The 68,223-nt window shown below is 28.6% G+C and overlaps 5 protein-coding genes across 5 annotated transcripts in view; all 5 read left to right on the top strand.

Annotated features, from left to right (window-relative positions):
- Positions 1–968, top strand: part of LOC147812039 (RNA exonuclease 1 homolog) — an 11,286-nt gene extending 10,318 nt beyond the window's left edge. Inside the window, exon 3 of the mRNA XM_087161724.1 lies at positions 1–968. This exon is cut by the window's left edge and continues 843 nt beyond it. Coding sequence (XP_087017850.1) covers positions 1–302 — 302 coding nt within the window. The 3' untranslated portion in view covers positions 303–968.
- A 26,999-nt stretch (positions 969–27,967) lies between these two features.
- LOC147812038 (uncharacterized) lies at positions 27,968–29,272 on the top strand. The gene has a single exon (XM_087162302.1). The coding sequence runs from the start codon at positions 27,968–27,970 to the stop codon at positions 29,270–29,272; it is 1,305 nt and encodes a 434-aa protein (XP_087018428.1).
- Positions 29,272–29,742, top strand: LOC147812037 (uncharacterized). The gene has a single exon (XM_087162301.1). The coding sequence runs from the start codon at positions 29,272–29,274 to the stop codon at positions 29,740–29,742; it is 471 nt and encodes a 156-aa protein (XP_087018427.1).
- A 6,568-nt stretch (positions 29,743–36,310) lies between these two features.
- On the top strand, positions 36,311–40,826 carry LOC147812036 (RNA exonuclease 1 homolog). The gene is made up of 2 exons (XM_087161723.1): positions 36,311–36,376; positions 39,430–40,826. The coding sequence occupies exons 1-2, from the start codon at positions 36,358–36,360 to the stop codon at positions 40,572–40,574; spliced, it is 1,164 nt and encodes a 387-aa protein (XP_087017849.1). The 5' UTR covers positions 36,311–36,357; the 3' UTR covers positions 40,575–40,826.
- Positions 40,827–57,731: 16,905 nt separating this feature from the next.
- On the top strand, positions 57,732–68,030 carry LOC122272967 (uncharacterized). Its single transcript, XM_087160398.1, has 3 exons — positions 57,732–57,878; positions 61,991–62,052; positions 66,347–68,030. Exon 3 carries the CDS (start codon positions 66,787–66,789, stop codon positions 67,489–67,491), a length of 705 nt encoding a protein of 234 aa, XP_087016524.1. The 5' UTR covers positions 57,732–57,878; positions 61,991–62,052; positions 66,347–66,786; the 3' UTR covers positions 67,492–68,030.
- The last annotated feature ends 193 nt before the right edge of the window (positions 68,031–68,223 follow it).

The following is a 68,223-nucleotide window of genomic DNA, read 5'->3' as shown; positions in this document are numbered from 1 at the left end:
GAACTTGCATGGCTTTGATGTTGAATAAAATTAAGGAAGATAAAGCTGCAGAAGCTGTATCACAAAAAAATACTGCAACTAATGAATGTCGAAAGTTCAATATCCCGACTCAAGGTATAGATATGGCATTTCTATCAGCCCAGGGCATTAGCCAGGAAGAGTTACACACCAGAAAATGGCCTTTTTTTGAAACATCACATCAGCCTGAATATCACATAGTTGAACAGAAAGGTAGTTTTAAAAAAGTGTGTTATATTTGCACAAATCTACAATTTGGACATGAGTCTTACTGCTACGCTTAAATTTTTAGTTCTTAATTACGAACGGTATACAGTCATGTTCGTGTGAGTCGAAATAAGGATAATTAAGACTTGACTGTTACATGTTGGCTTATTAATTCACTGTAAGTAGATTTGAATGAATGGATCACAAATATTAATTTTTTGTTTTAAAATTTACTTCATTAAATTAGTTATTAAAATTCATTTAAATTAGTTATTAAAAATTTAGGAAAGTGATTCAGTTTTTTATCTGTATATTTTGAATGATTTCTTGAGTTATGAAAGAGAATTGTAATTGTAATGTTCTGAAGTTATATGCTGTTTTAAGTGAATTGCTGTATTTTCTTCTATTGATATCATTTGTAAATATTTGCATATTGCTGTGTTTTTAATTTTTAATGTTTTGTGATTGCTACTGTGACCTGAAAAATCTTTCCTTTTTGGTATAATTTTTTCTGTTTTAAGTAAATTGCTGTATTTTTTCTATTAATATCATTAAATATTTGTATATAAAATACATTTTTTCAAAAATATTTTGTGATACTAACTGTAACTGTGATTGATAACTGTAAACTGCAAACTTTTAACTTTTTGGTTCAATTATTCTGTTTTAAGCAAACTGCTGTATTTTTTCTAGTGACATCATTTGTAAATATATTCATATTAAATACATTTTTTAATTTTTAATATTTGTCATTATTACTATGAACTGCGATATCTTTACTTTTTTGTATGATTTTTTATTCAAAAATGTCCTTTTTTTAATCTTTTGTTGTAACTGTAGTGTACACTGTGAGCAGGAACTTTTTTGACACTATGACAAGTTCCAGAACGAAACCGTGAATTGAACATGTTTCATGTCTTCTATTTGGTTTAGAAACATGACAAGGTGCTAAAAATTTTAAAAATCTGACAAAATTTTAAAAGTTCACGACAGTTACAATTTTTTTTAAAGAAACATTTTTTCTTTTTAAACGAAAACAACAGGTTGACTTGCAACTCGAATGCACATCCAAATGATTTTAGTTTAAGTTATGGAGTAAAAAGTAAGATATTTTTAAAGGGATAAAAAATGTTCACAAAAATCTTTCAGGTATAATTAATTTAATTCAAAGTAAGACTGATCAGTATTTGATTATAATTAACTGATCAATGATATTAATTTCAAAGTATGGTATTGAGTAATTCTTAATCAAAATATTTTCAAAAGAATCGAAGCTTCCTCTTTGTGTTAAAAGAAAGTTAATGCAGCCATCTCTGCTGTGTCAGAAAATTTAAACAGAGCGTTCTTTTTAATGTCCTATAACTCAAAAACTATTGCGTGAAACGATAATGGAATTGTGCACTTTCTAGATAAATGTTTAAAGAAAATTCTGATAACAAAATGTTATTGATGAAGTCATTAATTCTTGAGTTCCTTGATGTTGAAGAATAGAATGTTACGCATTATTCAGTTCAGCGAGAACTATTAACACAATTATTTAATTTAATTAATGATATATATATATTATTATCATTATTATTATTAATTAAATTACGATATCAGTTATAAAGCAGTTAGCAGTTTTACCGAATAAATATATTATTATCAACTTTCAACCTTTCTTTGCTCACAAATACAGAATCTGTGTTACTCACAAAAAATCCCATGAAAATATAACATAACGTTTATTTGATTATTTTTTTCATTACTAAATTCCTTACAATGATATTTATAGAAATTAATTATAAAACTAAAAAATATTACATCATAATAATAATTAATCATTTTAAACTTTTAAAAAGAACTGAGCTTTTAAGCAAAATTAGTCAATTTTAATTTTTTTTAAAGTCTTTTACAAAGGATTCGAAACAGTTCTAAAAATAACAGCTCTCACCAACGCTAACCACTTATCCATATTAATGGGTAATTTTAAATTTACAATTTAATTTCACGGAGTTTTTGTTCCAGAATTGATTTGGTAATAATATCATTTAATCGTTTGCAGTGACTTAGTTAAAATATTAGGATTCGAAACATATGATTTTCTAGAAATCATATGTTTTTATTCTTCTGTTAATAATAATTAAATTATTATTAACTATAAATAAATCTTTGTGATAGAAGGAACAATATATCTTTCGAAGGTTATCTGTAATCATCCTGCAGGATTGAGACTAGTTTCTCCCATTTGTTTCTGATTACATATGATCTAATTGAGGTTAGCGTACGAGTCAAGGTGTTGAACTAAACAGAATAACTTTTATCTTGTACAGAAGAGAAAATTTTAATGAAAATCTCACTTGCAAATTTTTTATCTTGATTATCATTTTAACTTTTGAAGAGATTAATGGTAGACAGGGTGTGATGAACTGGCTGATAAAAAATGGCCACCAAAAATAATTGTTTTCATAAGTTTATTCAAGGTGATTAAATTTTAAAATTGGAACAACTTGCGATATTTTAATTTTTCTTATTATTACAATTTTATTTGTATATTATTCATAGTTGTCTCAATATTCTTCAATGTTACATACCTATAAGTCTAAACAGCGGTGGGTTGCTCAGGGGATAGAACGTTCACTTCCCAATGAGAGACCCAAGTTTGATTCCCAGCGGTGGCTGGTTGATACGTTTTTTGCTCCCGTCTTGCATCGACTCCAATAGTGACAAAATATCCTCAGTGATAAAGGGTGGGAATCCCCTTGCCGTTGGGCTAACCTTGGGAGGATTTCGTGGTTTCATACTACATGCAGCGCAAATGCGGATTAGCTCCACCAGAAAGTTCCACTGCTTGATCCTTCTTTTCTGGGTTGGTTCACAAATTACAAGGCTACGGAATTGAACATTGGTATTTGTAAACTCAGAATTGGGTCGGCTGTCCAAATTAAATTTTAAATACTTTTAAGTTTGCAGCAATTTACATTTATTACTTTAATTCGTATCGGACAGTGTTTTAGAAATTTAAAAATGTTTCGTAGTAATAATTTTGAAAATGCACCTAATAGGTTTAAAAAAAATTAAAAAAACGATCGACAAGGGTCTCATAAAAGAAGTTGTAAAATATCTAAGTGTCTTTATCATTTCGAATTTATTACTTTATATTCGAAATGATATAATTTTTTTAATGCTTTATTTACATATGTGTGCGCAAACATTTTAAAGATTCTTGATAAACTATATATATATGTTACTCGGCGTTATTCTAATATGTACTATATATACGGATCATGATACCTACTATAAGTACTGGAAAAATAGGTTTTTTTACAGCTTACTAAATGGGATAAATACCGGAGAAAATTGTTGATTATAGTAAATTTTGACTATCAGGAATTGGTCTCGAGCAATAGAATTAAGCTAAGGAATGCTGAACATTGTTAATTTTTGACTATCAGGAAATGATCTCGCGCAATAGAATTAAGCCAAAGAATACGGAATATTGTTAATTTTTGACTATCAGGAATTGGTCTCGAACAATAGAATTAAGCCAAAGAATACGGAATATTTTTAATTTTTAACCATCAGGAATTGATCTCGCGCAATAGAATTAAGCCAAAGAATACGGAATATTGTTAATTTTTGACTATCAGGAATTGGTCTCGAGCAATAGAATTAAGCCAAAGAATACTGAACATTGTTAATTTTTGACTATCAGGAATTGGTCCGGAGCAATAGAATTAATCCAAAGAGTACTGAACATTGTTAATCTTCATTTTTGAGAGGACGAACTTCTAAAAACATGCTTTGCTTAATCTAATAACTTAAAGGCATGAAAATGAGCGAGAAATAACAATTAAAAAAATTTTTTAAAGTTAATTAATTGTATCTTCATATTTCTTTTAATTTTAGGCATGATTGCGAAATATTGATCATTACCGATTTATTGAAATTTTATTTCTATTTCATTCCATACGAAGAACGAACATTCAGCTCGTAATAATAATAAGAAACTGAAAAAGTTGCATAAACACAAAATGATATTTAGTTTCAATGCAATTTAGCTGAAATTCATTACCAAGGTCTCTAATTCTGTCAACTAATTCAAACCAGAAACAAAAATTATATTCTGAAGCTATTTAAGAGTTTTTTTTCGTTTTAAATTATTGATTTGTAAAAAATAAATTTCCTTTAATGTATGGAAGGTTCTGTTTCAGATTTTTCATTTTCTCCCCGCGAAGTTGCGTTTGATGGAAAGCAAGTGATTTTGTTTAGGTTATTGACTACTTGTCGCGAAGTCACTTAACTATTCTTCCATCCAAAAAATACCTAAATAATGTCACTTTTCTGGTTCTTTCATTGAGTGTCTTCGGAATTTATAGATTAAGCAAAATATGAATGTTTCACATTTAAATAAGACTAAAATTAGAAAGTCTTCCAAGAAATCTCAATTTCTTTTAGAAATGGCACTTAGCCGGTTCTTCCACTAAAGTCTTCATTTATTACTGAGTTATTGCAAAAATTTCATTTTTTAGAATTTACTTTTTAAGTTTTTTTTCCTTTGAAATTTTATGTTAAAATATCACAAGAAGAAAACTAATACAAATAGTTAATACTTTAAAGTATATTCTACTTTCATTCGTTAATCATGAAATTAAATCAGTATTGGAAGGAGATTTTCTTTTATGACTTGAAGGCAAATCGATCGAAAAAATTATAGAAATTATTTGAAAAAGTGAAGACGATAACGATTCTCTACAAGTTATGCTTTTCGTAACATGTAATTCGAACATGATTTCTTTTTTACACTAAAATTTCATAAAGCTAACAATCTTATTATATTAAGTTAAATATTCGAGATATATTAATAAACATAAATGACTTTTTGTAATTCAATTTAAAAATTTTTATTGAAAAGCTTACCTAAAAGACAAACAGCAAAATACTTTTTGAAAACTACCAGAACCAAAGATATGTTTTAAAATTAATGAATTTCATCCACTAGTATACTAAGTATTTTTTTCTGCAAACGATTTTTAAAATCATTGAAAAGAAGTCGAAATCTTTTGTTTTTATCAATTCAAATAAGTTATAATATTTATTTCTATATTTTTTTAAACTAGTTTTGTATAATAAGTAATATTTCAAATGTCATATTATTTCATTTTAATTAAAACTTATATTCTAGTTGATTAACGGAGATTAACTCAAACAAATACTTCAACTTGCCTGTTAACTAGCATAAGTTAGGGATATGAATAAACATCCACTGAAAAAGGTTGTGCACCCCTACTAGGAGCTAAAATTAACATTACAGCACATAAATAAATAAACATCATTGTGTTCACGAAAAAATATCGATGAAAATAAATTAATGTGAGCAGGTTTTGTGTTAAGTCATAATGATCACCACCAACTCTGTTTAGTATTTAAAATTAGTTAAATAAAGTAATAATCGAAAGAGTTTAGAATTACACAGTACTAGGGGACAACAACTTTTAAACGGGTTGCGTCTGATGTGCATTGTAAGATGTTATAATAACTGCTAAATTTGACGAAATAATTCACACTCTTGGGCTTTTTCTTCCATTTGTTTTACCTTTATGCGTTTTTTTAAATTTAATTATTTTAATTAGCTTCCATAGTTTTCAAAGTTATTTCATTCTAAGACGATTTTAACTGGCTGCCATCTCAATTTTTTTTAAAATTATGCATAGTTTAAAAATGCTTTATTTTATATACATTAAATTTTGGGGGTAATCAAAATATGTTGAAATTTGTTAAAATTATTGCATATAATAAGAAAGCTTTATTTCATGTACATGTAATTTTATAATTCGATTTTAAACAGTATGACATGTTATAACATTTGTGTACCGAAGAGCCCTGCATGTAATTAAGACGTCCCTGTCTAATCATTTAAATCTCTTACTTCATCAAGCTCTGACTAAAAAATATCTTATAAATCTGAATCAGAAACAGCTTCGTCTCATATACAAATACTGGTTGTGCTAAGTGCAAGCAAAATTTGTAAACAAAACAAATAAAAAAGTTTAGATTATTTCTTAACTCATTCAATAGCAACAAATGTATCTGAGAAATATTGTAAGCTATAAGAATCAGAAAGAAAAAATCATCAATAGCAAGAATCTATTCAATACCATATTGTTAGAAACAAATTGAAAAACCCTTTATAGTGCGACTTTCAGAAGAACTCCTCCAGATACCCGTCTACCATCGTGACGGGTACTAGGGTTACGAGGAAAGGTCATTTCGAACAGGGGTGTGGGGTGAATAGTTTTATCTTAATCTTAGCGTAGGTCGAAGTGAGTAAACCAATCGTCACATTCATTCTTCCATTTCACCCCCATTAAAAATGTGCTCTCGCTTGTTACCATAGCAGCAGACAATCCCAGACTTTCAGTCTCGAGGAATTCTCCTCAAAGCTGCACTATACATTTCAACTCCAGCATTGTCAAATAACAATAGAAAAAAAAACACTCCCTGTAAGTCATTACCTTATCAGAAAGAAATTACTTTTCTCTCGTTAGAGTTTCAACAAAAGAGAAAAATATTGATTATGAATGAATACACACCTTACATTACTTTCTAAGAATTGCAATAACCTCTCCCACTACTGTCTATTATTTGCCACCTGCAAATTAAAAAGAATTTGAATTTAGATGTAGTCATCCCCCTTTTCCGATTTCAACTTTATTGTTATTCTTGAACAAGTGTCATAATACCAATTGAATGAACTGCGCACAACATAACTGTGTGACTCACATAAAATCTAAAAACTCATAAAATGCAAGTTGGTTTTCAACTTGTCATATTTTTAACTTTAACATTTCAGGATAAAATTTTGAACTTCATGCCGAACTATCTGCTGTATTATCATTTTAAAACAGAATTGAATGAACTGCACACAACATAACTGTGTGACTCACATAAAATCTAAAAACTTATGAAATGCAAGTTGGTTTTCAACTAGTCATATTTTAACTTTAACATTTCAGGATAAAATTTTGAACTTCATGCCGAACTGTCTGCTGTATTATCATTTTAAAAGCCCATGTCTTATGAAAATTTAATTTTTGGTTAAATTAATAAAATTTAATTTTATTACAAACAGGAGAAAAAGTAACAAATTATATCACAGTTTTAAAATCCATAAAAAAATTATAATAAATACTGATGTAGAATCTCACTAAAAGTACAATATAGTTCATCATGTAAATTTTAAATCTATGTAAAAGAAAATATTAATTTGAACTTTGTTTTCTCATTTAATTGAAACTCAAAGTCAATGCTCTATTATTGAAGCATTGGCAGGTAAATAGCTATAACGTACTTAAATCTTTATTTGCATTGATTTAAATGCTTGAATATTCTTTAAAAAATAACAATATAAACACAAAGGAAATTTTAAAAAAGTTAAATATTAATAGTTCAATGGGGATAGATTTGTTAGAAAAATAGATTGGATATCAAATATATAGATAGGATATCGCCTTCTAAGATAGAGAGACACAACCATTCACTAAAGACCACTACCTGGCATGTTTTGATTGCTTCAATAAGTAATCCATTTTATATCAACATGAGATGGGCTTCTAAGAGTATTGTATCGGACGCAAGAAAGAAATAAAATCCATAAAAAAAGACTTAAAAATTAAAGAAATGTCCTTTAAAATTTAATAGAACATGTTTTATATTAGCTTTTTTAAAGAAAAAAATTGTAAATGGAAACTTGTTCTTATAAATTTGCAATATACACAATTAAATGCTTACGTACAATTAATTTTTATAGAAGCGAACGGAATACATAAATTAAATCTTTTCGGGTTCTTCTGTTCCAATAATGAGTCGGAACTATAACTCATCACCAGGGATAAGACAATGATGATCTTAAAATGCCCTTAAATAAAGCAAAAACTGTTGCTAAAACAAATACTTTAAAATTTTATGAAACGTGTTTTATATTAGTTTTTTTTTAAAAAAAATAATTTAAATCGAAATTTGCTCTTATAAATTTAATAAAAAATGTGGTAATAATTAAATTAAATAAACTAATAAATATCCAATAAGGATAAATAAGAATTAATAAATTTTTAATTATAATTTCCACGAACATTAGAATTACATTTTATTACCAAATTTTATATCTATTTTTTAATATTCTTAAAATTGAAATTGTCCTAAAGCAATTCGTATATCTTGAAAAATTCTGTTCAACATTAACACATATTATTGAAAGTTTGAGGATACACTCGTTTGACTAATTTACAATTAAAAATCTTAATTCACTAATGAATTCTTTTAAAATGTAAAACAGCTTTCAAAATTTAAAGAAAAATATTAATAAAAAGGAAAAAAATCTAAAAAATGAAATAATTTCCAAAATAAGTATGCTTTAAAGCAAAAAAAAAAAACAAAAAAAAAAAACAACACCCAAAGATGCAAAGGAATACATTCATCATCACAACCTAGCCTTTGTTTGTCACTATTCGCAACTCCCAATGGTTGAGTTTTGAATTAATATTCTATTCTTCTTTTTAAGCATTGATATGAATTGTTATTGGGTCAGCATATAATGACTTACATGTCCCATCTATTATACCATTCTGGGATTTCTGCACATTTTTGTCCTATTCTTGTGATACCTATCCTAAAATACAGTCATACCTTTCTTCGATTGATTGATTTGTATTTTTGTGGTGGCAATCTCTAAAAATGATCAAATGTTATTCTGATTCAAAAGAAAAATACCATGACTAATGATAATAACACTTATGACAATCGAAGTTCTTATTATTGTAAGATTCATTTTTTTTTTCATTAGATAGGATCCAAGCTGGAGGTCTACTGACTCTCCAAAAATGTTCGATTTTTAAAGAGATTCAGGAAAGTTTGTTTGACATTCTACGAACATAGTTCCTTTTTCTTGATATTCTTGTATTGTAAAACACTAACTGATTTATACTAAAAGAGAAAGCGACATGACACATTTAAACAATATATAGGTATGAATTCGCCACATGCAGGAGACCTAAATGTTGTATAAAAATAAATGCATAAATTTATTCTTTATTATTATTCAATACTAATACAATTTATTTTGAAAATTTTGGATCAACATTTTATCTCCATCATAGTGACTTACGCACAAATTTGTTTAGTTAGCAATCTTAATACTAACTTGATTCACAAAGGACAATACTACATAGATTTTCTAGTACAATACAAAAATATATAATTTGCCAAATTCCCTTTTTTAGAAGACACTAAACCGATGGAGAAAAAAAAATCTTCATGGCAAATTTCGTTTTGATCTAAGAAGTAATCGATTTTCTCCTGATTTCTTCATTGTCCTGCACTCTCATCCATATAGGGCTATTGGTCTTATATAGTATAACTTTATTTCCTTACTAAGTATTTCGGTTGGCACTGACCTCCCAAAACAGAGTAATATTCAGCTATTACCCACATTAATTCTACATTTGTTTTACGCATAGTTGATTTGTATTTTAAAGTCATTTTTATTATTCAGAATTATTATCTTGCATTTTACCTGTCACTGTCATGAATTTAGCTCCCACCATTGATTATTAAGTCAGAATTTTAGGCAGCAGACATAAGGGCTTCGGTAGCTTCGCTTAGGCTATCTTATTGTTTACCCCACCCTCCCTCGGTTTTCGCTTTAACCATAATTTTATTAAAAGGTCCATAATTAAATTTAAGCAAAAGATCTATAACTTAACACAAAACAATTTTCTTTTTCATTCATTTTATAAAATCTTAAATAGAATATTCTTTAGAAATCTTTTTTTATTTTCTTTCTGTAGTTAAAACTCTTAGACTCCTGGTGGCTGAGTGGTAGTGCGATCTCGTGCCAGAGGTCCTTGGTTCGATCCTCGGGCCTGGCAGAGTGACCCAGCTAAATCGGCCCAAGATTCCCCCCCCCCCCAATCGAACAAAAGGCATTATAAGGAGGGTTTGAAAAAAACACCTGTTACTAATGATGGTCACGTTTATGATCAGTTAAAGAGGCTATAGGGTTATCTTTTTAAGTGTATGTTCTTGCGCGTTTATGAATAAGCCGTGAATATTTTAGCCTTTCCGTAGAGTAAGGAAAAAGAGGTTAAAACAATATTTTCTCATGTTTGCAAATAGTAGAATAATAATATAAAAAACAATGCGTACAATTTTCTTTAATTGTTTTTTAGCAATGTATTTATTTCAATTGGTCTTTCAAAGGTCATTGCTACGAAATTTTGCTAAGTTGTAAAAAAAAAATCACGATTTTAATACAATCATTACACAATGTTCATAAAAAAATAGTAAATTATAAATAATTAGTAACTTAACATTCATAACAATACATAAATTTAATTAAATAACTACAAACTAAAATTATCGATCAAATTAAGTTATCGCACTACTAAGTTTTGTTTAATCGAAACTCTTAATCTTCTGGACGTTTTCCACTTTCTTCCAATCCGAATATGAAAATAATCCAGCTGTAATTTCTTTTGTTACTTTTTTTTTTTTTGCATTTTAAATGAATTTTGAAAATAAAAAGATTTTAATGGCGTACCTAAGTATTGCTCAAACCCCCCTTTCCTCTTGTAAGCAAAAATAAGCAATTCTCAACCTCCCTCGCCGTTTTAGGTGCTTACGAAATATTTGAACAGCCCCGAAACAATACTTTTATTATTTTGTTCAACCAGGACGTTCTGCTCTATTTGATACCAACACCCACAATTACATTTTTGCTTCTTGAAGAAAAGCAGATTTACAAATCAGAATTAAAAACAATTCAATTAAAGAATCCCAAAATGTTTTTCCATAAACGAAGATTTGATGCCATAGATTTAGGTTCCGATTCTTAGAATGTAATCCCAGATTACAGGGAACCTTACAGCAAACGTTGTTGACTAATTAATCCCTCTCTTAACAAAATGGAAATATGAGTATGGCAAGCTTGTTTGCATTAAAACTGAATGAAGGCATGAAGGAAAACTTTATTAACAAAATAATTCGTTTTTTAGTTTTTACTTCATTTTATCTTCTTTTTTTTTTTGTCTTCATTTTCATTTTAGCTCTGTCCTGACTGTATGTGTTGAAAACTTATGCTACTATTGTTACAATCATTCCTTATTAATTGATAGAATTGTTACAATCATATATGTTACAATTGTAACTAATTATTTTATAATAATTATTTTAGTTGCATATGTTGATATAGACAGAATTTTAGAAAAAATTCATTATCAAAGTAAACATAACTTATTAAAAACCAATAGCTTGTTCTTCGTTTAATGATTGTAAAATGGTTAATCATTGTGAGCATTATAAAATGTTACAAAATAAAGTAATACCACGCGATTACATTTTAGCAAAAAAAAACATTACTTTTAGTTTTAAGTCTTTAGTTGAGAACAAGATTATTACTTTGAAAAAGCAATTATACTTGTTGTTTTCTATTTTAATAAAAATTAAACAAAAAAGGGTAATAAATTGGTTATTTGAAGATAATTTCAACAAGTGCATATTAAATATCTCTATAATCGAAATAGAAGGTAAAAAGTTAAATAATTTACTGGTAAATACCGGAATTACTATGTTTATTTTATGTTGATAACATGCAAAATTTCCGTACTTCTTTTGTTAACAAGGCAAATCAGTTTTAGACCATGGTTTTTTAAACTTTTTAGATTTTTTAATATATGTAGTATAATATATATAGCTAATACATATAATGCACAATACGTTTTTATACTCTCTTTCTTGCTATGTTAATCATGCTAACATATTCATTGATGATCAGAAAATTTTAATGTAACCATCCAGAATAAGTACATAAAATAATATGTCAAATGTAAGAATATATTAAAAATTATATTTGTAGGATTTAAAAAAAAAAAAAAAAAAAATTGGATACCAATTTAAAAATGCAACTTTTTCACTCTGTTTTTGACACTGACTTAAACACGCACCTGGCAAATCAAAAAAAATTACTATGCCTGACAAATTTCAGGCATAATTATTTATAAAAAAAGATGATTTAACATATTTAAGATGAAAAATTGATGTAACGATGCTATTTTTTTTTTGGGGGGGGGGGGGGATATAAGTTAACATTCTAGACCACACGGGTTGGGGATGTTCTTGATTGGAAAATTCTTCTTATCAGTATAACTTGCTTCCAATGACTAAGTTATTGTGTAGCTAATAATAATGGTTATGCCCCCTCCCCACCTAGTGTCAATTCTTAACCAATGGTAATTGATTCGCTGGAGTTCTTTTTAAAGATTCACTTCTCTTAACGTCTTTCAGTTATTTAACTGTGAAGTTTTCTAAGTGTTGTGTCCTCATTTGGATTTATTTAGTTTTTACGAACATTTTTAATAAAGAAGTCATTATAAGAAGATATTTTATTTTAGATTGGGGTGAGTTATTCTTTTCCTAATGTTCGTATTTAAATTTTATCTAATTAAGTGTTCTCGCGTTACTATTTTATTGTTTGTTTGTTTATTCAAAATTTTCCACGTGTTTTCCTGTTTTACCCAGAGCTCTTTTCTTTTTTCTTAATCTAAGTTGATTTGTATTTACTCTTCTTATGAAACCAATTAATTTTATGTAATGTAAGGTGAGATAGTCTTACAGATTTACGCTCTAACTACTTTAAAAGTCCATAATTTATTCTATAATCACTTATTACATTTTGAAGTAATACTTTATTCGTTCAAAGTATAAATTTGATAATCATAAATAATATATCTTGCTTATTAAATTAGTTATTTTAACTTATGAATTCTATTCTTCTGTTAGGTTAATTAGACACCATGTTCCGCCACAATATCCCTTAATTTTTTATTTATAGCTATTGTATGATCTTTTTATTTTCTTCTAAGGCAATGTTTATTTCATGAGAATCTCTGGTTATCCTATGAGTTCTATTTTTCTGTATGGTTAATTAGTCACCATGTTGAACCACTATTTCCCTAAATTTTTATTTATAGCTATTATATGATCTTTTTATTATTTTTTTTAAAGTCATGTTTATTTCATGAGAACCTCTGGTTATCCTATGAATTATATTTTTCTGCTAGGTTAATTGGTCAACATGCTCCACCACTAGTTCTCTAAATTTTTTATTTATAGCTATTATATGATCTTTTTATTTTCTTCTAAAGCCATGTTTACTTCATGAGAACTTCTGGTTATATTTTCTTTTCATTATAAAACTATTTATACGTTAAACTTGTGAAAATTATTAGCTCATAGGAAAATAGGGGATTAGAATAATTAATATCCAGTTAGTTTTAGATGTGTTAGTTACCTAGTGTAATATAAACACGTTAATAATAATTTCTATAGAAGCATAAAAGAAGAAAATTTACGTTTACACAATTTAAATGAAATTTCGAATAAATTGTTCAGATGTATTTTGACATTAGTAATCAGGATTATAATTTACTTATTTTTTCTAAGTGCTTCGACAGTTTGTTTAAAAAATTATCTGATATTAGTGCTTAGAGTAGTGAATTGAAAGAATAAATTCTGTCACAGTCGTTAAACTGAATTTATTTGCCTTTTTAGCAAATCTATTTCATCATTGGTATGCATATGAATTAAACCTTTCTCTTCAGAAATTTCATGAGTCTATAAAACGTCACACAGCGTTCAAGTGTCACAAAATGCGGATACATTTAATATACATATATTAAATTTTAATTTGTTTACCAAAATTTTTTTTTCATCTCCTTAAAAAATATTTTCCTTGTTTTCTTTGTATTTTAACTTATTTTATAGGTTCTATGTACGTGTACTTCACGCGTACTAAATGAAACTTCTTATTACTTTTCTTTATTTTCCTTGTTAATCTCCTTTTTTTTTGTTTTTGTATTGTGTTACCCGAAATTTTTCCGTCCTATGAAGCGTGTGGTGATAGAAGATGTAAAATTTACCCTAATATTGACAAAAAACATATAATTCATAATAACGGTAGCTCCAGATTTGTTTGTAAAATTAAAAATGTTATTTATATGTTGACCTGTGGTTTTTGTAATATGAAATGTGTTGGACAAACCAGTCAGTATCTTAATATTTGAATTAATTGACACCGTTTAGATATAGACAGTAATAAAATTATCAATAACCTGGAATTGAATCATTTTAGAGAACATAATTTTAACATAGTCAAAATTATTATTTTAGAAATAGTGGAATAATTTGATTTAAGACTGCAAAACGAAAATTTTTACATGCTTTTATACAAAACAATTATGCTGTATGGAGTAAATGATAGCCTCCAACATGCACAGATTAACTTTAATAACTCCTCAACTTAATAACTTTTTCCCCACTAAGAATAAGCGTACAAATCGAGGTAAACAGGGCATCAGGAAGTAATAAAAACTCTCTTAATAGTGACAAATTAAATCGAATATGGAAAAAGATTTTTATAAACATTCTAATATTAAACCAATAAAAGATTTTGCTTTCTCCCTTAAGAATAATGATGTATATCGGCTTCAAAATCTTATTATTATCCTTTCTTTTATTGATTTACACTTCAAAATTTTCTGTTTCAATTTTGTGAAAGCTAAAATGAGTAAATTATATTTTGTTATTGACTTTCAAATCGTTATTTTCGATTAAATTTCATGATATTTTTGGAAATTTAAGAGATATGTTTCCATTAAAAGATTTTCACTTAATTCAAAAGCTGTAAATATAATAAATCTATTGATATAACTATTTTTAATTATAATGATATTTGCAAAAAAGTCTAAGTGTCTAAGAGTGTCTAAAAGTCTAAGTGTCTTTATCATTTCGAATTTATTACTTTATATTCGAAATGATATAATTTTTTTAATACTTTATTTATATATGTGTGCGCAAACATTTTAAAGATTCTTGATAAACTATATATATATGTTACTCGGCGTTATTCTAATATGTACTATATATACGGATCATGATACCTACTATAAGTACTGGAAAAATAGGTTTTTTTACAGCTTACTAAATGGGATAAATACCGGAGAAAATTGTTGATTATAGTAAATTTTGACTATCAGGAATTGGTTTCGAGCAGTAGAATTAAGCCAAGGAATGCTGAACATTGTTAATTTTTGACTATCAGGAATTGATCTTGCGCAATAGAATTAAGCCAAAGAATACTGAGCATTGTTAATTTTTGACTATCAGGAGTTGGTCTCTCGAGCAATAGAATTAAGCCGAAGAATACGGAATATTGTTATTTTTTGACTATCAGGAATTGGTCTCGAGCAATAGAATTAAGCCAAAGAATACTGAACATTGTTAATTTTTGACTATCAGGAATTGGTCTCGAGCAATAGAATTAAGCCAAAGAATACTGAACATTGTTAATTTTTGACTATCAGGAATTGGTCCGGAGCAATAGAATTAATCCAAAGAGTACTGAACATTGTTAATCTTCATTTTTGAGAGGACGAACTTCTAAAAACATGCTTTGCTTAATCTAATAACTTAAAGGCATGAACATGAGCGAGAAATAACAATTAAAAATTTTTTTTAAAGTTAATTAATTGTATCCTCATATTTCTTTTAATTTTAGGCATGATTGCGCAATATTGATCATTACCGATTTATTGAAATTTTATTTCTATTTCATTCCATACGAAGAACGAACATTCAGCTCGTAATAATAATAAGAAACTGAAACAGTTGCATAAACACACAAAATGATATTTAGTTTCAATGCAATTTAGCTGAAATTCATTACCAAGGTCTCTAATTCTGTCAACTAATTCAAACCAGAAACAAAAATTATATTCTGAAGCTATTTAAGAGTTTTTTTTTTCGTTTTAAATTATTGATTTGTAAAAAATAAATTTCCTTTAATGTATGGAAGGTTCTGTTTCAGATTTAGGTTAGGTTTTGTTTAGGTTATTGACTACTTGTCGCTAAGTCACTTAACTATTCTTCCATCCAAAGAATACCTAAATAATGTCACTTTTCTGGTTCTTTCATTGAGTATGTTCGGAATTTATAGATTAAGCAAAATATGAATGTTATACTTTTAAATAAGACTAAAATTAGAAAGTCTTCCAAGAAATCTCAATTTTTTTAGAAATGGCACTTAGCCGGTTCTTCCACTAAAGTCTTCATTTATTACTGAGTTATTGCAAAAAATTCATTTTTTAGAATTTACTTTTTAAGTTTTTTTATCCTTTGAAATTTTATGTTAAAATATCACAAGAAGAAAACTAATACAAATAGTTAATACTTTAAAGTATATTCTACTTTCATTCGTTAATCATGAAATTAAATCAGTATTGGAAGGAGATTTTCTTTTATGACTTGAAGGCAAATCGATCGAAAAAATTATAGAAATTATTTGAAAAAGTGAAGACGATAACGATTCTCTACAAGTTATGCTTTTCGTAACATGTAATTCGAACATGATTTCTTTTTTACACTAAAATTTCATAAAGCTAACAATCTTATTATGTTAAGTTAAATATTCGAGATATATTAATAAACATAAATGACTTTTTGTAATTCAATTTAAAAATTTTTATTGAAAAGCTTACCTAAAAGACAAACAGCAAAATACTTTTTGAAAACTACCAGAACCAAAGATATGTTTTAAAATTAATGAATTTCATCCACTAGTATACTAAGTATTTTTTTCTGCAAACGATTTTTTAAATCATTAAAAAGAAGTCGAAATCTTTTGTTTTTATCAATTCAAATATTTATTTCTATATTTTTTTAAACTAGTTTTGTATAATAAGTAATATTTCAAATGTCATATTATTTCATTTTAATTAAAACTTATATTCTAGTTGATTAACGGAGATTAACTCGAACAATTACTTCAACTTGCCTGCAAACTAGCATAAGTTAGGGATATGAATAAACATCCACTGAAAAAGGTTGTGCACCCCTACTAGGAGCTAAAATTAACATTACAGCACATAAATAAATAAATATAAACTGTTTTTAACTTCCTTAGTCATAAACATAAAAATGAAATGTGAAAAGCCTTAAAGCATTTTTGATTTTTAAATAACCGAAAGGCGACTATCATACTTTTTTAACGTTATTATAAGTTTAGAGAAATAAGAAAATTGCTTATATCTTCTTATTACAAATTCTTATGGTTTTCATAAAATTTTTGCTTCTTGTTCACCTCAGTATCAAATTGAATCGCTTTTTTATATCATTTTTATCAAGAGTTCTGAAAAATTTATTAATGGTAATGAAAATTGAATATCCTGTTCAAGAGTTAATTAAAATAATTTTTAGTTTTTTTTTCAAAGACTAATTTAAAATATAAATTTATTTCATTGGAAAAAAAAAACTGTAAAAATTAATAAAAGCCCGCTGACTTCCAAAATATTTATTTGAACGTAAATAAAGGAAGTATTTATTGAGAAATATTAAAATAAAAAGGTTAAAACAAACATAAAAAGTTATTTACATAAAGATTTTTAAAAAAATCTTTCGAAAATTGGAAGATTTCGAAAAATCTATTTTTCCAATTAAAAGTTTTAAATCAATAAGACGAATTCAATTTTTTAAACGTCTGTCCTGAACGATATAATTGAAATTTTTAAACTACTTTTGAGATCTGGGGCAAAATTTGCGCTTTTCATCCACTGTCCATATTTTAGGGCGATTCTGTTATAACAAAGACCCCGACATACAGACGCACAAACTCTTCATTTTGATAAATGACAATGGAAACACTGAAAGAAATAAACAGAAGAAATTTTGAAAATATCTTTCAAGTTTAAGAATTTTTTTTTGTTTTTTAACCAGAAAAATTTACAATTATTAAAATCTTTCGTGGAATATGACATGTACTGTGATGTATAAATTGCGAAACTATCGAAAGTCTGAGTTTTGATGTTTCATATTCTTAAAATTAAAAAGGCTCCGGCAAGAGGTAAGGCCTTCCTGTAAAGAGGTAAGGCTTCCGATTTCAATAAATGAATACATAAATTGTTTTTTTTTTCTCGATTTCCCTGTGTATTTTTCATAATTATTAATACATTTTGATAGAACATTGATTTTATAAACTTTATTATTGGTTATTAACAGATGTCCCTAATGTTTACTTCTTTAACAACAAATTGCGAAATTATTCTTGTAAGATTTATGCAACAATTTAATTTTCACACAAAGTTGTGATTGAAAAATAATACAAATTCAAATATAATCCAAATATTCACAAATATATTTTTAATAAAATAGTAGTTTAAATGTAAATTATGTAAAAAATGTATTGAAAAAAAAAACTTGAAACGATAATGAAAACCTTTAACATGATAAAAACTGAAAATTACCATAAATTTTCTTATAAAATGTTGATAAAATGCACTGTAATTAAGAAAAATTTTCTTGCACATAAATTAAACGAAATAACTAAAATTGAAGGAAATTAACATTTATATCATTAAGTTATAATAAAATAATGAAGAAAAAAAAATGTGGTTTTATAAATAGCATAAGAGAGATAAGCATAGAATTATTTGGTAAAATTATTAAACATTTTCTGAAATTATTAATTTTTATTCAAATCAAAAATAACGTTCAGAGGTTTTAAAGAATAAAATTTTAAAAAAAATTGTAATTTTAAAAATTTATGAGGGAGCTAACACTACACTTACTAATGCCAACTGGTATAATTTGAGTATCGTAAATTAAAATGAATTGTTATCGTAAATTAAAATGAAAAATTAAAATGCTCATAAATTAAACTGAAAATGTAAACCAACATTAAATTCATTGAGAACTTATTAGTTAAAAATCATAAGAATATTAAATACAAATATTTTATTAAATTTTTAATTAGACATTTATAATTATAGCAAATCAGAATATAAGCTTAGAGTTCAAAACTAGCACTAAAACGTTTAATACTATGAAGCAAAAATGAGTTGAAAAGATACGGACAATAATACCAGCTCACAATCTAAAATAAAATTTATTTAAAAATCATTACACAATGCTGATAAGAATTTAGTAATAATTAATAAATAATTAATAGCCTAACATTCATAACATAACATAAATTTTTATTAAGTAACTACAAACTAAAATTATCAACTAAATTAAGATATAATTAAAAGACAATTATGGGTTTTGAAAAACCGTTTACATTAAGTGATAACCATAGAGTTATTTTACTTAATTTTTGATAAATTGTCTGCAATTGAATCATTTTTATATATATCAAGAATAACTTTTTGAAATATTAAGAAAATAACTTGTAAATAAAAAGTATTTTGCAACCAAAAAAAAAAAAAAAAAAAAACTCTGTGGGAATGATTAGGGATACTCCTCTAGCAACCCTCTACAAGCTTCATCTTCATTCCTCAGCCCAGCTCTAATTTTGACAGTTAAAGATTGATTGAGGATTAGGGGAGAGTTGGTTTTGGGTCCAGATAGCTGGAACAGGGCTGGGCAGGGTCAAGTCAGCGTTTTATCCCTTCAGTGAGTCAATAAAATGAGTACCAAGCATGCTGGGGGACTACAATAGAACACTGGGGGTTCCGTGTTCAGATGACCACCCAGCCCGAACAGCTGCTATTGCATCCCAGAGCTCAAGGTCAAGAAAACTGAGATGGCCTTCTATGGGCTGCCGCACCACTGAGTTTAGTATCAGAACTCTTAATCTTCTGGACGTTTTCCACTTTCTTCCCATCCGAATATGAAAATAATCCAGCTGTAATTTCTTTTGTTACTTTCTTTTTTCGCATTTTAAATGTATATTGAAAATAAAAAGATTTTAATGTCGTACCCAAGCATTGCTCAAACCCCCCTTTCATCTTGTAAGCAAAAATAAGCAATTCTCAACCCTAGGTGCTTATGAAATATTTGAACGACCGGAAACAATATTTTCATTATTTTGTTCAACCAGGACGTTCTGCTGCCCCCTATTTGATACCGACCCCCACAATTATGTTTTCGTTTCTTGAAGAACAGCAGATTCATAAATCAGAATTAAAGGCAATTCAGTTAAAGAATGCAGAAATGTTTTTCTATAAACGAAGATTTGATGCTATAGATATAGGTTCCGACTCTTAGACTGTAATCCCAGATTACAGGGAACCTTACAGCAAACGTTGTTGACTAATTAATCCTTCTCTAAACAAAATAGAAATATGAGTATGGCGAGCTTGTTTCCATAATAACTGAATAAAGCCACGAAAGAAAACTTTATTAATAAAATAATTCGCTTTTTAGTTTTTACTTCATTTTGTCTTTTTTTGTCTTTATTTTCATTCTAGCTCTGTACTGACTGTATGTGTTGAAAACTTATGCTTCTATTGTTACAATTATTCTTTATTAATTGATACAATTGTTACAATCTCATATATTACGATTGCAACTAATTATGTTATAATAATTATTTTAGTTGTATTTGTTGATTAGACAGAATTTTACATAAAATGTATTATTAAAGTAAATATGACTTACTAAAAACCAATAACTTGCTTTACGCTTATTGATTGTAAAATGGTTAATCATTGTGATCATTATAAAATGTTACAAAATAAAGTAATACTACGCGATTACTTTTCAGTAAAAAAACATCACTTTTAGTTTTTTAATCGAGAAAATGATTTTTACTCTGAAAAAGACAATTATGCTTGTTTGGCCTTAAATTCAGTTTGCATCATCACTAGAGGGCGCTATTATTCATGTTCTATTTTTTCTATTAATTTTGTTGTTCAGTGTGTGTGTAAACAAAGAGGATTAAAGTTAGATTTAGAAGCGCGTGCTGTTTCTTGTCTGGTCTGGTCTGGTCTCATCAACGAAATGGTCCGTCATAGCCCCAGCATATAATTTTTAGGATGAGTGACAGTGACGCAGTCAACGAAACTTCTAAATAAACGGAATAACATTCAAAAAACCCAAAAGCAAATCCCAACTCAAATCAGAAGCACACCTCTTTTTGCGGAAGATCACAGTCTAATATGGATTCCCTTCTAAAACGTAAGAAAATCATTAAAGGTAAGCTAACCAGATTAATTACTCATGTAAATAGCCTGCAAAGTCAGGAGATTTCTGTTTTCAATATCGAAGTTTATCAAAACGATTCATTAAGTATTGATGTAAATAATTTAAATGATGAAATTCTATTTTCTTGTTCTGATACAGAATTCGATAAATATGAAGAAGAAATGCATGAATTACTTTCAAAAGTAGATACTTTAAAAATTACTTTAAAAAATGAATTAAAAAAGCATAATAAAGATCACGTTAATGTAAATAATATTGCCTCTCAAAATACATCCAATCCTAATGTAAATAGTTTAAAACTTCCCCGTGTTGAACTATCAATATTTACTTCTAATTATCTTGATTGGATTTCATTTCGCGATTTATTCTTAGCAAGCATAGGAAATAACAGTTCTTTAAGTAATTGTCAAAAATCTTAAACTCTCTGTTAAAGGGGAATCAGCTACTTTATTACAATCGATTCAAATTACTAATGAAAATTACGAAAGAGCGTGGAATGCACTTAAAGAACGTTATGAAAACGAAACAGAAATCATTAACGCAGCATTAAACAGGTTAATTTCTCAATCTAGCTTAAAATATGAGTCCGCGTCAGGATTACGAAAACTAATTGATACTACTTCACAATGTATTGATATATTAAAGGTCCTTAAACAGCCTGTTGAGCACTGGGACACTATCATTATTTTTCTTTTAAAAGGGAAACTTGATCCAGAAACACTTCGCGTTTGGACGTTAGAACAAACAAAAAATATCCCTTCGTTCGCAGAATTTAGAACTTTTGTTTTGAATAAAGCTAACGGGCTAGCGTCTTTGGCTCTACGCCAAAAAGAAAAAACAAATGCAAACTTTGAAAGCGGAGCCAATCGAAATCAAAAAATAAATAAATCATTTTCATCACAATTAGTTTCTCATTTTTTTTTTTTTTTTTTTTGAAAAAGTGATACTCATTTCGGATTATTCAAATGCAATAGTTTTATTGAACTTCCGATGAAAGAAAAATGCAGGGCCGGATTTAAGCTTGGCGGGGCCCTAAGCTACTGAAAATGATGGGGCCCTTTTAAGTTCAATTCTATTTCTATACACCTAAAGTAAACTGTCGTATTTTTTATTGCTGAATATTATCATTATATTATTAAAAATTTGATAATATTGCTTGATTGTTAAATATATTGGTTGTGATGGGACTATAATGTAGAGCCTTTCTATTATTGCACATATTTTTTGAACGAGGAAAAAAACAGAAACTCATTTTCAGAACATCATAAGCACATTTTAAGCACCGAGTAAAGATTTGGCATGTTAGAAGAACCATTATATGTTTAACAGAGTTTTTTTTTTCTTGAAATTCTGTATATATGTTATTTGAAATTTTAAATGATTTTTTTTTTTTTTTTTTTGCAAATTTTTTTTCTGAATTGTTTTTTTTTTTTTTTTTTTTTTAACGTTACATTTCGCTTTGCTGCTCTATGACTTAGAAACATGAAATTATGAAGATGTGTCAAAAATGAGCAAGGAGTTAGAAAGAACATAAGAAAATACAGCTTGATTATTAGTTTTATTTTTTTTATAACCGCCGTTGAACAACCGACTTAATTTTGAGTTTACGACTACAAATGTTTAACTCCGTATAATATTGAGGATCTTATAATTTTGAACTCAATCCAGAAGACAAAAGAAGTGGACCAGTACCCAGAGGTATTGATTTGATGTGAGAACTTAGAGGACTTTATGACCACGGCAGATTTAACATGCACCAGTCACCATTTTATACATGGGTATTCTTCGGCCGGCTGGACTCGAAATCCCATTCTCACGAACACGAGTTCAATACCCTACCAACCAGGCTATCCCGGCCAAATTATTAGTTTATTTTATAATAGTCATTGAACAGCCAACCCAATTTCGAGTTTACGACTACTAATGTTCAACTTATTAGACTTCTAATTTTAAACTCAATTCAGAACACAAGGGAACTCCAGGATCAAGCATTGGAAGAAATTTTCGTCTTGGAGGGGGACGTTTTGATGGAACTGACCAGCATTTAAGTTAGATTATGAGGAAAACCACAAAAGCCTTCCACTGTCAGTCTGACAACAAGGGGACTCTAACCTATGATCCGTTTACCACTGAGGATATTTTACTTCGGCACAATGGCTGGTGTAAGCCGGGTTTAGAATTCGTATCGACCAGTCAACACTGGGATTCGAACTCGGTACCCTTGAGTCCATCTTCACTGGGTAATAACTCTGCAGGAGGTACCAATTTTATTGATTTGTCAAATTTTAGACATCTTCAAAATGTAAATAGAAATTCAATCGTAATTTTGGTAGAATAAAAATATGAAAATAAACCGTTTTTCCTCTCAATCTGCAATGATTAATCAGAAGCAACCATGAGGGTTAGTGTGCAAAATGAACAGGGTTTGTTGCTTTCTAGTTTTTTAAATACTTGTTAAATTATTAGTTTTTAACATGCATACTTTAAAAAACATAAGAAATACATTTTTCAGTACTAAGAAATAATAATTAAAAGCTGTCATCAGCTGGAATAGAACCCGCAATCTCACAGTTTTGTATTAGATTTCGTAATCATCAGCCCCAAATATACACACCTGCCTTGCGGATATTTTTTTATTATTATTTTTTTTTTCTAATTTAATAAAAGAAGTCATTTGAATATTTGACATTCTTGAACTGGATGCTTTAAATGCTTGACATTCGTTATTACAGAATGAAAAGCTTTGAAAGACAAATATTAGTTAATGTTTAATATTTAATTAAAGAAAAAGCATAACCCGTATTGAAATCTAATGAATTGTCCCTGATAAATTTTGTGGCAGTAAAAAATATTGAAGCCTGATACATGTCCGGATTTTTGAAACACTTTCTAGTTTTAGTATTTAATCAAATTTTTTTCGATGTCTTTCATCCCGCCTGTCTCATTAGTGATTTAGCATATTTGATATCATTTTTGATTCGTTCTTACTTAATATTAATTTGTTTGCGACAATTAATTTGTATAACTCTTTTACTACATTTTTGGGAGGAGTTTAAAAATATAATATCGAGGGCATTAACTGAAGTTAAATTGGCTTTTTTTGTATGCCTCTTTTACTTACATCATCCACACACCCACACGCGACTGACTGCTTCTTAGAAACAGATATTAAATAGCCTCTTGATCAAATGATGGGACAAAATTTGCCTTTTAAAAAAATCAAAAAACTTTTCCACCTTTTAAAATTGTTTATTTATAAATAATTTATTAATACTCAAAATGTTTAAAAGATGTGTTCCTTTTCATTGACAACACAGTTTTTTATTTTATCTAGTCATTTATTTATATTTTTTAAACTTATTTTTTATTTGTTTTTATTTTATTAAATTAAATGCACAGATTTGAAATAAAAACAAATCTGCCAAAATTTTATAAATAGTTTCAATTTGCAATTTTAAGAAGTTACTTCGACTTTGCTTTAAAAAATTGAAATCCTTATAAATTAAAAAATTTACATGCCTTATTAACTTTAAACACATAATAACAACAAAAATCAGGGAGTTAAAAATAGAAACAAGTATGATCAATAAACAATAAAATCATAAGCTAACTAAATAAATGAATTTTGTGTACGAAATATCATATTTGGGGATACATTGAAAATTTGGTCAGACAGGAGGTTTGAACAATATTTTTTACATATATATTTAAACATTTGTTTAGCTGATGATCACTTGATTTCAATGCTCTATCAAGCAATATCACATGTTGCTTCTGTCTATTAGCAGTAAGTAAAATTAAAGTAAAACCACATCTGTTATCTCAATTTCATCCAAAATAGACCAAATCAAGAATTTTGGCAGATAGGCCTGTCAAAGAGGGAATTGAATAGTGGCCCACCATTTAAATAAAGAAAGAAAGGAGTTCACGGATTCATGTACGATTAATTTGGAAAATAACAAATTAAAATCAATTACAATAATTAAGTAAATTAAACAATTAAGCTAGTTAAAACATTTAGGATAATTAAAAGGAAAAAAAGCTTTTATAATAAATTGGAAAAAATATATTTTGTAAAAAAGAAAAGTTAAAAGTAAACGAGAAGCTCTTTAACGACAATGAGACACAACGGAAATCTCGAAACAGAATGACCCTAAACAAGATTCTCTCACAGCCCTAGAAATTTTTTGCCCAGAAATCAGACAAAAGGTTGTTTCTGTGGAGAAGGACAAAAGAGCCCACAGCAATTTAAAGAAGCTGAAAACATTTCCCACAGTGTAAAATTGAGGCAGCTATTTGACTACTCCATGGAGTCTAGAGTACCGCTTTTTAGGATCCATGGACTACTCCCATCACTGGTAGCTACGAAAGCTACAGGATATTTTCATCAGTCAAAAGGCCATTTTATTGCTCTTTTGGTTAGAAAAGTGAAGAGTAACAATTATTTTATATTTGTAAACACTTCTATTAGATTTTGAAAAGCGTTCGCCAATGTAAAAGAGAAAAAAAAAATGTATCTTAGTCTTCAGAGGGCTCCAGCTCCGAATAAAACTTTAAAAAAAGAAGGAAGAAGTTGGATCTGGGGGCCCTTGCCATATCGGGGCCCCAAGCTACAGCTTATTTAGCTTATACGTAAATCCGGCCCTGGAAAAATGGTATATAGTAAACAAAAATAAGCTTAGTGCGAATTGTCTCAAATCGAATAAAACTCATTCAGTTTCGAAATGTCGTATGGGAACAGTGGCGTACGCAAGGGAGGGGTTTAGGGTTTTAAACACCCCCCTTGAGCTCAGACAAAATTGCAAAAATAAAAATTTTAGTAGAAATTATGCAAGCTATTATTTTTTAAGACTATATATTTTTATCTGCCTTATGCCTACTTTTTTTTTCTCACGGTATTTCTCAGAATACTGTAAAAACATAAACTATAATAGGGTTGTACTTTTGAAACCAAATTCACGTGATACTGTTACGGACTGGTTCCTTTCTGTCCTACCAGTATATTTTTCGAGACTGGCTCTCATTCGCGAGGTCTTGACGCGATGATTCTGGAATCCTAGACGTTCTGTCGTCTTTGAGACAATTCGAGAATTTTGGAGATGCGGTGAAAAATTATATGAAAGGGGGAACGGAGTACAGTGGAGTTAGTTAGTCAGACTAAGAGATAACTCTGCCGCTTGTCTTTCGGAGCTTGCCGCTAAATCTGTTTTGATTTATCTCAACAAGAAGTTCATTCAATCGCCGAACCGTCCCACAGTGGACTGATCGTTAAGACACGGTTCCCAGCAGATCACCGAAGTCAAGCATCACTGGCTACGGTCAGTGCGCGGGTGGGTGACCACTTGGATCAGCCTGCGTAGAGACCGAGGGTGTGCGGTATTGGTCCTCGTTAAACTGTTCTACCGTAAAGTGCTCGATTTCGCGTGCAGATCGTCCGGCTACCGAAGCGGGGGTGCCATCCCCTCTGCAGAGGATCAAAATTGTGATGGCATATCTTCGGATCATCCTCAGGGGTGTTTCCCAGACCGTCGCCAATAGCACATCGTGCAGCTCTAGTGCGACGTAAATTAACTACAACTACAACAATCGCCGAACCCGTCGTCGCCACTATTTCGACTAGTGAAGAAATCAGTAACAATACCATTGGAGATACTGTGCTCGTTGAAGTTATTCATTCCAGCTCGAAACTTTGAGATTGTAGCATAGTGGATATTTCTGTACCAATCCATATATATATATGTATACTATTTGTTGTTCTTGGATCTTTAGGATGTCAAAACGCAAGAATTTAACAATTTTTAATTATTTTGCGAAAAAACCGCGACCTGAAATTAGTGAGGTGACAGCATCTAGTACCAATGTAAGTTTTTCTGTTGTACTGAAATGTGATACTTCCGTTGAAGAAAACGTTTCTAACATAACAAAATCTGATGAATGTGAAAGTGGCCCTCAAAGTGTTTCTTCCCACCCATATGACATTGGACTTTTTTTAGAATATATTACATTTAAAAAATCAAATCAAAATTTAACTAAACAATGTTGTCTAAATAAAAAGTCAAAATTGTCTAGCTGTCTAAATTAGGAAAATAATAGTGCTTTATTACTGACTCGAATTTCTTTTAGTAGTTTCAGAAAATTATGAACACCCCCCTTGAAAAAATTCTGCGTACGCCACTGTATGGGAACTTGTAAGAATTGCGCTCAGCCGCATAATACATTATTATGTTCAAAAAATTCAATAGAAGCAAAATTAAGATCACAGGGGGAAAACGAAATAATTTCTACTATTAGTAGCAACAACACAACTATTCCAGTCACACAATGCGTTTTATTACCCACCGCTGTTGTTAATGTTCAGGGCAGTGATGGCTCACTACATAAATGCAGACTCCTTATAGATTCAGCCAGACAAGGCACATTCATTAAGGAGAGTTGTGTTAATTTAAAGTTAAAACGAAATCGCGCGAGCATCAGTGTTGATGACCTAAGTTCACAAAGAGTAGGTAAGGTTACAGGTTCAATTCAACTACACATTACATCATTATTTTACAAAAATGCTAATATCACAACAGAAGCTTTAATTATACCCAAAATAACTTGTGATCTTCCTCAAACTGAGGTTAATGCGTTTGTTTTGAATTCTTTTAAACAATTAAAATTAGCAGATGCAAATTGTCTCTAGCCTGGACCTATAGATATTTTACTGGGGGCAAAAGTTTTTGGCGAAATAATGCTCAACGGACGTTTAACTATTCCAGAACTTTCAATAACTGCTCTAGAATCCATTTTCGGATGGGTTATTCTGGGAAGAACAGAATGCAAGTCACCTATCAGAACACATACAATCACAGCACATCATGCTAGTTGCAGTGAAGCTGAATATCAGCTAGATAAATTCTGGAAGCTAGAAGAAATTACAGAAGCAAAGTCCTATTCAGAGGAAGAAATTGCATGCGAAAATCATTTTAAAGAAACATTTTCTCGAGACTCTACTGGCAGATTTGCTGTCAATTTTCCTTTTCGTGAGTCATCTGAAGAACTTGGTTCATCTAGAAATTTTGCTATTCATCGTTTGCAACAAATTGAACGTAGGTTTGTCAAAAATCAGTCACTTTCTATGCAGTATCATAAATTCATGCAAAATTATTTAGATCTCGGGCATATGGAATTAATACCAGAAACGGACATTCCAGCCACATCTAGTTTTTATCTCCCTCATCATCCAGTTCCAAACAAAATCGGGGATAAATTCCGTGTTGTCTTCGATGGTTCTGCAAAATCTTCAACTGGTGTTTCCGTTAATGACAAATTGATGGTAGGACCGCAGTTGCAAGATGACTTTACAACATTGCTCATAAGATTTAGAACACATAAAATTGCTCTAACAGCAGACATTGAGAAAATGTACAGACAGGTTATTTTGAAGGACTCTGACTTTCAAAGAATCGTATGGCGTAACTCACCTTTTGAGCCTATTCAAGATTATCGACTCACTAGAATCGCGTACGGCACAGCTTCCGCACCTTATCTTGCTACAAAATGTCTTCAACAACTAGCAGCAGAAGAAGCAGATAATTTTCCTTTGGCCTCCAATGCAGTCATGAAAGACTTCTACGTTGACGATTTAATGTCTGGAGCTGAGACACTCAGTGAAGCTCATGAATTACAAACACAATTAATGCAAATGTTATCAAGCGCTGGTTTCAGTCTGAGGAAATGGGCATCAAACAGCAATGAATTTTTGAAGACAAATGATGCAGACTTGTGCTCGAAAAATACATCCCTTGACCTAGACAGTGAAAATATCATAAAGACCGTAGGTGTTCTTTGGAACCCAGCAGACGATGTGTTCCTTTTTAAGGTTACTCCAACATCCTTTGAAGGTACCTTGACAAAACGCCTACTTCTTTCCACTATTGGCAGAACATTCGACCCTCTAGGTTGGTTGGCACCTATTACAATTAAATGCAAGCTAATTATGACACGATCTATCCAAATATCTCACAAGAGTGGACAAAGCTTGCAGAAGTTATGATGCTCGTAAAAGACATCAAAATACCAAGACTCTTGTCACCTAACAAGCAATTTCAATTATTTGGCTTCAGCGACGCTTCAGAAAAGGCTTACGCGGCTGTCATATACTGTCGCTCAGTGCTAGATGATAAACAAATCAGTGTTCAACTTGTTGTCTCCAAAACAAGAGTTGCATCACTAAAGAATGAATATCTTCCAAGACTACTATGTGGAGCTTTGCTTCTAGCAAAGCTGATGAAATTTACGTGCTATGCATTAAATATTCCAATATCCCAATCTCACTTTTTCACAGATTCAACTACCGTTCTTTCTTGGCTGGGATCGCCATCCAGCCGATGGAAAACCTTTGTTGCCAACAGAGTAGCAAAAATCCAAAGCTTATCTTCCCCAAATCAGTGGCGACTCAAATCCAGCAGATATCGCAACCCGTGGTGTGTCATCATCAACATTATTCTCATCTCAGTGGTTTAGTGGACCAACATTTCTGTATCAACCGATTTCTTTCCAAACAGATATGCTCATATCTCAAATGTGTGAGCCTGTGCCTGAAGAAAGAGTGTGTACTGTGCAGTCAATTGCTACAATCAGAGATTCATCTGAAGCAGATGAATTGATAAACAAATTCTCCTTTTTCTCTAAACTTAAACGTGTAACAGCATATTGCTTAAGATTCATTCACAATTGCAGAAACTCCAAAAGTAAGGTAACTGGTTTTGTAAAAACTGATTAACTTAATAATGCTATGAATGTATTGATTAAATTAGTTCAATCTGTTGAGTTTAATAATGAGATCAATGCTCTTCAAAAAAATCAACCTTTATCTTGCAAAAGCAAAATGTTATCTCTCAATCCCTTTTTGGATCATCTAGGTATACTCAGGGTGGGAGGTCGCTTGCGACATGCAAATATCGGATACGACCAAAAACATCCCATCTTACTGCCAAAAAGGCATGCCTTAACTGATCTCATTATTAGACATTATCATCAAAATTTATTACATGCTAGTGCTCAACTTGTACAATCTTCCATTCAGGAAACTTTTTGGATCATGGGTGCTAGCAGGGCTCGAAAAAACTCAGAAATTTTACCCGCTCCCGAGGACGGCTCGTCCAACTATGTACCCGTCCTCCTTTGAAACTAACCCATAGCTCCTAAATAAATAAAAATATAATTTTCTCTTATTTATTACAAACATTTATATAAATTGCACAATGAATTAGTAGTTACTAGGATTACAAATACTAGGATTACATTATACAGTAATAAAATAAATACTAGGTTACTAATAGTAGCCTAGTATTTCTGTTATGAAATAATGCATTTCTTTTATGAAATAGTTTAAATGACAAAGGTCAAGTTATCTGGAATGTCAATTTATCCGAGGGTACTACGTTTTTAAGGAATCAAATATGACTTGCCAGTTCCACAATCAAGCCAATGATTTACAGAGGTTTCTGCACAGAAATCTGAAAGGGGTTCTCCATTTAGGTAGACGTTCATAATTGCGTTTAACTCTTCTTGTTTAAGATCAGAACGTAATGTGATTTTTTTTTCTTTGTAAGTTCATTGCTGAAAAGCCCCTTTCAACCAATGCAGTACTCCCAGACAGTGAAAACATCAATTCCACCATGCGCAGTATGCTGCTGTATTGTGGGTCATTTTGCTGCATTAGGTTTTATAAATAGCTTAGGTTCGGAGGAATGAAGTTTTCTGGTGTTTAACGATGTTATGTATCTTAAATTTTAATGACACCCATTCTTGAGAAAAATTTTCTTTATCTACTCCTTCAAAAAAGATTGTAAGATAAAAAAAATAAAAAGTGTATAACGAACATTAACGTAAAAATAGCCGTCCGCGCGGACGTCGGATTCGAGAAATTGGTTGTCCGCTGGGACTTTTTGACCGCCGAGGACGGGCGGTTTTTCGAGCCCTGGGTGCTAGAGACATTATCAGACATTTAATTAGAAAATGTGTTAAATGTTGTAGAATTAGAGCATCTGTCACTAACCAAATGATGAGTGATTTGCCATCCAGTCGAATTTCACCAGCTCCTACATTTATACGATGTGGAGTTTGATTATGCAGGCCCGTTCCAAATTAAAGCAGCTAAAGGACGGGGCTCTAAAACATTCATAGCTCTTTTTATTTGCTTTACAACTAGAGCTATTCATTTAGAGTTGGTCACTGATCTTTCTGCAGATGCCTTCATTGCAGCCCTAAAGCGATTTATTTCACGTAGGGGTAAGTGTAGCGACATATACAGTGACTGCGGGTTCAATTTTATTGGAGCTAAGCGTAAATTAATGGAATATGAAAGACTAGCAAATTCAAAGGGTTATAATCAAAATGTTGACAAATTTTTGTCTGATATGGGTATACGTTGGCATCTAAACGTGCCCGGCGCTCCTCACATGGGGGGCCTATGGGAAGCGGGCATTAAATCCACGAAATATAATTTAAAACGGGTTGTAGGTGATATCAAATTAACACACGAAGAATTTGAGACACTCTTAGCCCAGATCGAAGCTTGTCTCAATTCTCGACCTTTAACTGCCTTATGTGTTGTGACCCTAACGACCTATCGGCCTTAACACCAGGGCATTTTATAATCGGAAGACCATTAACAAGCATTCCCGAACCAAATTACACCGAATCTAACATTTCTTATCTTACAAGATGGCAAATAATCCAAAAAATAGTACAGCAGTTTTGGAAACGTTGGCACAAGGAATATTTGTGTAGACTGCAACAACGACCAAAATGGCTTTTGCCAACTAAAAACATCGAAATTAATGATTTGTGTTTGTTAAAAGATGATAATTTGCCACCTACCAAGTGGAAAATGTGCTGAGTAGTTCAATTGCACCCCGGTATTGACAACCATGTTAGAGTTGTAACTGTTAGAACATCAGATGGCATATTTACAAGAAATGTAACAAAATTGTGTCTCTTACCAAAATAAGCAGAAAATTGTACTTAAAGGTGTCTTTATGAAAGTGTATTCATATAAACATTTCATTTAATGTCTTATTGCATTTGTATCACATTTAAGAATTTTGAAATAGTATTTCAAGGTGGGCGGCATGTTTGGCCTTAAATTCAGTTTGCCTCATCACTAGAGGGCGCTATTATTCATGTTCTATTTTTTCTATTAATTTTGTTGTTCAGTGTGTGTGTAAACAAAGAGGATTAAAGTTAGATTTAGAAGCGCGTGCTGTTTCTTGTCTGGTATTTGTTATTTTTCATTTTAATAAAAATTTGACAAAAAAAGAGAAATTTGATTAAAATAATAAGTTGATTAATTGAAGATAATTTCATCAAGTGCATATTAAATATCTCTGTAATCGAAATAGAAGGTAAAAAGTTAAATAAATAATTTACAGATAAATACTGGTATAACTTTGTTTATTTTATGTTGATAACAAGCAAAATTTTCTTACTTCTTTTGTTAACAAGGCAAATCAGTTTTAGACCATGATTTTTCTAAACTTTTTAGATTTTTTAATATATGTAGTATAATATACAGGGTGTCTATAAAAGAACTCCGGGGTTTTGAGGCAAAATATTTTAATGAAATAAAAAACATACATACATGTTTTATACATGACTGAAATGCTTACCTTTTCAAGTTTTTTTAACACTTAGTAAAGTTCTATATGAGCCCCGTTAGTGGCACGGCAGACGTCTAAACGGTATTCTACCTCTTCCCATGTCCTGGCGAGCATGTCCGGGGGGACGGTTGCCACACAATTGACTATTCGTTCCCTGAGATGTTGAACATCAAGAATTTTCTCTGCACTTTGTACGGTAACTAAAGACTTCGTTTCTATAAGCCAAATAACACATTGAGCCTTCTGTTGCGGAGTCGCCATCATTTCAAATTTCGCGACGTCATTTCAAGGTCACGCTCTGCAGCGTCGCCAACAGTTGATACAAACATTCCCAATTGGTATGAGTAAAACTTTTTGAGCTACTCTTTTCAGAGAAATCGACTAAATTTTGCTATCTTTTATAGTTAGTGAGATATGAATTTTTAAAACCCCGGAGTTCTTTTATAGACACCCTGTATATAGCTAATACATATAATGCACAATACGTTTTTATACTCTCTTTCTTGCTATGTTAATCATGCTAACATATTCATTGATGATCAGAAAATTTTAATGTAACCATCCAGAATAAGTATATAAAATAATATGTGAAATGTAAGAATATATTAGAAATTATATTTGTAGGATTTAAAAAAAAAAAAAAAAGCGGATACCAATTTAAAAATGCAACTTTTTCACTCTGTTTTTGACACTGACTTAAACACGCACCTGGCAAATCAAAAAAAATTACTATGCCTGACAAATTTTAGGCATAATTATTTATAAAAAAAGATGATTTAACATATTTAAAATAAAAAATTGATGTAACGATGCTACTTTTTTTTTGGGGGGGGGGATATAAGTTAACATTCTAGACCACACGGGTAGGGGATGTTCTTGATTGGAAAATTCTTCTTATCAGTATAACTTGCTTCCAATGACTAAGTTCTTGTGTAGCTGTGAAGTTTTCTAAGTGTTGTGTCCTCATTTGGATTTATTTAGTTTTTACTTACATTTCTACTAAAGAACTCATTATAAGAAGATATTTTATTTTAGATTGGGGTGAGTTATTCTTTTCCTAATGTTCGTATTTATATTTTATTTAATTAAGTGTATCGCGTGTAAACGTAAAGAAAATTTACGTTTACACAATTTAAATGAAATTTCGAATAAATTGTTCAGATGTATTTTGACATTAGTAATCAGGATTATAATTTACTTATTTTTTCAAAGTGCTTCGACAGTTTGTTTAAAAAATTATCTGATATTAGTGCTTAGAGTAGTGAATTGAATGAATAAATTCTGTCACAGTCGTTAAACTGAATTTATTTGCCTTTTTAGCAAATCTATTTCATAATTGGTATGCATATGAATTAAACCTTTCTCTTCAGAAATTTCATGAGTCTATAAAACATCACACAGCGTTCAAGTGTCACAAAATGCGGATACATTTAATATACATATATTAAATTTTAATTTGTTTACCAGCATTTTTTTTAATCTCTTTAAAAAATAGTTTCCTTGTTTTCTTTGTATTTTAACTAATTTTGTAGGTTCTAAGCACGTGTACTTCACGAGCACTAAATGAAACTTCTTATTACTTTTCTTTTTTTTTTCTTCGTTAATCTCCTTTTTCTTTTTGTATTGTGTTACCCGAAGTTTTTCCGTCCTTTAAAGCGTGCGGTGATAAAAGATGTAAAATTTACCCTAATATTGACAAAAAACATATAATTCATAATAACGGTAATAATAATTCATAATTCAAATAATAATTCATAATATCAAATGAATAGAATTATAAGAATCTGTAGTTATGTTTAAAAATCTGTGCAAAATGAACAAGCCATGTTTCCCTTTTTTAAATAAATGTTAATTCTCCAAAAATCATTAAAATTGTATAAATAAATATCAGCCTTATTAATTATAAACTAATTTTATCCAGTACAATATTATCACCTTGCTCACATTCATTTTCGCGTTATTTGCTATATAGCTTTAGAAATATTCAGTGAAATTAAACAAAATTTTAAGAGAAATTCAAAATTAATTACGAAATTTTTGGTTTGAAATTTGAGAAAAAATTCGTTCAAAATTGCAACAGATATGAGTAAAGTAGTTCTTTTATATTGCGCATCAGCGGAAAATTTATTTATTTTTTCGTCTTAATTTTGAAGACAATTGTATATGGTAATTAATAGAAAAATCCCTAATGAACATCCCAAAAATTAAAAAAATTTCTAAGTAATTTTTGTACTTTTTAAAAGAAGCTCAAAATGATATGGAGTTTTCCACAAGAATCATTGTATACTAAATAAGATTTATTAAAACTGACACCGGCATTGATGAAGATCCTCATCAGGAAAATATTTTTTCTTTCTTTATACAAACATATTTCAGCGTATGAACATATATTGAAGGGCGTTATGATTTGTTATTTATTTTTGTCGTAAGATACGAAATAATATTTGGAGAAAACTGTTTATTACTTTGAGTTTTTAATTAATTAATTTATTTTTTAAAAGTACTAACACTACTTATAAAATTGCCTAAAACTTTTGAAATTTTCAAGATATTCAAATCGGACTTTCTTTATTTGTTGCCAAATATGATTCTCTTCAAAATTGAGAAGGAAAAAAAAATTTCACTTCATTCCCGGCGTCTTTGCAGTAAAGAAGAATTACTTTAATTACTCAAATTTTGTGCAATTTCAAACGAATTTTTATTAAAATTTTACTGATTTTAATTTGAAGCAATGGTTTTCAAACTAATTTTAAATTGCCTTAAAAATTTTGTTTAATTTTATTGAATAATTTTAAAATTAGCAGCAACAAAAAAAAGTGAGACAAAGAATTACTTTTTTTTATAAAAATGCCCATATCTCCAAAAAATATTTAAGCCAGACTTACGGAATTATTGCGTACAATAACCAAAATAATTGCTACAAACAACAAATTTATTGCTACATTATTTTACAAACCTCTAAAAGCTTTACACTTCATTGATAAGAACGAGAAATTGCATAATCTAAAACTTTTTTAAACTATTCAACTAATTCTTTTAATGTGATAAGAAATAAAAACTTAAAAGTGGGGATCGATTCGAACATTCAAGCCATGAGGGAATCTTTATGAAAAGCACATCACATCGTAATGGCCAACTTTAACTAATATAAGCTACACGCATTGACTCAATATTGAGTGTAGATGTGTTGCAATAGTAATTACATGCATTGTAATCGATGTATTTCAGTAATAATTCATACATGCATAGTAATAACAATTTAATATTTGTAGTTAATTCGTGTTCGTTCTCTTTTTCTTGTATTAATAATTTCATGTAAATTCCCGATTCTTGATGCATTTTTTACTATTTACTGATGGATGCAATATATTTAAAATTTGCTTTGTATCTTATTCTGTGTTTATTTATTTATTTATTTTTTTTTTGCAGATATTCTGTCCCTGAAATTAAAGTTGATAGAAGTTAGAGCTGAATCATGACAGCTAATAAAGAAAGTAAGTGTAAATGTTATAATTCTCTTTCACTGTGATAGTTAAATGAATATAAAACTTAAGAATAAAATTTAATTGTCATAGTTTTGCTTATGGGATATTTGAACTCGAGGGATTTGAAATTTCAAAATATCTTTTCTTTAATTATTATTACTTTAGGAAATTTTATTTCTCTCAGTGTTTAAAAGTCGTGAACGACACTGCTGTTGCAATTTCGCTGATGTAATTTTTTTTTTTTTTTTTTTTTTTTTTTGCTACTGTTGCTGCGCAAAAATACTGTGTGGGGCTCCCACTCTAAATCTTACATAAGTGCTTGAAATTCAAAATTCTAAAAGGATCATTTTCATGTATGAACTTGTGGGAGATTTTTTTCTCTCAAAATTTCAATTTGTTTAAAAATTATTACGTTTTGTTTTGCCCTTTTGGCTTTAAATAATGATCTTAACGTTTTTTATTATTTAAATAATGAATTTTGCTTTAATTATATAAAGGCTTCGTTGATTAGGTGGGGGAAAAATTGAGAACTGTTTGAACTTCATCTATTTTTTTTCCTCAAAAATTTCATATAATAATAAAATTATGCAAAATGCTATTCTGAAGAGGAGAAACTTTATACTTGTTTGTTTTTAGAATTTTTTAACTTGACAGTATACTAAAAAGTTAACTCCTCTTCTATCTTTTGATTTAATGATTAGTTTTCATGTACTAAATCTTTAATCTTAACATAATAACAAAGATATAATCTCAAAAAGCTAATTGATATATGCACACGATATTTTAAACCTTGACATCTGACGCAATAACGAACTTTTTAAGGAATGCATTTTTGGAATCTTGACTTTTGAAGCCGGTATCTGGAAAAAATAGTTTCAATAGTGGCTAAAAGTTTGGGCTCCTTGATATCGAACTTAGTGTCAGCGCATTTCGCTATATCTTCGTATCCAATAAAGAATATCATATATTTTTCCCAATCAGCTATAAAACCTTTCTTTATTATTCAAAGATAATTATTATTTGATATTTTTTTATTATTTTAGTTATTCAATACAATTTTAAATGAGTAAATCCAGAAATTGAAGGGAATCAGTCGAATAGCTCTTGAAAAATGAAAAGTAGAATTCTTTCAGTTACGCAAAAAGAAAATACAATTAAGAGGCCTATTTTTCAACTACACTACTTTAACTAAAGGGACCGTATTTTCCAGATTGAGGCTAACTTCCGCCATATTTTGAAGGTCAATATTCAAAATCCGCTTAAGGAAAAAGCTATATTTCTTCAGAGAATATCCATTTTTGTCCCTGAATTATAAAAGTTGATTCCTAGTACGTGACAATACAATCTTTAGATTTAAATTTATTATAAGTTTCTTCCCCTTTTAATTTTTTTTTCACATTGTGAATTCAGTTTTGTTTATACTGACGGAAACTGATTTGGTTGATAAGGAAAGCTTCACAATTTTCGAGGTGCACAATTTTCGAGATTCTAAAAACCATCATGCATGTAATAGCTATGTTTATAAAATGCATTACAGATAAACTACTTTTCTGAAAATTTGTAAAGTTAATATTAAAGGGCTCCTGTCTAAATTATTGGGACCATATTTACCAGATTATGGTTAACTCCCTATTTGGAGAATCAAAAATCCAATCCGTTGAGAGAAAAAAAAAAGGCATTTTTATTCAGAGAAAGAACGCGTCTGACTTCGTAATTCAAATTATCGTCTACACTAATTAAATAGCATATTTAAAGCGAGACTCTCAAAACATTAAGACTGAGTCTCGGTATGTGAAATCACATGTATTCAACGTTTTCCGGTTTTTATTTTTATTTATTTATTTATTTTGTGCACTCTACAAAGCATTTTTGAATTGATGAACTAATGGGATGGAATAAGATTTTCTTAGTTTCCATAATGGCGTTTACTCAAAACATTTTTCTTATTATAATAATTTTCGTGGCAACAACAACTTCTTTTAATAATAATGACTTCTTACAATAAAATTTAAACAGCAATCCCTTGCAATTTCCTATAAAACCGTGATTGGTCTCAGACAAAACAGAGTAAAAAGTGCATAAGATGCAATACATTATTTTCTAGATGGCAATGTCAGAAGAGCAAAAAGGTAGAATTCTTTTAGTATATACCTATGTAAACAATACGCAGAAAAATCAATCGTAATAACTTTTGATTTAATGATCAAACTTTCATGTACTGGGATTCAAACTTAATGGTCTAATATTTCCTGATAAATTTAATTTTCAATGTTAAAAATTCGATTTCGCAGGTTCGACTTCATTCATTCTTCTCCAATATACAGAAAGATGGACTCTCCCTCATACTGTCTAGAGGCTATTAATTATCAAAAAAATGCTAAAAACCCTGTCACTGCCATTTGTTGGAGAATTGATGTTTTTAGCCAAAATTTTCCAGCAGGAAAATGTCTTAATTTACGGCTTAAAACTTTCTGAGTGGTGGGTGTTGTATAACAGGTTGAGTATGATCAATGACATACTTATTCTTTTACTTAAGTTCAATCCCCAAGAAAACTTTGGGGTGTGGGCTATCCTCAGAAGGGTTGTGTATACCAAAAAGGGTAGTTTCAGTCTGGGGCTGAATTGAGGGCTATCATCATTGAAATCGGCATAATATTGATGCATTGTATCCCCGGTATTGCTAAATACCCAGATCCTGATGGCAGAATTTTTTTTATCCTCGTTTCCTATCCAGATAGAATAAGGACTGAATGCTCCCTGTAAATATGTAAAAGAATATCCACTTTCTTAACAAACATATTGGTTTCACATTGGTTTCCTTTACGTTAAACTATAGCACGAGAATAATCTGGCTTTATTTAAGTGGCACATATTGTACTGGTGTCAACGCTACTAACATAGTTTTCAGTTTCTCTTTTAAGCATAATTTAATTTCCTTATCTACAAAGTTTTTTCTATTTGTTAGATTTTTTGTTCTATTCTACCGAATTATTCTGTTTGTTCGATAGTTGTTCTGAATAGCTACGATTTATTAATGAAATTTTCATTTTTGAATCTTTTAGATCGATGCGTAATAACATCAACACTCAAGGAGTTTCGAGACTTGAATCTTCCCAAAGGGAAGGTATATACTAATCTCAGTAAATATCTAATGGACTCGAAGTATTTTGACAAACTCACCCACGAGCTGACTAAGGGAGCCAAGATATCCGAACATGGAACAGCTGTTAGGAAATGCTATAGGTGCCGAAAAAGATTTGAGGTCACACCAGAGGGAAAATACACTGTGAACGAAAAATGTTACTACCATTCAGATAAAGTAATTAAATGTCCTGGCTCTTATTCCATCTTCAAGTGCTGTAAAAGACACGCTTCTTCGATTGGATGCAAAGTGTATCCGTTACATATTTGTGGAGATCCACTGCTCAAACCGGAGATCAAAAGCACTGGTGAAAAGCGCCTTGCACACCAGCTTCGTGGAGTCTACGCATTAGATTGCGAAATGGTTTACACTGTAATAGGATTGGAAGTTGCAAAAGTCGGTTTAGTTAATGAAGAAGGCTTCACAATTTACGAGTCCTTCGTACAACCTGAAAATGAAATCCTTGATTATTGCACCAAATTTAGTGGCATAATGGCCGAAGATTTACTTGGAGTAACAACAACTCTTAGTGATGTACAAAGTTTCCTAGGTAACCTGCTTCACAGCGAATGCATATTAATCGGACATGGACTTGAAGGAGACCTCCGATGTCTAAGACTGACTCACAGTAAAATAGTCGACACATCTGTTGTTTTTGCAAGGAGTGATGGCTCTAAGCCAAAGCTTAGAGACCTAGCTTACGAAAAACTAAAGCTTGTGGTGCAAAATGACATTGGTGGGCATGATTGCATCGAAGATGCAAGAACTTGCATGGCTTTGATGTTGAATAAAATTAAGGAAGACAAAGTTACCCAAACTGAATCACAAAAAAATACTGTAACTAATGAATGTCGAAAGTTTAATATCCCGACTCAAGGTATAGATATGGCATTTCTATCTGCCCAGGGCATTAGCCAGGAGGAGTTACACACCAGAATATGGCCTTTTTCTGAAACATCACATCAGCCTGAGTATCACATAGTTGAACAGAAAGGTAGTTTTAAAAAGGTGTGTTATATTTGCACAAATCTACAATTTGGACATGAGTCTTACTGCTACGCTTAAATTTTAAGTTCTTAATTACGAACGGTATACAGTCATGTTCATGTGAATCGAAATAAGGATAATTCAGACTTGGCTGTTACATGTTGGCTTATTAATTCACTGTGAGTAGATTTGTATGAATGGATCAACCATATTAATTTTTTGTTTTAAAATTTAGTTCATTAAATTAGTTATTTAAATTCATTTAAATTATTTCTTTTAAAATTTTCTTCTTATTAGTTAAAATTCATTTAAATCAGTTATTAAAAATTTAGGAAAGCGATTCAGTTTTTTATCTGTATATTTTGAATGATTTCTTGAGTTATGAAAGAGAATTGTAATTGTAATGTTCTGAAGTTATGTGCTGTTTTAAGTGAATTGGTTTATTTTCTTCTATTGATATCATTTGTAAATATTTGCGTATTGCTGTATTTTTTAATGTTTTGTGATTGTTATTGTGACCTGAAAATTTTTTCCTTTTTTGGTATAATTTTTTCTGTTTTAAGCAAATTGCTGTATTTTTTCTATTGACATCATTTGTAAATATTTGTATATAAAATGCTTTTTTTTTATTTTAAATATTTTGTGATTTTTACTGTAAACTGCAAAATCTTAACTTTTTGGTTCAATTTTTTCTGTTTTAAGCAAATTGCTGTATTTTTTCTAGTGACATCATTTGTAAATATATTCATATTAAATACATTTTTTAATTTTTAATATTTGTCATTATTACTATAAACTGCGATATCTTTACTTTTTTGTATAATTTTTTTTTCAGAAATGTCCTTTTTTTTAATCTTTTGTTGTAACTGTAGTGTACACTGTGAGCAGGAACTTTTTTGACACTATGACAAGTTCCAGAACGAAACCGTGAATTGAACATGTTTCATGTCTTCTATTTGGTTTAGAAACATGACAAGGTGCTAAAAATTTTAAAAATCTTACAAAATTTTAAAAGTTCACGACAGTTACAATTTTTTTTAAAGAAACACTTTTTCTTTTTAAACGTAAACAACAGGTTGACTTGCAACTCGAATGCACATCCAAATGATTTTAGTTTAAGTTATGGAGTAAAAAGTAAGATATTTTTAAAGGGATAAAAAATGTTCACAAAAATCTTTCAGGTATAATTAATTTAATTCAAAGTAAGACTGATCAGTATTTGATTATAATTAACTGATCAATGATATTAATTTCAAAGTATGGTATTGAGTAATTCTTAATCAAAATGTTTTCAAAAGAATCAAAGCTTCCTCTTTGTATTAAAAGAAAGTTAATGCAGCCATCTCTGCTGTGTCAGAAAATTTAAACAGAGCGTTCTTTTTAATGTCTTATAACTCAAAAACACTATTGCATGAAACGATAATGGAATTGTGCACTTTCTAGATAAATGTTTAAAGAAAATTCTGATAACAAAATGTTATTGATGAAGTCATTAATTCTTGAGTTCCTTGATGTTGAAGAATAGAATGTTACGCATTATTCAGTTCAGCGAGAACTATTAACACAATTATTTAATTTAATTAATGATATATATATGTATATTATTATTATTATTAATTAAATTACGATATCAGTTATAAAGCAGTTAGCAGTTTTACCGAATAAATATATTATTATCAACTTTCAACCTTTCTTTGCTCACAAATACAGAATCTGTGTTACTCACAAAAAATTCCATGAAAATATAACATAACGTTTATTTGATTATTTTTTTCATTACTAAATTCCTTACAATGATATTTATAGAAATTAATTATAAAACTAAAAAATATTACATCATAATTAACTACGTAATTTTAAACTTTTAAAAAGAACTGAGCTTTTAAGCAAAATTAGTCAATTTTAATTTTTTAAAAAGTCTTTTACAAAGGATTCGAAACAGTTCTAAAAATAACAGCTCTCACCAACGCTAACCACTTATCCATATTAATGGGTAATTTTAAATTTACAATTTAATTTCACGGAGTTTTTGTTCCAGAATTGATTTGGTAATAATATCATTTAATCGTTTGCAGTGACTTAGTTAAAATATTAGGATTCGAAACATATGATTTTCTAGAAATCATATGTTTTTATTCTTCTGTTAATAATAATTAAACCACCACCGAACATACCACCTGTGGTCTTTACCCCCACCCCTACAGAATGAAAGGAACTCCTGAGGTAGGTATACTGACATCGAAAACAAGTACAGGGGTTAACATAAGATTGATTTTTGGCATAACAATATGAAGTCAAAAATCTCGCCAGTGATATGTTTGTAACTACACCTTCCCTCTTACACACGAATTAGCTGCGCATGCTCGACAAATCGAAACCAAAAATCGAAATACTAGATCAGTTTAGACTAGTATTGACAGCACTGATCAGGGACTAATATAGGGGCTTTATATCTATGGCACTGATCTAGTAACTAGTTTTACTCTATATCCACGCCCTCGAGTGAGCTGTGGTGCTTCTTTATTGTAATTTATTCCTTTTTTTTATAAGTTGTTATGATTAATATTAATTCATAACATTCTGTCTCTTTGCAGAAAAATAGGAAAATTCGCAAATTTTATAACACATTTTTTATCTCGAATTTTTAAAAGATTTATAATTTGTAAACTTTAAAATTAAAAAAAAAGAAACTAATATGTTCTTAAAATTTAATTCTTTATATCATTCTGAAATTCAAGTACTTGAAATAAAAAAAAAACACAATTTATGTACTTACAAAAAATAAATAAATTTAATTAAATAAATAAAATAAAGAACATTTTAGTGAGCAATCTGAGCTGCCCAAAACATTAAATTTCATATAAAGCACAAGAAATTGGAAAATGATAATAATTGCTGATATATAGTCTCATTATTATCTGTTAGCGCTCAATTACTTTGTAAAAAGCGTTTTTCTGGTTTTCATTTATGCTTAATGTTTAATTCTAATTATTTTCATGCAAAAAGTCTTTCAAAATGTGATTTTACTCCTCTATTTCAATTACAAGTTATTTTGATATCTGCGTTGTGTACAAAAAAGTGAAAAAAGTACAAAAATAAGAAGAGCATTTCACAACATTTACTAAGATGATAGACTATATATCCAGGATGATAAAAAAAATATTGATTATTAAAAAATAATTTCATTGCTATAATAAACATTGAGAAGAAATCCTATTATATATAGCTTAATATATAGGTTATATATAGGTCATAATATATAGGTTACTACAATAGCTTTTATATTACTCTGATACTTAAACTGCAAGTTACTTTGATTTTTGGGTCGTGTTAAAAGTTAAAAATATAAGAAAAGTGTCTCACAACATTCACTAAGATGACAATTTGTCTGTCAAGGATGATTAAAAAAATTAATGGTTAAAAAAATAATTTCATTGCGATAAAGAACATTTATCTAGAATCTTATTACCGTTCAGGAATCTAAAATACTTTTTTGTGGTTTTTCCTTGCATGTAACGCAAAATTTGATTATTTTTATTTAGTCTTAATTGAAATAAGTTATTCTTATAACTTTAATGATTATGATTGTACTCCAAGTAACTTATGAGTAATTTTGATTTCTGGGTTGAATTAAAAATGATGACGTTTCCTTCACAAAGATGATAAACCATCTATCAAGGATCGGAAGAAAAAAAAACTTGATTATTTAAAAATAACTTCTTTTAGATAATGAATATTTGGCTGGAATGCCTGTTACCGATAAAAACAATCTGAAAAACATTTTTGTAGTTTTCTTTAGCATGTTACGCAAAATTTGATAATTTAATTTTATTTAAAATAGGTTGTTTTTATAGCTTTCATAAGTATATAATTGTATTTCGATACTTAAATTGCAGCTTATTTTGTTTTACTGGTTGAGTTAAAAAGAAGAGCTTTTCGTTTATATTCAATTGGACTTCTTGAGGACTTGTGGAGGACTTCTTGATGGAACTAACCAGCATTTGCGTTACATGGAGAGGAAAACCACGAAAATCTCCCACGGTTAGCCTGACCTCAAGGAGACTCCCGATCTTCTGAGCCACAACGGCTAGGCATAAATAAAAATAAAAAATGGTTGCTTATAAAAAATTATTTCATTGAGATAAGGATGAACATTTAGTTGAAATTCTATTACCGCCAAGCAATCCGAAGAAAATTTTCGCGGTTTTCCTTTGCGTGTAACGCAAAATTTGATTATTTTAATTTAATCTTAATCTTGGTTAAAATAAATTATTTTTATAACTTTTATAAACATTGTTTTACGCCGATATTTAAATTGTGCGTTACTTTGATTTTTAGGATGAATTTAAAATTATAAAAAAATATGAAGAGCATCTCGTTATATTCACCGAAATAATTGGCTGTCTGTCAAAGACGCTAAAAAAATGATTTATTGCATAAAATTCATTACGATTACTGAGCATTTCGCAGGAACTCTTTAAGCGTCAAGCAATCTGAATGATATTTTCGTGGTTTCCCTTTACGTGTAACGCAAAATATGATTGTTTTCTTTAAAAAAAAAAGACATTTACAAAGGCAGCAATGGTTAAATATTTACATAAATTATAAGTTATTTTATCTTTTTTCCTTGTTAAAACAAAACAAAATGAAGAGCATTTATTGATTGTGGGCAATTTATTATATATATATATATATATATATATATATATATATATATATATATATATATATATATATATATATATATATATATATATATATATATAATTTAACAAATATAATATAACATATATAAATTTAACAAATTTACGGTTGCATGGCTTATATTTTGTTTAAAAAAATGTGTCCTTAATGTGCATTTTTAATTATAACGATTTTAAAACTAAATGTTTAATTATTCACATCCAGCAGGAAAATTAATTTACGAATTTTATCTATCTTTAATTAAAATTCTTAAAAGTATCTTTACTATTCGTTACAACACCATCCTCACTGGATGCACTTTTACACGCGTGCGGCAACGTGATTAGTGAGTTTCGAGGATTTCTGTCGCATCCGAAAAAAAAATCACATTCTGTGCAAACGGTCCTTCAAAAATCTAAAAAATTCTGTTGTGTTAGTCATGAGCGTAGCCAGTGGAGATCACGGTAGTTATTTTTAAAAAACTGCTCGTCTATTTTAAGTTTTAAGAATACATTTATATTTAAATACATATAAAAATAAATATGCATATGTGCAGTGCATAATAAAACGGACCACCCGGAATTACTTTTGGTCGAATAGTCGGATTTTAAGATTCAACCTAAATGGCTCGGTTGAAGGGTGAGCTCAAATTTCTAATTAATAAGGGTAGACGATATTTTAAGTTTCTAAACCAAGCACTAAAACATTTTTTCTCTAAATAAACATACATTTTCTTTGACGAATTTCGATTTTTGATATCCCTAAAAGAAGGAGGTAATCGCTATCTCGTAAATATGGTTGGACTCTTGTACGTACTTTAACTTTATGCGCATTTTAAAATATCTCGAGAACATTTTAAATGAAATAAAAAAAATTGCATTGAATTATAATATTCGTTTATCCAAAGGTTATTTTATGAAGGCTTAAGTAAGTAGTACTAAATATGCTAACATATGTATAAAATATTATACTTATATAATTTAATCATTTAGCACTTTATTAGAGAGTATGATAATTTTTTTTTTAAATTTTCTTTTAATATTATTAGTTAATGAAGATATATTATCAAATTTTACAATTCTTTTGTTTTCATTTTTAAGAAATTAAACTTTACTTTGTTTTTCGTTCATAATTCGGTCACTATTAAATTTGATTTAATTATTTATGTGAAATAATAATAATAAAATAATGGTGTTTTAAAAGCGTTTTTTTTAAACTTTTTTTAGCACTTTGTTTTAAACATACAAATATTTTTTAACGAACTTATTTTTTTAAATTTTCTTTCTATACTGTTGGGTAAATATATTGATAAATTTCAATTTGATTTATTTTTAAATTAAGAAATCTTTCGTTATTTTCGTGATCATTTTTAGAAAATGTAGCAAAACTTGCGTTTAATTTTTCATTTAGAATTTGAAGATTACGATTGAACTTAATAATTATGTAATTATTTATGCAAAATAGTACAAGGAAACATTGATTTGTAAAAATCGCTTTTTTTAAAAATAAACAAAGTTTTTAACACTTTGTTTTAAGCGTATAATGAATTTTTTGACAAGCTTTTTTTTTAAATTTTCTAAATTTTCTTTCAATAATTTTAACTAGATATATTTATAAAATTCCCTTCTTATTTTTAAACTGATAAATCTTCCAAGGAGCGAAAATTTTAAGAAATTATAACAAAACTTATGTTTATTTTTTAGTTTAAAATTCGAACCTTGCTCTAGTCAAACGAACTTAATTATTTATGTGAAATAAAAATTAGTGATGTTTCAAAAGCGACAGAGAGGGTGTTTAGTACTGGGGGTAATGTTCGAAAAAACGGAGCATCTTTTATCATTTAAACATTCGGAAATGTTGATATATTTTTATTTCAAATTAAAAATTTCATATGAAGTTTCAATTTCGCTAAATTGGCTATGGCTCATTTAGTAAAATTATTTTTTATAGCTTCAAACTTTTTTTCTTTCCAAAATTTAATTCACTTAAACTAATTGATTTCCGAATAAATTCATAAACCTATCGTTTTAAACTTTCTTTGATTTATAGTTAAAAGCTTAGTAAAGTATCTAACTTAAATTAAGACTGCTTATACCTTATAAACGATAAAGAGGTGCAAATATTGTATCTACACACATTTTTTCAATAAATATTTTAAGCAAGATTTGTACATTGTAGTCAATTTATTTAATATCTTTCTCAAGAAAAACATATATATCTTCAAATTTATAAATTGATTTAAATCAATTTGAGTATGAAGTTATTATAGAAATCTGATTTTCTGTGCCTTACAAGTAAATGAAATTAAATAGTACTATATCGCGATACAAAATACAAAAATACTATATCGCGATGCAAAACTGACGATGCATCACGATATACAATTTCTAATATCGCCCAGTCCTAGTCATGACTATTCGTTTTGAGCTCTTTTGGGTAATTTATTATATCGTGAGAATTTTATTTTATTGATTGTTCAGATTGCTTACAGTCAGAAACTAGCAGAAATTAATTATTTTTTATTAAATATCAGCTTTCTTTAATTTTTAATAAGGAATAATATTTTATTCTAAATAGAGAAATTGTTCTTTCTATTACACTTAGAGTAAGATTTTCATGTGTGGAAAACTTTAAATTGCAACTATGAATAATTAAATCAGTTTTCCATAATTCCTCCTTCACCATTTTAACATAGTTAAATAAATTTCCTTTTTGAGTTATCTGAAGTGAAAGTATTAGAGTCTGATAAAAAATTTTTGTAATTATTTTATATTTCTAACAATAATCAACTGCGACATTGAATACGCTTAAAAGCAATATTATTCAAATAATATTGCTTTTAATTAATATTGCTTAAAATTGTTATAATTTCTAACAAGTCTATTTTTGATGCTTTTTTTTTAATGACTAGGCCAAGATGTTTACGCACATTAAATAATATTTCTATTTAGAATCGTATAAAAATAAATCGAATAAAAAATATCGAATACTTTATTTCATAAAGTGTGCTAATTCGGGTTAGGAAGCTCATTACCGGCACAAAATGAAATAGGAGAATAATTATAGTTCTTCAGAAACAAAGATGTCTGCAAAGAAGTTATAAAGTGAATGGTTTTAACTTAAAATAAAAAAATAAACTTTCGTGTCAAGAAACAAAAATCAATCAAATCGGATGGAGAGGATCCTTGATCAGCGTAATATCTTGTTTTTAGGATATAACCTTTTTTCATGTCATTTTAGAAATAAAATCTTGTATTTTAAAGTAATAAACAAACAAAACCAAATATAATAAAATAAATTAATTATAAAATAAATTAATTATAAAATAAATTAATAAAAAAAGTAAAAAGGGCTCACGATACAAACTTTAAAACAAAGTTTTGAGATTTAGTTTTTGTTTTAACCATTGAAATTATCAGCAAATGCATTATTAATAAAGCAAACGTCTCAGTAACGTAGCTTGTGATCTTTTTTTCCTTAGAATATGAGAGTTCTCGAGAATCATATACCCATTCTTCGACAGCATACGACTACAAGCAAATATACCGGTTGTGTTTTACGAAAGAGCCATTCCTTCCTATAAACTTACATCTTTGGCGATCATCATTTGGCATATAATGGGGCGAAAAAGAGTGCCAATCTAGTAGGTAATAAAATCTAGACTTAGTTGAGAGTACTGTGATTGATCATCCCCATGCCCATGAAAAGGGGGAAGCAGAGACATTCGGTGAAACACCCCTGACACGGAACTAAACAGAATAACTTTTATCTTGTACAGAAGAGAAAATTTTAATGAAAATCTCACTTGCAAATTTTTTATCTTGATTATCATGTTAACTTTTGAAGAGATTAATGGTAGACAGGGTGTGATGAACTGGCTGATAAAAAATGGCCACCAAAAATAATTGTTTTCATAAGTTCATTCAAGGTGATTAAATTTTAAAATTGGAACAACTTGCGATATTTTAATTTTTCTTATTATTACAATTTTATTTGTATATTATTCATAGTTGTCTCAATATTCTTCAATGTTACATACCTATAAGTCTAAACAGCGGTGGCTTGCTCAGGGGATAGAACGTTCACTTCCCAATGAGAGACCCAAGTTTAAATCCCAGCGGTGGCTGGTTGATACGATTTTTGCTCCCGTCTAGCACCGACTCCAATGGTGACAAAATATCCTCGGTGATAAAGGGTGGGAATCCCCTTGCCGTTGGGCTAACCTTGGGAGGATTTCGTGGTTTCATACTACATGTAACGCCAATGCGGGTTAGCTCCATCAGAAAGTCCTTCTGCTTGATCCTTGTTTTCTGGATTGGGTTCAAAATTACGAGGTTACGGAATTGAACATTGGTAGTTGTAAACTCAGAGTCGGGTCGGCCGTGACCCCCGAGAAGTTAGAGGGTCACGGGTCGGCTGTCCAACGCCGGATATAAAATTAAATTTTAAATACTTATAAGTTTGCAGCAATTTACATTTATTACTTTAATTCGTATCGGACAGTGTTTTAGAAATTTAAAAATGTTTCGTAGTAATAATTTTGAAAATGCACCTAATAGGTTTAAAAAAAATTAAAAAAACGATCGACAAGGGTCTCATAAAAGAAGTTGTAAAATATCAAAGTGTCTTTATCATTTCGAATTTAATACTTCATATTCGAAATGATATTAACTTATTCAATCCTTTATTTATATATGTGTGCGAAAACATTTTAAAGATTCTTGATAAACTATATACGTATATATGTTACTCGGCGTTATTTTAATATGTAATATATATACGGATCATGAGACCTACTATAAGTACTGGAAAAATAGGTTTTTTTACAGCTTACTAAATGGGATAAATACCGGAGAAAATTGTTGATTATAGTAAATTTTGACTATCAGGAATTAGTCTCGAGCAATAGAATTGAGCCAAAGAATACTGAACATTGTTAATTTTTGACTATCAGGAATTGATCTTGCGCAATAGAATTAAGCCAAGGAATGCTGAACATTGTTAATTTTTAACTATCAGGAATTGATCTCGCGCAATAGAATTAAGCCAAAGAATACGGAATATTGTTAATTTTTGACTATCAGGAATTGATCTCGCGCAATAGAATTAAGCCAAAGAATACGGAATATTGTTAATTTTTGACTATCAGGAATTGATCTCGCGCAATAGAATTAAGCCAAGGAATGCTGAACATTGTTAATTTTTAACTATCAGGAATTGATCTCGCGCAATAGAATTAAGCCAAAGAATACTGAACATTGTTAATCTTCATTTTTGAGAGGACGAGCTTCTAAAAACATGCTTTGCTTAATCTAATAACTTAAAGGCATGAAAATGAGCGAGAAATAACAATAAATTAAAAAAATTTTTTTAAAAGTTAATTAATTGTATCCTCATATTTCTTTTAATTTTAGGCATGATTGCGCAATATTGATCATTACCGATTTATTGAAATTTTATTTCTATTTCATTCCATACGAAGAACGAACATTCAGCTCGTAATAATAATAAGAAACTGAAAAAGTTGCATAAACACACAAAATGATATTTAGTTTCAATGCAACTTAGCCGAAATTCATTACCAAGGTCTCTAATTCTGTCAACTAATTTAAACCAGAAACAAAAATTATATTCTGAAGCTATTTAAGAGTTTTTTTTTTCGTTTTAAATTATTGATTTGTAAAAAATAAATTTCCTTTAATGTATGGAAGGTTCTGTTTCAGATTTTTCATTTCCCCCCCGCGAAGTTGCGTTTGATGCAAAGCAAGTGATTTTGTTTAGGTTATTGACTACTTGTCGCTAAGTCACTTAACTATTCTTCCTTCCAAAGAATACCTAAATAATGTCACTTTTCTGGTTCTTTCATTGAGTATCTTCGGAATTTATAGATTAAGCAAAATATGAATGTTATACTTTTAAATAAGACTAAAATTAGAAAGTCTTCCAAGAAATCTCAATTTTTTTTAGAAATGTCACTTAGCCGGTTCTTCCACTAAACTCTTCATTTATTACTGAATTATTGCAAAAATTTTATTTTTTGGAATTTATTTTTTAAGTTTTTTTTCCTTTGAAATTTTATGTTAAAATATCACAAGAAGAAAACTAATACAAATAGCTAATACTTTAAAGTATATTCTACTTTCATTCGTTAATCATGAAATTAAATCAGTATTGGAAGGAGATTTTCTTTTATGACTTGAAAGCAAATCAATCGAAAAAATTATAGAAATTATTTGAAAAAGTGAAGACGATAACGATTCTCTACAAGTTATGCTTTTCGTAACATATAATTCGAACATGATTTCTTTTTTACACTAAAATTTCATAAAGCTAACAATCTTATTATATTAAGTTAAATATTCGAGATATATTAATAAACATAAATGACTTTTTGTAATTCAATTTAAAATTTTTTATTGAAAAGCTTACCTAAAAGACAAACAGCAAAATACTTTTTGAAAACTACCAGAACCAAAGATATGTTTTAAAATTAATGAATTTCATCCACTAGTATACTAAGTATTTTTTTCTGCAAACGATTTTTTAAATCATTAAAAAGAAGTCGAAATCTTTTGTTTTTATCAATTCAAATAGTTATAATATTTATTTCTATATTTTTTAAACTATTTTTGTATAATAAGTAATATTTCAAATGTCATATTATTTCATTTTAATTAAAACTTATATTCTAGTTGATTAACGGAGATTAACTCAAACAATTACTTCAACTTGCCTGCAAACTAGCATAAGTTAGGAATATGACTAAACATCCACTGAAAAAGGTTGTGCACCCCCACTAGGAGCTAAAATTAACATTACAGCACATAAATAAATAAATATAAACTGTTTTTAACTTCCTTAGTCATAAACATAAAAATGAAATGTGAAAAGCCTTAAAGCATTTTTGATTTTTAAATAACCGAAAGGCGACTATCATACTTTTTTAACGTTATTATAAGTTTAGAGAAATAAGAAAATTGCTTATATCTTCTTATTACAAATTCTTATGGTTTTCATAAAATTTTTGCTTCTTGTTCACCTCAGTATCAAATTGAATCGCTTTTTTATATCATTTTTATCAAGAGTTCTGAAAAATTTATTAATGGTAATGAAAATTGAATATCTTGTTCAAGAGTTAATTAAAATAATTTTTGGAGCTTTTTTTTCAAGGACTAATTTAAAATATAAATTTATTTCATTGGAAAAAAAAACTGTAAAAACTAATAAAAGCCCGCTGACTTCCAAAATATTTATTTGAACGTGAATTAAGGAAGTATTTATTGAGAAATATTAAAATAAAAAGTTTAAAACAAACATAAAAAGTTATTTACATAAAGATTTTTAAAAAAATCTTTCAAAAATTGGAAGACTTCGAAAAATCTATTTTTCCAATTAAAAGTTTTAAATCAATAAGAGAATTCAATTTTTCAAACGTCTGTCCTGAACGATACAATTGAGATCTGGGGCAAAATTTGCGCTTTTCATCCACTGTCCAAATTTTAGGACGATTCTGTTATAACAAAGACCCCGACATACAGACGCACAAACTCCTCATTTTGATAAATGACAATGGAAACACTGAAAGAAATAAACAGAAGAAATTTTGAAAATATCCTTCAAGTTTAAGAATTTTTTTTTGTTTTTTAACCAGAAAAATTTACAATTATTAAAATCTTTCGTGGGATAGGACATGTACTGTGATGTATAAATTGCGAAACTATCGAAAGTCTGAGTTTTGATGTTTCATATTCTTAAAATTAAAAAGGCTCCGGCAAGAGGTAAGGCTTTCCTATAAAGAGGTACCGTAAACCGGGGCGAGTCTACCCATTCAGGGGCGAGTCTACCCATTTTAGTTTTATTTAATTTTTACTATTTTTAATTGCAAATAAAAAAAATTTTACAGTCGGAGGACTTAGTTCAGACTCTAAGGAAGATGTCGCTGTAGTAGTTTGATCCATTTTTATTTATTTGGTGTCTTTTTAACCGACCTGTTCAAACGTCTTTTGAGAGATTTGTACTGAAAATCAGCAAACTTTTAGTTGGTGCTCCGTAAGTATATTATTATTATTACTATTTTCACTTTGGTTAAGTTATAAACTTATCTAAGACTAAGATTAAATTAATTTTATATGAAAATTTTCTTATATGTTTTGCTGTTGTAAACAAAAAGCCTGAATTCGCGGGGCGAGTCTGCCCATTCGTATTTAGTTTTAATAAAGCATAATAATATAATTTAGAACTTTGTTTATATTAAAATTAAGTCATTTTAAATGAATTTGAGTATATTATCTTAATTCTGCATTGATAAATTTATCATTAATAAGAAAATTTATAGGTTAAATATAAACGTAAATATAAAATATGTTTATTTTACCTATTTTTTCAATTTTTATATTGCAAAATTAACTTTTTTTATTTAATGCAAGTTAAATAAATTACTATTTATAAATTATTTTTACCTCCCAAAAGAATGGGAAAAGGATTTTTCATGATTCCCAATGTTTGAAATTCGATTTTGTTAATAATCTTTAATTATTATTATTTATTAATTATTTAATTGTAAATTTATATTAATTTTAATTTATTTTTATCAACAATAATCAGAAAAAATGTTATTTTATAATGTTAATGATTATAAAAACAAAACAGTGATCAAAATGTGATAATCGATCAAATACTCAATTTGTGTTATTTTATGAATAAAAAATTGAATATATATATAAAGTTATGAATTTTACTTCATAAATATCCTATATAGTAACTAAAATAACAATTTAATAGTAAAATTCGATTATTTACAATGTGAACATTCATTTTAGTAGAATGGGTAGACTCGCCCCATACTAGAAATTTGTCAGCAGTTCTATAAAAATATACAGTAACAGCGTAACTGTTCATATTTTCTAAAATGGATTTCACAGCTTTAAAGAGGGATAAATAGCTATTCCGAAACACCTATTAAAAGCCTTTTTTCTTTAATATTTACAAAAGTTTGACCACTTGAAAGTTGACAAGCTGAAAAAATGGGTAGAATCGCCCCGGTTTACGGTAAGGCTCCCGATTTCAATAAATGAATATATAAATTGTTTTTTTGTCTCGATTTCCCTGTGTATTTTTCATAATTATTAATACATTTTGATAGAACATTGATTTTATGAACTTTATTATTGGTTATTAACAGATGTCCCTAATGTTTACTTCTTTAACAACAAATTGCGAAATTATTCCTGTAAGATTTACGCAACAATTTAATTTTCACACAAAGTTGTGATTGAGAAATAATACAAATTCAAATATAATCCAAATATTCACAAATATATTTTTAATAAAATAGTAGTTTAAATGTAAATTATGTAAAAAAAGTTTTGAAAAAAAAACTTGAAACGATAATGAAAACCTTTAACATGAAAAAAACTGAAAATTTCCATAAATTTTCTTATAAAATTTTGATAAAATACACTGTAATTAAGAAAAATTTTCTTGCACATAAATTAAACGAAATAACTAAAATTGAAGGAAATTAACATTTATATCATTAAGTTATAATAAAATAATGAAGAAAAAAAATATGGTTTTATAAATAGCATAAGAGAGATAAGCATAGAATTATTTGGTAAAATTATTAAACATTTTCTGAAATTATTAATTTTTATTCAAATCAAAAATAACGTTTAGAGGTTTTAAAGAATAAAATTTTAAAAAAAATTGTAATTTTAAAAATTTATGAGGGAGCTACCACTACACTTACTAATGCCAACTGGTATAATTTGAGTATCGTAAATTAAAATGAATTGTTATCGTAAATTAAAATGAAAAATTAAAATGCTCATAAATTAAACTAAAAATGTAAACCAACATAAAAACTATTGAGAACTTATTAGTTGAAAATCATAAGAATATTAAATACAAATATTTTATTAAATTTTTAATTAGACATTTATAATTATAGCAAATCAGAATATAAGCTTAGAGTTCAAAACTAGCACTAAAACGTTTAATACTATGAAGCAAAAATGAGTTGAAAAGATACGGACAATAATACCAGCTCACAATCTAAAATAAAATTTATTTAAAAATCATTACACAATGCTGATAAGAATTTAGTAATAATTAATAAATAATTAATAGCCTAACATTCATAACATAACATAAATTTTTATTAAGTAACTACAAACTAAAATTATCAACTAAATTAAGATATAATTAAAAGACAATTATGGGTTTTGAAAAACCGTTTACATTAAGTGATAACCATAGAGTTATTTTACTTAATTTTTGATAAATTGTCTGCAATTGAATCATTTTTACATATATCAAGAATAACTTTTTGAAATATTAAGAAAATAACTTGTAAATAAAAAGTATTTTGCAACCAAAAAAAAAAAAAAAAACTCTGTGGGAATGATTAGGGATACAGATACTCCTCTAGCAACCCTCTACAAGCTTCATCTTCATTCCTCAGCCCAGCTCTAATTTTGACAGTTAAAGATTGATTGAGGATTAGGGGAGAGTTGGTTTTGGGTCCAGATAGCTGGAACAGGGCTGGGTCAACTGAGCCTTTTATCCCTTCAGTGAGTCAATAAAATGAGTACCAAGCATGCTGGGGGACTACGATAGAACACTGGGGGTTCCGTGTTCAGATGACCACCCAGCCCGAACAACTGCTATTGCATCCCAGAGCTCAAGGTCAAGAAAACTGAGATGGCCCTCTATGGGCTATCGCACCACTGAGTTTAGTATCAGAACTCTTAATCTTCTGGACGTTTTCCACTTTCTTCCCATCCATCTGAAAATAATCCAGCTGTAATTTCTTTTGTTACTTTCTTTTTTCGCATTTTAAATGTATATTGAAAATAAAAAGATTTTAATGTCGTACCCAAGCATTGCTCAAACCCCCCTTTCATCTTGTAAGCAAAAATAAGCAATTCTCAACCCTAGGTGCTTATGAAATATTTGAACGACCGGAAACAATATTTTCATTATTTTGTTCAACCAGGACGTTCTGTTGCCCCCTATTTGATACCGACCCCCACAATTATGTTTTCGTTTCTTGAAGAACAGCAGATTCATAAATCAGAATTAAAGGCAATTCAGTTAAAGAATCCAGAAATGTTTTTCTATAAACGAAGATTTGATGCTATAGATATAGGTTCCGACTCTTAGACTGTAATCCCAGATTACAGGGATCCTTACAGCAAACGTTGTTGACTAATTAATCCTTCTCTAAACAAAATAGAAATATGAGTATGGCGAGCTTGTTTCCATAATAACTGAATAAAGGCACGAAAGAAAACTTTATTAATAAAATAATTCGCTTTTTAGTTTTTACTTCATTTTGTCTTTATTTTCATTCTAGCTCTGTACTGACTGTATGTGTTGAAAACTTATGCTTCTATTGTTACAATTATTCTTTATTAATTGATACAATTGTTACAATCTCATATATTACGATTGCAACTAATTATGTTATAATAATTATTTTAGTTGCATTTGTTGATTAGACAGAATTTTACATAAAATGTATTATTAAAGTAAATATGACTTACTAAAAACCAATAACTTGCTTTACGCTTATTGATTGTAAAATGGTTAATCATTGTGATCATTATAAAATGTTACAAAATAAAGTTATACTACGCGATTACTTTTCAGTAAAAAAACATCACTTTTAGTTCTAAGTTTTTAATTAAGAATATGATTATTACTCTGAAAAGGACAATTATACTTGTTATTTTTCATTTTAATAAAAATTTGATAAAAAAAGAGAAATTTGATTAAAATAATAAGTTGAAGATAATTTCATCAAGTGCATATTAAATATCTCAGTAATTGAAATAGAAGGTGAAAAGTGAAATAAATAATTTACTGATAAATACTGGTATAACTTTGTTTATTTTATGTTGATAACAAGCAAAATTTCCTTACTTCTCTTGTTAACAAGGCAAATCAGTTTTAGACCACGATTTTTTTAAACTTTTTAGATTTTTTAATATATGTAGTATAATATATATAGCTAATACATATAATGCACAATACGTTTTTATACTCTCTTTCTTGCTATGTTAATCATGCTAACATATTCATCGACGATTATAAATTTTAATGTAACCATCCAGAATAAGTATATAAAATAATATGTCAAATCTAAGAATATGTTAACAATTATATTTGTAGGATTAAAAAAAAAAAAAATGAATACCAATTTAAAAATGCAACTTTTTCACTCTGTTTTTGACACTGAATTAAACACGCACCTAGCAAATTAAAACAAATTACTATGTCTGACAAATTTTAGGCATAATTATTTATAAAAAAAGATGATTTAATATATTTAAAATAAAAAATTGATATAACGATGCTATTTTTTTTTTTTGGGGGGGGGGGATATAAGTTAACATTCTAGACCACACGGGTTGGGGATGTACTTGATTGGAAAATTCTTCTTATCAGTATAACTTGCTTCCAATGACTAAGTTATTGTGTAGCTAATAATAATGGTTATGCCCCCCCCACCTAGTGTCAATTCTTAGCCAATGGTAATTGATTCGTTGGAGTTCTTTTTAAAGATTCACTTCTCTTAAGGTCTTTCAGTTATTTAACTGTGAAGTTTTCTAAGTGTTGTGTCCTCATTTGGATTAGTTTTTACGTACATTTTAATTAAAGAAGTCATTATAAGAAGATATTTTATTTTAGATTGGGGTGAGTTTTTCTTTTCCTAATGTTCGTATTTATATTTTATTTAATTAAGAGTACGGCGTTACTATTTTATTGTTTGTTTGTTTTTTCAAAATTTTCCACGTGTTTTCATGTTTTACCCAGAGCTCTCTTTTTTTTTTTTTAAATCTAAGTTGATTTGTATTTACTCTTCTTATGAAACCAATTAATTTTATGCAATGTAAGGTGAGATAGTCTGACAGATTTATGCTTTAACTACTTTAAAAGTCCATAATTTATTCTATAATCACTTATTACATTTTGAAGTAATATTTTATTCACTCAAAATATAAATTTGATAATCTTAAATAATATATCTTGCTTATCAAATTAATTATTTTAACCTATGAATTCTATTCTTCTGTTAGGTTAATTAGACACCATGTTCCGCCACTATTTCGTTAAATTTTTTATTTATGGCTATTATATGATCTTTTTATTTTCTTCTAAAGCCATGTTTATTTCCTGAGAACCTCTAGTTATATTTCCTAATTATTATGAAACCTTTCATACGTTAAAATGTTTGTGAAATTTATTAGCTAATAGGAAAAGAGGGGTTAGAAATTTTACATCCAGCTAGTTTCAGGCGTATCTTAACTTAGTGAACTAATTATAAACACGTTAATAAAAATTTCTATAAAAGCACCAAAAAGGAAAATTTATGTTTACACAATTTTAATAAAATTTCGAATAAATTGATTAGTTGTATTTTGACGTTAGTAATCATGATAATTTACTTATTTTTTCTAAGTGTTTCAACAGTTTGTTTAAAAAATTATCTGATACTAGTTCTTAGAGTAGTTAAATGAATGAATAAATTCTGTCACAGTCGTTAAACTGAATTTATTTGCTTTTTTAGCAAATCTATTTCATCATTGGTATGCATATGAATTAAACTTTTCTCTTCAGAAATTTCATGAGTCTATAAAACGTCACACAGCGTTCAAGTGTCACAAAATACGGATACATTTAATATACATATATTAAATTTTAATTTGTTTACCAGCATTTTTTTTTCATCTCCTTAAAAAATATTTTCCTTGCTTTCTTTGTATTTTAACTTATTTTATAGGTTCTATGTACGTGTACTTCACGCGCACTAAATGAAACTTCTTATTACTTTTCTTTATTTTCCTTGTTAATCTCCTTTTTCTTTTTTGTTTTTGTATTGTGTTACCCGAAATTTTTCCGTTCTATAAAGCGTGTGGTGATAAAAGATGTAAAATTTATCCTAATATTGACAAAAAACATATAATTCATAATAACGGTAACTCCAGATTTGTTTGTAAAATTAAAAATGTTATTTATATGTTGACCTGTGGTTTTTGTAATATGAAATGTGTTGGACAAACCAGTCAGTATCTTAATATTCGAATAATTGACACCGTTTAGATATAGACAGTAATAAAATTATCAATTACCTGGAATTGAATCATTTTAGAGAGCAAAATTTTGACATAGTCAAAATTATTATTTTAGAAATAGTGGAATAATTTGATTTAAGACTGCAAAACGAAAATTATTACATGCTTTTATACAAAACAATTATGCTGTATGGAGTAAATGATAGCCTCCAACATGCACAGGTTAACTGTAATAACTCCTCAACTTAATAACTTTTTCCCCACTAAGAATAAGCGTACAAATCGAGGTAAACAGGGCATCAGGAAGTAATAAAAACTCTCTTAATAGCGACAAATTAAATCTAATATGGAAAAAGATTTTTATAAACATTCTAATATTAAACCAATAAAAGATTTTGCTTTTTCCCTTTAGAATAATGATGTATATAGACTTCAAAATCTTATTATTATCTTTTCTTTTATTGATTTACACTTCAAAATTTTCTGTTTCAATTTTGTGAAAGCTAAAATGAGTAAGTTATATTTTGTTATTAACTTTCAAAACGTTATTTTAAATTAAATTTCATGATATTTTTGGAAATTTAAAAGATATGTTTCCAATAAAAGATTTTAACTTAATTCAAAAGCTGTGATTATAATAAATCTATTGATATAACTATTTTTAATTATAATGATATTTACAAAAATTTAGGGAAAATTAATCTATCCGATTATGATTGTCATTGTGAAGAAGAAAATTATTTTGAATTTGTTGATAAAGATCTTGAACATATTATTTCTGGTAATTTAAATATTATAGAAAAGTTAGGGATTTAATTAAAACTTAGGAAATTAACACAAAATTCATACCATAATTCATACCATACCACCATTTACCATAAGTAAATTAATGAAATTCAAAAATACTTTCTCAATATTTTTTTAAAGATATCAAAATAGATTCTCTTTACCTTTATGTTAACAGAATAATGGGCTGTTTATTATTACTTTAAAAACTGTGTTTTCAATATTAAGGAAAATTTGAGCAACAATAACAAGTCAACTAATTTTTCTGCAATTGATCGATCAATTAAGAAACGACAGAAAAAATTTGTAATTACCCCCATACACATAGCTAACAATAATTATGTAATCTTCTGTAAAAATTCTATGTTGAACTTTTAAATAAGGAGTTTAAAACTAATAAAAATTTTAAGCTTATAAATTGAAATAATAATATTATCATTAAAAATTCTTTAGCTTTATATAGGAGGTTAAAAATTAAAATTAATAACATACAATTTCCTGAATTAATTATTGGTCCAATATTTCATAAAATTCTTATAAAACTTAAAATAATTTTTGCTTTAAAATTTGAGAAAAAATTCGTTCAAAATTGCAAAAGATATGAGTAAAGTAGTTCTTTTATATTGCGCATCAGCGGAAAATTTACTTATTTTTTCTTCTTAATTTTGAAGACATGGTAATTAATAGAAAAATCCCTAATGAACATCTTAAAAATTAAAAAAAATTTCTAAGTAATTTTTGTACTTTTTTAAAGAAGCTCAAAATGATATGGAGTTTTCCACAAGGATCATTGTATACTAAATAAGATTTATTAAAACTGACACCGGCATTGATAAAAATTCTCATCATAAAAATATAGTTCCTTTCTCCTGTTTTCGTTCTTTATAAAAACATATTTCAGTGTATGAACATTTATTGTAGGGCATTATAACTCGTTATTTATTTATGCCGTATGATACAAAATAATAATTGGAGAATGGTAGAAAACTGCTCATCACCTTGAGTTTTTTTTTAAAGACTTACACTACTTAGAAAATTGCCTGAAACTTTTGAAACTTTTAAGATATTCAAAACGGACTTTCTTTATTTGTTGCCAAATATGATTCTCTTCAAAATTAAGGAGAAAAACAAATTTCACTTCTTTCCCAACACTTTTAAAGAACTATTTTAATTGCTCAAATCTTGTGCAATTTTAAACGAATTTTTATTAAAATTTTACTGATTTTAATTTAAAGCAATGGTTTTCAAACTAATTTTAAATTGCTTTAAAAATTTTCTTTAATTTTATTGAATATTTTCAAAATTAGCACCAACAAAAAAAGTGAGACAAAAAATTATTTTATGCCCATATCTCCAGAAATATTTAAGCCAGACTCACGGAATTATTGCATACAATAATCAAAATAATTGCTACAAATTATCAAAATAATAAAAATATCAAACATACAAATATCAAATGATCAAAATAAATACAACAGATTTATTACTACATTTTTTTGGAATAGGGTGATCAAAAACACTATCTTCTTTTTGTAATTTATTGTCGGCCCCTTAAGCCTTTAAAAGCATTAAACTTCATTGATAAGTATGAGAAATTGCATAATCTAAACACTTTGGAGGTCATAAAAAGATTTTTTAAGTAGTTCTTGAGGAATATTAAAAAATTTATTAATATAGAAGTGTTTCCATTATTTTGTCTATATGGTCAACTCCTTGAATTTAACTCTGGCTAAAATAAGCAGTACACATAGACTCAATATTGAGTCCAGGTGTGTTTTAAGAGCAATTACATGCATAGTAATCTATGTATTTCAGTAATAATTCATAGATGCATAGTAATAATAATTTAATATTTGTAGTTAATTTGTGTTCGTTTACTATGTACTGAAGGATGCTTGTATTTAAAATTTGCTTTGTATCTTATTCTGTATTTATTTATTTTTGCAGAAATTCCGTACTAGAGATTACAGGAGATAGTTGGAGCTGAATCATGACAGCTAATAAAGAAAGTAAGTGTAAATGTTATATATCTCTTTCACGGGGACAGTTAAATGAAGATAAAACTTAAGAATAAAATTCAATTGTCATAGTTTTGCTTATGAGATATTTGAATTTGATAGATTTGAAATTTCAAAATATCTTTTTATTTATTATTGTTATTATTTTCGGAAATTTTATTTCTCTCTATGTTTAAAAATCGTGAGCGACACTGCCACGGCTGTTGCAATTTCGCTGCTGTAATTTTTTTTCATTTTTTGTTGCCATTGCTGCTGCGAAAAAATACTGCGTGGGGCTCCCACTCTAAATCTCACATAAGTGCTTGAAATTCAACATTCTTAAAGGATCGTTTTTATTTAAGAACTTGAAGGGGATTTTTTTTTCTCAAAATTTCAATTTGTTTAAAAATTATTACGTTTTGTTTTGTTTTGCCCTTCTGGCTTTAAATAATGATCTTAACGCTTCTTATTATTTAAATAATGAATTTTGCTTTAATTATATAAAGGCTTCGTTGATTAGGTGGGGGAAAAATTGAGAACTGTTTGAACTTCAGCGATTTTTTTTCCTTAAAAATTTTATATAAAAATAAAATTATGCATAATGCTATTCTGAAGAGGAGAAACTCTATACTTGTTTGTTTTTAGAATTTTTTAACTTGACAGTATACTAAAAAGTTAACTCCTCTTTTATCTTTTGATTTAATGATTAGTTTTCTTGTACTAAATCTTTAATCTTAACAGTTCAAAGATATAATCTCAAAAAGCTAATTTATATATGCACACGATATTTTAAACCTTGACATCTGACGCAATAACGAACTTTTTAAGGAATACATTTTTGGAATCTTGACTTTTTAAGCCGTTATCTGGAAAGTATAGTTTCAATAGTTAGAGTGGCTAAACGTTTGAGCTCCTTGATATCGAACTTAGTGTCAGCGTATTTCGCTATATCTTCGTATCCAATGAAGAATATCATACATTTTTCGCAATCAGCTATAAATCTTTTCTTTATTATTCAAAGATAATTATTATTTGATGTTTTTTATTATTTTAGTTATTCAATACAATTCAATTAAATGACTAAATACAAAATTTGAAGGAACTCAGTCGAATAGTTGTTGAAAAATGAAAAGTTGAATTCTTTGAGTTACGCAAAAAGAAAATACAATTAAGAGGCCTATTTTTCAACTACACTACTTAAACTAAAGGGACCGTATTTTCCAGATTGAGGCTACCTTCCGCCATATTTTGAAGGTCAATATTCAAAATCCGCTTAAGGAAAAGGTCATATTTATTCAGAGAATATCCATTTTTGTCCTAGATTTATAAAAGTTGATTCCTAGTACGTGAAAATGCAATCTTTAGATTTAAAGTTATTATAAGTTTTTTTCCCCTTTTAATTTTTTTTCACATTGTAAATTCAGTTTTGTTTATACTGACGGAAACGGATTTGTTTGATAAGGAAAGCTTTGAACGTAAGTTACGTGAAAAAGTGCACAATTTTCGAGATTCTAAAAACCATCATGCATGTAATAGCTAATTTGTAAGATGCACTACATATAAAGTACTTAATAGCGTTTACTCAAAAGATTTTTCCTATTATTGTAATTTTCATGGCATCAATAATAACTTCTTTTAATAATAATGACTTCTTTCAAAAGAATTTAAAACAGCAATCCCTTGCAATTTCCTATAAAACGGTGATTGGTCTCAGACAAAACAGAGTAAAAAGTGCATAAGATGCAATGCATTATTTTCTAGATAGCAATGTCAGAACATCAAAAGGGTAGAATTCTTTTAGTATATACCATATATGGCAACGTTACTTTTAAAAAGTAACGAGTAAAAGTACAAGTATTTTTTAAAAAAGTAACGAGTAAAAATTAAAAGTTCTTATTTTAAGAAGTAACGAGTAAAAAGTACAAGTAAAAGTACAAGTACTAAACAAAAAAAGTAACGATTCGAAAGTACATTTCTAGGAAATCGAAAATTCAAAGTAACCTAAAAGTTTATTGAATAATATTCTTATGTTCTTCAATGTTTTTGCAAAATTGGTTTTATTTATTTAATTATATTTAATTTTGAAAGTTATGGACATTAATTTACTTTCAAATTCGGCGGAATGTTATAATATAATTTTATGATATAACCGTATAATATAATTTTAAAATCAAATATAATTTTAATATCAAACTTGTTATGGATTTGCACTAAAAAGAAATTTTATCTATTGATTTTAATTTTTAGTTTATTATTTTTATTTATTTAAATTACCATTGATTTAAAATTGTTTTACTCTATAGAAACGCGTTTTAAAAGCACAAAAATAAACAAAGCAAACATGGGGTTTCAGATAGCTTTGTGATCTTTGAGCTGGTAAAAAATAATTGAATGTGCAGTATAAGTTGAAACAGAACAGTTTACAGTTTTATTTGTAAGAATGGCTAATGCTGAAGTCATGCGAGAAAATCATTTTCCGAACATTTCTGCCAAACGGAATGATTAAAATTTGTAAACGAATTTTAGTATCAGCGGCTAAATTAATACCTTCGAGTTTTCAAGAGTTAAAATAGTAAAATAGTTTTCAGTAGCACAAATAGTTCCGAAGTTCTTAGAGATTTGACTGGGCTTTGTTTGACAAGGTCGGGCATACACATAATTTTAGGAAAAAATGTACTAGGTAAAAATGTATTTAGTAAAAAATGTATTAAGACAAAAATGTATTATTAGTGAGATCAGAAAGAAAATTGAAAAACGTAATAACAAAATCCAACAATTTTTATTTAAAATGTATTAAGCAAATGCATAAAACTCGAAAATGAATGAAAATAACTTCTTAATTAATATTTTTATTCATTTTGCAAAATAATTGCATTTTGACAGCATTTTTTTAAAATTTTTTTTTTAGAAAGCTTACCGAGTTTTAGAAAAAAGTAACGAAGTACAAGTAAAAGTACGTACTTTTTACTTGTACCGGCGGTACAAGTAACGAAAGTAAAAGTACTGCCATATATGGTATATACCTATGTAAACAATACGCAGAAAAATCAATCGTAATAACTTTTGATTTAATGATCAAATTTTCATGTACTGGGATTCAAACTTAATGGTTCAGTTGGGTAATTTAAAAATGCTAAATTATTTATGCAAACAGTATTTTAAGCTACGAAATCAGCATACGAAAACAGCAGGTACAAAATCGTATACTTTCCTTGAATGAACATACCTTTCCTTCGGCGGATTTGGATTTTATTTTTTGCGTATTTAACCATAGAGGCCTTTTAAAGCGAATAGTAATCTTTTGCAAGCGAATATAAAATTCGTTTATGCAAAAATAATTATATGTAAAAGATAATTTATATTAATTATCTATTATTTTATTCAATAAAAATCGAAGAAAATTTGAATTTTAAGGACTTAAAAATTCTTACACCCATTTAAAGAAAGTTATTTGAAATATTATAAAACAAAATTTGAACAAAATTGGTCAAATATTTCTTGATAAATTGAATTTTAAATGTGAAAAAAATCAATTTCTCAGGTTCGACTTCATTCATTCTTCTCCCTTATACAGAAAGATGGACTCTCTCTCATACTGTCTGAAGGTTATTAATTAGCAAAAAATGCTAGACACCCTTTCACTGCCATTTGTTGGAAAATTGATGTTTTTAGCCACAATTTTCCAGCAAGAAAAATGTTTTAATTTATGGCGTAAAATTTTGTGAGTGGTGGATATTGTATAACAGGTTGCGCGTAATCAATGACATACTTATTCTTTTCCTTAAGTTCAATCCCCAAGAAAACTTTGGGGTGGGGGCTATCCTCAGTAGGGTTTGTATACCAAAAAGGGTAGTTTCAGTCTGGGGCAGAATTGAGGTATACCATCATTGCACTCGGCATAATATTGATGCATTGTATCCACGGTATTGCTAAATACCCAGACCCTGATTGCAGAATTTTTTTTATCTTCGTTTCCTATCCAGATAGAATAAGGACTGAATGCTTCCTGTAAATATGTGTTAGAATATCCACTTTCTTAACAAACATATTGGTTTCACAGTGGTTTCCTTTACGTTAAGCTATAGCACGAGAATAATCTGGCTTTATTTAAGTGGCACATATTGTACTAGTTTCAACGCTGCTAACATAGTTTTCAATTTTTTTAAGCATAATTTAATTTCTTTATCTACAAAGTTTTTCCATTTGTTAGATTTTTTTTCTATTGTACCGAATTATTCTGTTTGTTCGATAGTTGTTCTGAATAGCTATGATTTATTAATGAAATTTTCATTTTTGAATCTTTTAGATCGAAGCGTAGCAACATCAACCCTCAAGGAGTTTGGAGACTTGAATCTGCCCAAGGGGAAAATATATACCTATCTCGGTAAATATCTAATGGACTCGAAGTATTTTGACAAACTCACCCACGAGCTGACTAAGGGAGCCACGATTTCTGAACATGGAACAGTTGTTAGGAAATGCTACAGGTGCCGAAAAAGATTTGAGGTCACACCAGAGGGAAAATACACGGTGAACGAAAAATGTTACTACCATCCAGATAAAGTAGTTAAATGTCCTGGCCATCCATCCATCTTCAAGTGCTGTAAAAGACACGCTTCTTCGATTGGATGCAAAGTGTATCCGTTACACATTTGTGGAGATCCATTGCTCAAGCCGTAGATCAAAAGCACTAGTGAAAAGCGCCTTGCACACCAGCTTCGTGGAGTCTACGCATTAGATTGCGAAATGGTTTACACTATTAAAGGATTGGAAGTTGCAAAAGTCGGTTTAGTTAATGAAGAAGGCTTCACAATTTACGAGTCCTTCGTACAACCTGAAGATGAAATCCTTGATTATTGCACCAAATTTAGTGGCATAAAGGCCGAAGATTTACTTGGAGTAACAACAACTCTTAGTGATGTACAAAGTTTCCTAGGTAACCTGCTTCACAGCGAATGCATATTAATCGGACATGGACTTGAAGGAGACCTCCGATGTCTAAGACTGACTCACACTAATATAGTGGACACATCTGTTGTTTTCGCAAGGAGTGATGGCTCTAAGCCAAAGCTTAGAGACCTAGCTTACGAAAAACTAAAGCTTGTGGTGCAAAATGACATTGGTGGGCATGATTGCATCGAAGATGCAAGAACCTGCATGGCTTTGATGTTGAATAAAATTAAGGAAGACAAAGTTATCCAAGCTGTATCACAAAAAAATACTGTAACTAATGAATGCCGAAAGTTTAATATCCCTACTCAATGTATAGATATGGCATTTCTATCTGCCCAGGCCATTAGCCAGGAAGAGTTACACACCAGAAAATGGCCTTTTTCTGAAGCATCACATCAGCCTGAGTATCACATAGTTGAACAGAAAGGTAGTTTTAAAAAAGTGTGTTATATTTGCACAAACCTACAATTTGGACATGAGTCTTACTGCTACGCTTAAATTTTTAGTTCTTAATTACGAACGGTATACAGTCATGTTCGTGTGAGTCGAAATAAGGATAATTAAGACTTGGATGTTACATGTTGGCTTATTAATTCATTGTATGTAGATTTGTATGAATGGATCAGCCATATTAATTTTTTGTTTTAAAATTTAGTTCATTTAATTAGTTATTAAAATTAATTTAAATTAGTTCTTTTAAAATTTTCTTTTTATTAGTTAAAATTCATTTAAATCAGTTATTAAAAATTTAGGAAAGTGATTAAGTTTTTTATCTGTTTATTTTAAATGATTTGTGGAGTTATGAAAGAGAATTGTAATCCTAAGATGTTCTGAAGCTATATGCTGTTTTAAGTGAATTGCTGTATTTTCTTCTATTGATATCGTTAGTAAATATTTGCGTATTGCTGTATTTTTCAATTTTTAATGTTTTGTGATTGTTATTGTGACCTGAAAAATCTTTCCTTTTTGGTATAATTTTTTCTGTTTTAAGCAAATTGCTGTATTTTTTCTATTGACATCATTTGTAAATATTTGTATATAAAATGCTTATTTTTTTATGTTAAATATTTTGTGATTATAATGTAAACTGCAAAATCTTAACTTTTTGGTTCAATTTTTTCTGTTTTAAGCAAATTGCTGCATTTTTTCTAGTGACATCATTTGTAAATATATTCATATTAAATACATTTTTTAATTTTTAATATTTGTCATTATTACTATAAACTGCGA

The sequence above is a fragment of the Parasteatoda tepidariorum genome, chromosome 4 (genome assembly GCF_982258835.1).
Source record: "Parasteatoda tepidariorum strain Cologne lab strain chromosome 4, Ptep-v5.0, whole genome shotgun sequence".
Lineage (NCBI taxonomy): Eukaryota > Metazoa > Arthropoda > Arachnida > Araneae > Theridiidae > Parasteatoda > Parasteatoda tepidariorum.
Note: the sequence above shows the minus strand (reverse complement) of the source record. Positions and strands in the feature narration are given on the sequence as shown.

Excerpts from the sequence above, each read along its gene's own strand:
- LOC147812037 (XM_087162301.1), top strand. The coding sequence starts at position 29,272 with ATGCTCGTAAAAGACATCAAAATACCAAGACTCTTGTCACCTAACAAG.
- LOC147812038 (XM_087162302.1), top strand. The coding sequence starts at position 27,968 with ATGCTCAACGGACGTTTAACTATTCCAGAACTTTCAATAACTGCTCTA.
- LOC122272967 (XM_087160398.1), top strand. The coding sequence starts at position 66,787 with ATGGTTTACACTATTAAAGGATTGGAAGTTGCAAAAGTCGGTTTAGTT.